The sequence below is a fragment of the Lissotriton vulgaris genome, chromosome 4_1 (genome assembly GCF_964263255.1).
Source record: "Lissotriton vulgaris chromosome 4_1, aLisVul1.2, whole genome shotgun sequence".
NCBI classification, from domain to species: domain Eukaryota; kingdom Metazoa; phylum Chordata; class Amphibia; order Caudata; family Salamandridae; genus Lissotriton; species Lissotriton vulgaris.
The window spans coordinates 1,861,801,867-1,861,873,955 of NC_141691.1; positions in this window are offsets into that span (position 1 = coordinate 1,861,801,867).

Consider the following 72,089-nt stretch of genomic DNA (forward strand, 5'->3'; position numbering starts at 1 on the left):
CGTTGCGGGTCTTCCTGCTATCTTCCCTCGGGTCCACGAGGGAGACGGAGACTGCGGTCCGGCGTCCAGACGAGGCGGTGAGGAATGGGGAGGATCCCGACCAGAGCCCTAGTCGAGAGAGCAAGGTCCGAGGTGTCCGGAGGCCCACCTGTTCTGAAGCGCATGCGTGGTAGCGTGATGCGTGCCAGTCCGATGTCGTAGCAGTCCATTCCAGTCCAGTTTCCGAGGCCTTCAGTTTCTTGCTTCCCGGTGAGTACCGTTGTTGGGAACGCATCTAGACGGGTTCATTACTTTGTGCCCGGTAAAGACAGAGTTGGGTACACAATTCTGGTCCTGACGTGTTCACTTAGGTGGATACGGTCCGACGTGTCTCTTTATGAGACTGGTCTGTACTGTTTTAGCAGTGCATTTAGTTATTCAGTTTTATCCCAAAAGTTTTTCTGTGTTTTCTGTGTTCCAGGTAATATCAGTCCGACATGTTTTAATGTGTTTCAATGTTGTGGTATGAATGATTGTTTACCGTTTATTACTGTGTTTATTGTGTTCACGTCCGAATCACTCTAGTCATGCCGCTGTTTTCAAAATTACGTCAGATAGGTACTAGGAAAGGGATACTTGAAGAAGCAGTTCCTGTCCCGCCTAGGGACACTCCAGGATATTTTATGTACCACAAACATGGCTTAGATGCTGTGTTGTATTTAGACTTATGGGTGGACTACACCAAAAATCTGGAAGAAAAGTTTAGATGGCCTGCCTCAGGGACATGGGATGCAGATTGCATCATGAGAGTAGAAGAAGCGTTATGGAAAAGGAAAGCCAGACAATCTCAGAAAGATGCAATAGAATTGTGGCGTAAAGAATCGCATAGAAGAACAGAAAAAGCAATCAGAAAAGCCGAGAGAAGTAGAGAAGAATCCGAAAAAGCCAGAGAAGAAGGGTTATTAGAAGAAGGAGAACAGGTCAGATCCGAACAATTAGACCGCCAAAGAAATGCACTCATTACAGGCATGTATCCAGTTCTGGCCGAGGGCCTGCCCAAGGCGACCTCGGAAGTACCCCGTAACTTGCCACCACCATTGGTTCCGACTAAACTCCGTCACAAAAAGACCGCAGCAGACATTTTTCTTTCTTCCTATTTAGATGATGTAGCTCCCGCATATACCAATGTACCCGTACAACCTGCTAATAATGTACCGCAGCATGTTCCGGCTGATCAAGCCACGACCCCTCCACGCCAAGACTCGCTTCCCGCACCTGCTGTCACTTCCCCTTCTACTGCTGCTGCTACTGGTCCCCCTACTATTGGTCCTCTCAATCCTTTTGCGACAGATGCAACCCAGAGTCAGTCCCCGTTACATGTACCTTTCCCTCCCGCCATGACGTCAGGTCATGCCCATGGTTCTGCCTCAGGAGGTGCCACAGGAGGTCACTTTCACACACCGCCACAGTTACAATGAGTGACAATGAGAGAATTAGCAACACAGCATACTCCGAAAGCAATGACATATGAAAAGCTTAAACAGTATCTTACGGATTGTAGATATGATCCAGTACCTGGCAAGAAAGGAGACATGATGTTAGCCTCATTACGTTTACGACGTGTTACAGATTATTTGGTGACATTACCAGAAATGCCAGAACACCTAGACAATATATATCATTTTGTTAGAACTGGAGAGAGGCCAGAATGTATTCGTGAAGCCATGGCATATCAGAAAGTGGAGACCCAAGGTTTACTATTACGATTCTTGATTAATTGTTTGATTAGGGAACAAGATCAGTCAGATGTGGTTCAAGAAGAGATGGATGGCCTGATAAAATGGGGTCAAAATATTGCAGATTGTAAACATGACAAACAGAATTGTATAGATGCCATGTCTAGAAAGATCCGTAAAGAAATAGTAGCAATACATAACAGACGGAAGGCTGAAAAAGAAGCCGAGTCAGACAAGAATGACTCCTCGGAGGAGGAGGAAGAAGCAGAGACTCCAGCAGAGATTGAGGATAAAATAGCGTACGTAGGTAGAGTGAAACTCCCTAAACAGTATTCTTTTGATAGACCTTTCGACAGACCCAATCGTCTAGAAAGCAAGAAACGTTTCCTTTCCCCGATACCAGAGTAATGTTCTCTTGAACATATATTCCAAGTTACTGATAAAATCCTGAAAGAAAGAATAGGTTATCATGAGCTTACTACCTTACGTGATCAGGAACTAGCCCGGTCAGCAGTCCAATGGGCCGGGGATGACAGTATATATAAAGATGATTTAGTAGTGCAAACATTTTTAAGCCTTACTCCAGAACAACAGTGACTAGCTGGTATATACATGACCCAACATCCCATTACACTGTATGAAAATCAACAATCTGATCCAGGTCCATAGTATAATCTATTGCAAGACTTACTCCTTAGAAGATGGAGAGGTCTAGGTACCGATTTAATTGATATCATTCTAGAACAACGTCACAAATACAGAACTTTCCTGACTCCACGTCTTGTTTCCGTTCCACCCCCAGTAAGACAACCATATCACCTAGACAGACAGAACCCCTAAAGAGAAGTGCATCCAATCCGGAAGCCAGATGATACGCTTGAACGCGTATTCGTATACACTCCTTTGACTAAAATGGAATTATTGGAAATGAAGAAAATTGTACCTTGTCACGATAAAGATCCTGCAGGATTCCACCGTGAATTAAAAAACATGTTACTTATGGGAGATTACACATATTCTGACATTCTTAAAATGCTAAAAGTATTATTGCCAGCAGGGATTTACGAAAAACTGAAAGAAAAGGAATGGGAGGTGGGAGATAAAAAGATTATTTGGGCTGAATTAGAAGACGAGGAAAATAGACGTACCCCAGGTTTAGGTCTTGGGGAGAAAACTAAAGCATTACCAGGATTATTAGTACAGGTTTTGCCTAGATTATTGAAAATCAAAAAGGAAGACTGGGATGCAATCTCAGCCTGCAAACAGAAACAAGACGAAGACACTAGTGATTTTTATTCGAGATTCGAGAAATGTTTCATTATTAATAGTGGCCTGAAAACAAGTAGCGAGTCATTCCCACATCTTTTTGTGACCAAACTAGTCGAGAATTCCTTACCACAGGTTAAGAACAGAGTATTGAAAGTCGAAAGTACATGGCAAGCTAATACGCCTTCCCAAATGTTACAGATGTTACAGTACCACCAGAACAGAATTAGAGAGGAACACGATCATGAACAGAGACGCATGAAAGACACAAAAATGAAAGTACTAGGTGCCCAGTCTGTTCCAGCAGATGGTCAGAAGAGGGGTAACATGCAGAACACACAGACTAGTCATCCTACAAGTCCTGTTAAAGGAAATTGCAATTATTGCAAGCAGCCAGGTCACTTTATAAGTGATTGTGCCGTTCTCAGACACAATATTCTTACAGGCAAAACGAAAGAAAGACCACGTCCGCCTAGAACAGAACATGTTCAACAGAATATTCAACAGAACCCGCAACCTCCACAGAATGCACAGCAACAGACAGTAGCTGTACACCAACCCCAACCCATTGCCGCAACACAACACGTCACACAGCAAATGTATCAGTATGCACAATCCGATTACCCCGATTATCAGCAGTACACATGAAACAGCCTAGAGAGGGAGGTTGGCTTGCCCCTTATCGAGGTTCCTGTAGATCAAGATGGTCCCTATGTACATAGTCAGGTATTGGGGAAAGACAGAAAATTTTTGATTGACACGGGGGCGAGCAGAACTACCATTAGTCATGACGAGGTCCCAGGGGCACCCCTCTCAGGCTCACAGAATGTTTCCCTTGGATTTTCAGGAAAGCCTATTGTTAACGAAGTATCACAGCCAGTTCCCCTTGCAGTTGGTCCATTGTCCCGTACTACAGATTTATTGCTTACGAAATCTTGTCCTGAAAACCTGCTTGGTATTAAAACACTGAAAGCTCTAGGAGCTGTTATATGTTGTTCCCCAGAGGAGTGAGATTATTCCTTCGTGATTTCAAGGGCCATTATGTGTTGAGAGATTTTGATGTCAGATTGAAAAATGTTCCACAGCATTTATGGGTGCAAGGTCCAACTGATGTAGGTTGTATGCACATTACTCCTTATCGTGTCACACTCAAGCGAAGTGTTGTACTGCCCCGAATCTGACAATACAAATTGCCCCCCGAGGCTGTAGCAGCCTTACTGAAAATTATTGACGGACTCATTGCCCAAGGAGTAGTTGTAGAAACTGACTCCAATGTATGTAATTCTCCTATCATTCCGATTCTTAAACGAACTGACCCAAATGCACCTCCAGTCTATCGACTGGTGATCGATCTTCGTGAACTCAATAAATGCATAGTACCACAGTATCCAGTGGTCCCAGATATCTCATCACTATTGACTGCCATTGATTCCGAAGCGGCGTTCTTTACTGTAATTGACCTCAAGAACGCCTTCTTCAGAGTCCCCATTCATCCTGACAGCCAATACCTATTCGGATTCTGTTTAAATGGCCGAAGCTTTAAATTTGCACGTGCACCTCAAGGGTTCACGGAAAGTCCGAGTATTTACAGCCAAGCATTGAAAAGACAATTAGACAGTATTCACATGCCTACTGACACTGCTCTACTACAGTATGTCGATGATCTACTGATCACAGCACGGACCGAACGTGATTGCGAGCGCGCGTCACTGACAGTCTTGTATTTTCTGGCCGAAAAGGGGCACAAAGTATCCCCTTCGAAGCTCCAATTCTGTGCCCAGCAAGTGGTATACCTTGGGCACTTGCTGTCCAAGAGGGGTAGACAGTTGACACCAGATCGTATCCAGTTAATAGCACATCTGCCACAACCCAACACTCAAAAGGAAGTACGGGCCTTTATTGGCCTCACTTCGTACTGCAGACAATGGATTCCCCAGTATGCATTTCTAGCCAAGCCACTCATACAGTTGACAACACAGGAGGCAGCGACTTCGACTGTCCTCCCTTGGACTCAGGAACATACACAAGCTTTTATTGACTTGGAGAAAGCTTTATGTCAAGCACCAGTTTTAGCGACACCATGTTACAGCAAACCTTTTACACTGTTCGTCACAGAAAGTGATGGCACAGCGTTGTCCGTTCTCACACAAGATCAAGCAGGACACCATAAGCCTTGTGCTTTTTTTTCTAGTACATTGGATCCAGTTGCCCAGGCTCTGCCTGCGTGCTTGAAATCAGTTGCAGCAACAGCTTTAGCTATCAGACAAAGCGACTCAATAGTGTTAGGACATCCCTTGACAGTACAGGTTCCACATTCCGTGGAAGTACTTCTGAACCGTACCCAGACTCAGCACTTGACCACAGCACGACTGACAGGTTATGAACTGACACTGTTCCAGCCACACATAGAAATCAGACGTTGCAACATACTTAATCCTGCCACATTGTTACCCTCGAGTATAACAGATCCAGCACCACATGACTGTGTAGAAGTCATTAATACAGTGACAAAACCCCGACAAGACTTGACAGATATTGCATTGACCGATCCAGACCTGACACTTTACGTGGATGGTTCATGTATGAGAACAAGTACAGGAGAATTAGTGGCCGCCTATGCAGTGACCACTGAAACTGAAGTCATAGAAACACACTGTATTGACACCCTATCTGCTCAAGCTGCAGAGCTTATTGCTCTGACTCAAGCCTGTATACTAGCCAAGAACAAGAAAGTTAACATATACACAGACTCACAGTATGCATTCGGAGTCGTTCACGACTTCGTAGTCCTTTGGGAAGAGAGAGGTTCCTTAACTTCTCACGGTACCAAGATCCAGCATGGTCCCCTCATTCAAGCCCTGTTAGAAGCAATACATTTGCCGACAGCCATAGCCATTATGAAATGCAAAGCACATACCAAAGTCACCGACACTATTTCCCAGGGTAACGACCTGGCAGATCGTACAGCCCATCTCACAGCTCAGACAGATATTCCGACTGACATGACAAAGACTGATCCGCCTACACTGACACATTGCCTGACAGTTAAGGATCCCATTCTAGATGTACTCGACATACAGACACATGCCACACCAGAAGAAATCAAGAAATGGACTGAACAAGGAGGGATCCAAACAGATCAGGGATGGATGACGAAGGGTAGGGCCACTTGGTTCCTCCCCGACTCTATGGTTCAAGTCATCATTAACACAGCACATAGTCCAGCACACTTAGGAGAGAAAGCCATGTTAGACAGTTTACAGAATCTCTGGTACAACAAACATTTACGAGCAGCAGCGAAACAGAAAGTGCGTACTTGCATGATCTGTTGTCAGTTCAATCCAGGAAAAGGTGTCCCCGTGGAACAGGGTGGATTTCATCCTCCTGACCATCCTTTTGAAGTCCTCCAGATGGATTATATCCAGATGGACCGATGTCGAGGATTTAAGTATGTCCTTGTAGTCGTATGTGCTCTTTCCCGATGGACAGAAGCATATCCAGTCTCCGATTACACTGCTGCAACCACTGCCAAACAGCTGGTACGTGAGTTTTTCCCGCGATACGGTTTGCCCCGTGTCGTGTACTCTGATAATGGACAGCCATTCTCGTCCGAGCTTATGAAGCAGGTGTCACTCCTGTTAGGTTACCAGTGGAAGTTCCACTGTGTCCGACATCCTGAAGCCGCAGGTCTCGTAGAGAGACATAATCAGACTCTGAAAACACGCCTAGCCAAAATATGTGCCGAGAAAGGTGTAGATTGGATAGTTGCCTTGCCAGTTGCACTCTTTTACATGCGAATGGTAGCTCATTCCAGGACAGGGCTATCCCCGTATGAGGTGGTCTTTGGAAGGCCTCCGAATATGTGGGGGACGCCTATGCCCCGTAGGATTACTGATGTTGACAGTTGTATGCTGACAGATTACCTGGCTTCCTTGATGTCTGCACTACAATCTTGTCGTTCACAGGTCGCGGCTGCCTTTCCAGACAACACCCAAGTAAAGCCACATGAAGTCCGCCCAGGAGATTTGGTCCTCATGAGGAACTTCGACCGAAAGAGCCCGCTGGAACCCAGATGGAAGCAGCCGAAGTTGGTTTTATTATCTACAAGGACTGCAGTTAAAGTAGAGGGGAGGAAGGGATGGCTACATTCGAGCCATGTTAAAAAAATTCACGGACAGTGTCCAGACGTTCAGATTAAGGACAGCCCACTTACAGAGACTGATACTAAACTCCCCCTACTAGAGAAAACTCCCCAAAAGGAGTACCGTGAAAAGCTAAGGTCTAGTAAGTCAGACAGCGTTTAATTGTTTAAGTCCCCCTGGGTGAAGCGGTTAGACAGGTTTCTGACATGTATAGAATAGACCCAAGTAGTCAGAGAGATAGGCGTATCGAGAAGAGAAAAATGTATTGTAAAGTTTTGCACAGCAGATGTGTAATTGCCTTGATCTCGATGTTTCTTCTGAGTCTTACGATTATATGCATTAGTCTAATGTTACACGTTTTTTTCCCTCTTGATTCACATGTACATGCTTCCTCTAATGACACTGTGGAGCACACTTTTAGTGATCTGCCCCCACATGAATTATCCTATCGTTTAGCCATGCGCAACAATACATTCATCCGTATGTTACATCATTCACACCAGACCAGTAATGCTACTAATTGCTGGGTGTGTGGCCGACTCCCTCCCTATCAGAAATACAAGGGAGCTCTGCCCCTCTTTCCTTATCCGTTCACACATAATGGTTCGTGTGGTGCATGGTTTACTTTAATGTCTTCCCTAGATAGCAAGTCCAAGGTTTCCCAAGGAAATTGGATATGGGGGAACCTGAATACAGTCATGAATAAAATATGTTTCCCAGACCAAGAAGGTCTTCCCCAGAGGACAGGGACCGATCTAGAAAATGAAGTGTATGGATTAGGTAATTTTACACTTAACCTCATGATTCTGAATGTGCAGTCTGAGACTAATTCGGACTTGCCGTTTATTACAGTTTTACCAGTGAAAGGTGAATTATGCGTCAGAAAGAATGGTTCAGTACATTTAGGACACAGTGATTGTAATACTGTTGTCGAATTCAGTGATAAAGGAAAGTCTACTTTCAGAGCCTCTCGCCATTCCTATTTCATATGTGGTCAGACAGCCTATGTACGTCTACCATTGGATTGGGATGGAACGTGCTATATTGCGTTCCTATTGCCACCTGTTTTTCTAGCCCCGCCTGATTATCACAGAAATCCACATCTCGTTCATGTCAGACATAGAAGGGAGATCAAGACCCCGATTGTCGACCAGACTGAAACCACATGGGAACAATACACAGATTTCAATAAAGGATTCTTTTTCTTTGTAGGTCCTGTCCAGAATAGTAAATTGATACGCAAGTTAACTAGAACCTTGGAAGCAGTAGTGAACGAAACTACTTCTGCTTTAGGTAACCTGACCGAGGAGCAGTCTGCTATGAGACTTGTTGTTCTTCAAAATCGCCTTGTCCTTGACGTCATCCTGGCAGATAGGGGCGGGGCTTGTAGAGTCATCGGATCCAGTTGTTGCGTATTTATTCCAAGTAACGCGCCATCCGTGTATAAGGCCATAACTCGGCTTCATGAAATAGCTCACTTGATACACCAGAACCCAGGCTCCTGGACTTGGTCCGGTTGGTTCTGGAGTGTAATATCCGCCTGGGGATGGAAGTTGTTGTCATTCCTAGGAATAATATTGGTCATAGTATTCAGTTGTTGTCTCTGTCTGCAATGTGGGCCAGCGATTTGCGGCTTGTGCGCCACAGCCTGTATTCCCCATCCAAGTACACGTTCCCGCTCCCGAATAAAGAAAGATGAACAAATGATGCTTTACGAACAGATAGATGGTCTCATGAATATAGATATATCCTGAAGGGTGTAGTAGGGTCCAAGGAGGGAATGAGGTAATAGAAATTTCCAGGTAGCTAATGTGTCCCCCACTCGCACCCTATCCATGCACCCATGTTCCATGTATGTCTTGTAACTTCTGTTCTGTACATGCTAGACAGACGCAAATACATTTGCGTCCATCCTTAACATGTTAGCTATCCAACCATACCAAGAAATCCCGTTAAATATGTTCCTAGGCATACGGTGCCACCGTCTTTACATGGTGCACTTCTGAAATTCGCACACGTTTTCTCCATGTTTCCTGGCCCAGTCGAGCTAGGCCCTTAAACGAGGCCTCTCTGCCTCATCTCTCCTGTCTCCGAAAGCTGCACGCATCCCTGACCCCAGCCTTACTTCCTGCCAGTACAGCGGTGCCCGGCTCGGCCTGGACTGCCTGCCAAATTCATGTTTTGCCTACAGGTATCTGCTCAGCCTCCTCGAAAACACATTCCAGTCTAGTGAAATAGGTAAACATATTCCCGGCTGCAGAGCAAAGGGCCCGGCCTTCCTGTCCTCCTTGCAAGTGATTTACTGAACCCGTTACCATGGTAGGCCCACGGCTCCGCGCATTGCACCAAGACACGTATGCATGCACCAGCATTCAGTATTGAATGGCCCCTGCCCGAGAGACCTTTTCCTCCAGACATTACATCCTCCAAACAACAGATACCAGATATGCTATAGGTACAGGTTGCCCTGACACTCCAGACACCAGTCTCCTCCACTAGTGCTAAAGTCAAAGCCCCCAGTTTCACGTCATGCTAGTTGCGTGCGCATACAGGTGAAGGGTTTCTGCTGATTCTGCAACTTTTCCCTATGTATCCACCCACATGTGACGATTCTTGTGACATTTCTCTGACATGTACAGTGCACGCCCATGTGTACGCCTTTTTTCACGCCTCCTATTACGCACATGTGTTCTTATGTCTCTCTTTTCACCTGTTACGCCTACTGTATTGGATTCAATTGTAAAGTTTTACTATATATAATGTGTAATGTTAATAAAACGTTGACTGTCCCTTCCTGAACCTTAGAGGTGATGGAACATGATGCTCCATCCTTGAGGATTTATTCCATTAAAGTCCGTATGACTCAGATACCACGGACTCTGCCTCTCATTTAAATGAGCTGTCTTGTATTGATAATTATGCGGAAAAATGTATAGGTAAATTTATTATATATGCAGTCCAGTTGACTCTTTTTGCTTATGGTTTACATTGTTTTACTGTCCAGCTCAGTACTCAAGCCTGCACTGTTAGTTTTTATAAATATGCATAGATCTTCACTGAACGCACATTTAACCCACTGAGGCACACATTTGAGTTCATAGCCATTACAGACAAACAATGGTTATTAGACAGTGCTTAATTTGAACTGGTGGTTGCTCAAGAGGAGGCTGGTGAGTGGGAGCACCACCACTCATTTCTGGGGAGTGGCATTTATTTTCGCTCATCAGATATATCCCACAGAACTATAGAGAGAAAAACACATTAACAGGAAAGGATGAGGAAGAAGGAAAAACCGTCAGAGAGGGAGAAAGGAGGAACCTGCAAGATCGAAATTAAGGGGCAGGGAGTGTCTGGTAGTGGGTTAAAGAGGCCTGATGTGGATTTAGGACTATACAGCCTGCATATTCAGTAAACTGAAGTTTAATAGCACCAGCAGCTGACTTTTAGACACCAAATTGGGCACCAGTATACATTATTTTTTAAATTAAACACAGATATTCGATACATTAGTAGAACTTCTCTGTGAGTTAGAAAAGGCCGTGTGTGTATGCTTCTGTCCTCCTGCCTCGTCCCCTACGTTAGGGGTACTGTAATTTTAAGGTTATTGTGGGTGTCCACGTGCTATAAGACTTGTTGCTTTGATCTTCTGTAGCGTACTTCTAGAGTCCTGTGGCTACCATGTTGCTCCCCAAGTTGCATACTTATGTGATTGGTCAAGGACAGGTCACCGGGCGTGATTCACAGGACTAACTTAAGACAAAATCCTACACTTACTAGCATTTTGGTATTCACAGAAGACACTTACTCATTTCGGTATTCACAGAAGTTAGGAGCCCTAACTTTAGGACTCCTAAATGCCTTCTGTGAATACCGAAAGTCTTAAAATTAGGATTTTTCTCAGTTTAGGAGTAGTAAAGTTAGGACTCCTAACTCTAGGACTCCTAAATGCCTTCTGTGAATACCGAAAGTCTTAAAATTAGGATTTTTCTCCGTTTAGGAGTAGTAAAGTTAGGACTCCTAACTTCAGGCGCGGTGCATCCATTGGGGCGTGGGGGCGTAGCCCCCCCTCCCACAGCTGACAGCTCCCTCTGCGTTTCTGAACACTTAAGTTCAAAGACGCCGAGGGAGAACTGACAATCATGTCAGTCAGCATGACGTCGGACCGCCCACCCCCTTCAGAGACTGAAGGGGGTGGGCGGTCTGGCGTCATGTTGACTGACATGATTGTCAGACCGTCACCAGGGGTAGGCAGCAGCACAGCACAAGTGCGCATGAGTGGGGATAGAGGGCTAATTTTTGCACCATGCCCACTCATGCGCACTTGTGTTTTAACTGGTTTGGGCATACCCATTAGGATCCCCTCGGACTCCTAATGGGCGTGCTGGGGGCGAAGAGTAGCCGTGCCCTAGGCCCATCCTAATTAAACAACAAGGGGTGGTGATGGACAGAGTTTCAGAATTAAGCAGAATACTCTCACCCAGTCAAGAGATCAGGGCTAGATCCAACACCGTTTTTTAGCTCACTGCACCATCCCAGATCAGAACCTGGCTATATGCAAATTAGCCTGTTCCTGTCCCAGTGCATGATGAGAACAGGGCAAACCAAACTACCAAGCCAATTCTTTCACTGGGAAGGAAACAAGCTTCCGGGGACCGGTTTCTGGCATTACAGCCGTCTTCGGCCCGGCTTGCTTGAATTCTGATGGTGCAATGAGCAAGGGACTCACATCTGAGTATACCCTTCCACGCTTATGGTGGACAAAATAATTAAACAACAAGGGGTGGTGTTGGACAGAGTTTCTGAATTAAGCAGAATACTCTCACCCAGTCAAGAGATCAGGGCTAGATCCAACACCGTTTTTTAGCTCACTGCACCATCCCAGATCAGAACCTGGCTATATGCAAATTAGCCTGTTCCTGTCCCAGTGCATGATGGGAACAGGGCAAACCAAACTACCAAGCCAATTCTTTCACTGGGAAGGAAACAAGCTTCCGGGGACACTCAGACACACTGTTCATCACCACCGCCTTTTCTGAATCGTTTTTGGCCGACATGAGTCCCTTTCTCACTGCTCCATCAGGATTCAAGCAAGCCGGGCCGAAGAAGGCTGAAATGCCAGAAACCGGTCCCCGGTAGCTTGTCTCCTTTCTGGTGAAGAATTGGCTTGGTAGTTTAGTCTGCCCTGTTCCCATGATGCACTGGGCCAGGGACAGACTTATTTGCATATAGCCAGGTTCTGAACTGGGATGGTGCAGTGACATAAATAACGGTGATGGATCAAGCCCTGATCTTTGGACTGGGTAAGAGTGGTCTGCTTAATTCAGACACTCTGTTCATCACCACCGCCTTTTCTGAATTGTTTTTGGCCACCATAGGTGTGGCAGGGTATACTCAGATATGAGTCCCTTTCTCACTGCACCATCAGGATTCAAGCAAGCCGGGCCGACGACGGCTGAAATGCCAGAAACCGGTCCCCGGTAGCTTGTCTCCTTTCTGGTGAAGAATTGGCTTGGTAGTTTAGTCTGCCCTGTTCCCATTATGCACTGGGCCAGGGACAGACTGATTTGCATATAGCCAGGTTCTGAACTGGGATGGTGCAGTGAGATAAATAATGGTGATGGATCAAGCCCTGATCTTTGGACTGGGTAAGAGTGGTCTGCTTAATTCAGACACTCTGTTCATCACCACCGCCTTTTCTGAATCGTTTTTGGCCACCATAGGTGTGGCAGGGTATACTCAGACATGAGTCCCTTTCTCACTGCACCATCAGGATTCAAGCAAGCCGGGCCGACGACGGCTGAAATGCCAGAAACCGGTCCCCGGTAGCTTGTCTCCTTTCTGGTGAAGAATTGGCTTGGCAGTTTAGTCTGCCCTGTTCCCATGATGCACTGGGCCAGGGACAAACTGATTTGCATATAGCCAGGTTCTGAACTGGGATGGTGCAGTGAGATAAATAACGGTGATGGATCAAGCCCTGATCTTTGGACTGGGTAAGAGTCGTCTGCTTAATTCAGACACTCTGTTCATCACCACGCCTTTTCTGAATCGTTTTTGGCCACCATAGGTGTGGCAGGGTATACTCAGACATGAGTCCCTTTCTCACTGCACCATCAGGATTCAAGCAAGCCGGGCCGACGACGGCTGAAATGCCAGAAACCGGTCCCCGGTAGCTTGTCTCCTTTCTGGTGAAGAATTGGCTTGGCAGTTTAGTCTGCCCTGTTCCCATGATGCACTGGGCCAGGGACAAACTGATTTGCATATAGCCAGGTTCTGAACTGGGATGGTGCAGTGAGATAAATAACGGTGATGGATCAAGCCCTGATCTTTGGACTGGGTAAGAGTCGTCTGCTTAATTCAGACACTCTGTTCATCACCACGCCTTTTCTGAATCGTTTTTGGCCACCATAGGTGTGGCAGGGTATACTCAGACATGAGTCCCTTTCTCACTGCACCATCAGGATTCAAGCAAGCCGGGCCGACGACGGCTGAAATGCCAGAAACCGGTCCCCGGTAGCTTGTCTCCTTTCTGGTGAAGAATTGGCTTGGTAGTTTAGTCTGCCCTGTTCCCATGATGCACTGGGCTAGGGACAGACTGATTTGCATATAGCCAGGTTCTGAACTGGGATGGTGCAGTGAGATAAATAACGGTGATGGATCAAGCCCTGATCTTTGGACTGGGTAAGAGTGGTCTGCTTAATTCAGACACTCTGTTCATCACCACCGCCTTTTCTGAATCGTCTAGGCCCATCCTGGCACTGCTGGCAGCACCAGGATTGGCTGAGAGGCCAGGGACTGCCAGTCCGCTCCTGTGCCGTTTTGAAGAAGCAGAAGCAGCGCGGACCGGTGGTGAGGTAAGTGTTCACTTCAGTTTTATATTTAATTCCCTGTGCCGCAATCACCCCCCCTCTACTCCCCCCCCCCCCGGCGAGCCGCTATTCCCCCCCCCCCCGCATGAGAGTCACGACTGAGGCGGTATACTATTTTGTTTTCTGTCCCACGAACCGCAAGATAGAGCAGTCATTAGCAAGACACGTCCATTGCCACCCCACATATACCCTGGCCGCCCCATGTATACCCTGCCCCTGCCCCTGCAGGCTAATCCACCTCAGGCCCCCTCCTGACCTGAACAGCCCGAGGGCTGTGCTTACAGACAACTGCGTGTCATACCGCCCCCGCCTCCTATACAGTTGTAGCCGTGGGGTCTGTCAAAAATTATTCAGTGGATAATATACACATATGGGGGAATGCATCCCTGACTCGTGGGTCTGGCACGTCCTCCTGTGCATGGAGGAAGCGGTCTTGCCTGCAGTTTTATAAAGCGGTAACTCAACCCGAAGGTGTTAGCGCTTTACATGAGCACCGTATTTTTTGCACAAGGGCACATTCATTTATGTAGGCACAGGAAGATTAAGTGATTTGCCCTAAATCAAAGGACGTCGAGTCTCGAAACTGCATGGTTCCCTTGCTCCAATGTCGGCAACACTGGGCCTTACGCCACATCCTCTCTCTCTCAAGAGGTGGAATCAACTCCCAGATCATTAAACAGTGGCTCCCTTGAATGCCTCGACAGAGGCTCTCATTCAGTGTCTATAGAGAGTTGTGACGTACCGTCCGGAGGGAGTCTCTACTCACATACTTCAGAGGAACCCCGTAATGTTGTGTTACGTCACTGATAAAGAGAAGTCCGTGCTCCAGTGCGTTGCTGTACTGCTGAAAACGTTGCCGGGCTATAAGCAGTACTGCTTGTAATGGGAAACAGTTCATTTTCTTACAGGTAAGACAGGCAGGGATGAAGGCAGTCCTACTTTTAACAGGACAGGCCACTGCATGGTTGTTGGTGATAGGAAAAGCACAGGTTTCTTTGCCTGTTTTTACAATGAAGCCCAATGGTTTGAAATGTCACCATCAGAAAGTTTGAGCACACTTGATGCTCCGTGACAGTTCAGCTGAAAATAATAACTTGTGTTTAAGCAGCGTTTAACGTTATAGTTTATTGCTTTTGTAGGCACTGCAAATACTCGTTTTTCCAATTACGAACGTTGGTGTTGCCGGGCTTTTTGTCATGTCAATAAAACATAATACACCAGAACTGCTCTAATCTGACGTGCGCCGAGTGTTGTTTTCCAAGAGGCAATAAACTGAATAAACTAGGCCACAGGGCTACTGGTAATCAATTTAGCACAGGACTGCAAGGCGGTCTGAGAGGAATTGCTGGAAGAGGAATCACAATGTATCAGTGCTAGTGGTTAATTATGAATTTACAGATTTATTTATTACCCGTCGCTGCATGGCACATCTAGAAAATTTGTTTTACAGTTAATAATGGACAAATTTTCTGTGCCTAAATAGAATCTTCTAATACACAAGGAAACTTTAAAATGGTCCCCTAAAAATCACGGTTGCGTGCATTTCCTGTAATAGAAATGCAGGCAGCAGCGGGCTTAGGGGTTTGTGATTCGAGATTTGACAAACAGTGTGATCTTAGACGCTTAGCTGCAGTTTGTCATGAAATGTACAATGCATTGGGACGGTTTGAGTCTGGGAAAACCTTAACCCAAATAGTTGCTTTAAATGACAAAACCCATAGACCTTCTGGACTGGTCTCTATATCATAAGAAGCAAGCTCAATGGGCCGTACAGTTAGGTAAGTGCTGGTGAGCAATGGTGGCGTGGGGGTAGAGGGCTTTTCAGATAAAACAAGTGGGAAAGGGCGGTGGAAGCATTCTACATGGATACCTGGCCTGAAACAAAAGTTATTTATGGAAGGGTGTTTTTCTAGCGAGTTTGCAAACATCTAGGTCTAGGGATTCACTTGTACCTTGTATGGTCTTATCTACAACATATAAATGTAAAGACATATATTCGTTTTGTGTTTAGCTCCAAATCTGCTTTCACAGCAGTGCTGTCAGGTTTGGTTGGCAGGGAAATTGAAGTATAGGTCACTGTGACAGAGGATACTTTGTCTTCTACTCCTACCATCAGCCAATAAAACGAGAATTAAGCTGACCACAGCCTTTCTTAAATATCTATATTGTTAAAGTACGAGGTGTGATGCATGTAATCATTGTTGTGGAGGAAGACAGCACTGTAAGATTTCCTGTGCTGCAGTGCTCAGCGGTGGACAACTGTGAGGCACAGTCAGGAACTGAGTACCTGCACTGCTTTCCTTTGACCAAATATAGCCTGCACTTCTTTCCTTTGCAATGAGAGAGCCTGCACTTCTTTCATTTGCATGAAGCGAGCCTGCACTTCTTTGAGTTGCAGGGACAGAGTCTGTACTTCTTTGATTTGCATGGAGCGAGCCTGCACTTCTTTGATTTGCAGAGAGGGAGTCTGTACTTCTTTGATTTGCATGGAGTGAGCCTGCACTTCTTTCATTTGCAGGAAGAGAGCCTATCTGTGTGCTAATAAGGAGTGGAATAAATGATTGGTGTTTGCTGCATCGCCGTAAAGTGTACCCAGATGTACACACTACGTGAACATAATGTGCGCGGGCATGGCACTTCAAAGTCTGTCAGCTGCATTACCTCAGCAGGTGTGGGTCCTGTCGGAGGGAATTTGCTGATAATTGTCCCATATGTTTAGTGGCTGACTTGGCAAAAGTGAAAGATTTAAAAATGCTAGTTTGTCTCTATGAACGGCTTTGGCAAAAAAAAGTTTGTTAGTCTCTATGGATGCATTCATGCTTTGCCTGCCTTATCTCAGGCATGCTGAAATTCCCTCACACCACTCATGTTGATTTTAATTTACAATATTTCCCACTGTACTCCTGCATTTTGTTTGAACATTGCTGCCTTACTTACAAGCACTTCTTATACATTAACCTGTTGAATTGGTTTTAAATCTGGCAGGTGGACCTAGTCACCAGAAGCAAGACTGGCCCTTCCAAAATACAACATCATCATATCTCTACCATGCTTTTTCTGAAGCTGCCCCTAGTATTAGAATAATAGTCCACTGCAAATTGGACCCTTCCTTCACTTCAATACATTATAAAGGCTTTACTGTGCACCTGTTGTATTGGTCTTTTTTGTAGATGATTTGTGGTGTTTGGTGACCTTTTTATTGCTTCAATGTTTTCTTTGTACTTTTATTCATCTGTTTTACCTGTATGGAAATCGTTTTTTGTGGATTTTGCTATTTTCTTTGATATCTTTGGCACCTACTCGCACTTAGTGCACCTAGTCTACTTTCTAGAGCAGGCATCAGCAACCAATATGTCGATTACTGTTGTCATGTGCACCTATCATAAGCAAGATTGAGATTTTTTCTCCGTATAATTTGTAATTGTGTCTTGTCATTGTGTTTTTCAGGCTGGTTTTTAGATATGCAATGATGTATAGTGAGCCATATATTTAACCTGTAAGGCAGGTGCAAGGGATGTATTATGTTTTGTGAAATTTACCTGTTTTATACAAGTGGCCAGTTCCATATCATAAACGTTCTGGCATGCAAAAAAAATGGATCTAAGAGAGATCTGTGACTGGGGGGGAATGTTTGATTTGTTCAGCATGAAGACTGAAGATGGTGAGCTGGTTTCTGGTGTGTTAAACATGTAATACTTCCCAGTGTTTGGTTTCCAGTTCCCTGGGCGAGGCAGGTATGCCCGTTATACATGTGGGTGCTGCTGAGCTCATGTCTTGGGCTGGGAAGCTTATGTTCAAGGCTATTTTTCAGCACCTTGATCTTTCATGTTTTTCTTGTTTCCATATTGCCTCTTGGAGTCTTGGTACAGCACTGTGGCTAATAAAAAAATGCTTCTTTTGATATTACTCAGCAATGCATTGTATCTCGAAGTCTCTTATGAAGCTCTGTGGTTATACTGAATAAGCAGTTACCTATATTATATGATATCTCTTTATGAATGTAATAACTGCACTTTCACAATTGCTTTATTAACCTTCTTGCGTTATCAAATTTGCTTGAAAATGCACCATTTGTCCACTCTTTTTTCAAAATGTTCTCAGGGGGAAAACCCCCGAACCACCTTAGGTTGTTCGGGCTCGCTCACTTGCTGCGGTGCAGTATGACAAGCTTTTTATGCTCACCACTTTCAAATGTCACCAGCCGCCCCTGCCTAACTTTACTACTACTAAACCGAGAAAAATCCTAACTTTACCACTTTAGATATTCACAGAAGGCATTTAGTAGTCCTAAAGTTAGGAGTCCTAACTTTACTACTACTAAAGTGAGAAAAATCCTAATTTTAAGACTTTCGGTATTCACAGAAGGCATTTAGGAGTCCTAACGTTAGGACTCCTAACTTCTGTGAATACCGAAATGAGTAAGTGCCTTCTGTGAATACCAAAATGGTATAAGTTTAGGATTTTGTCTTAAGTTAGTTCTGTGAATCGGGCCCACTGTGTTTTTATGACAGGACTGGAGAAAGACGTAAGGAAACCAGTCTGACATTGCTGCCCTCTCTTCTCAAAGCATTTGGATATTACTACAAACCACTCCCTGAGCTCCCGACACACGGTACCGGAGAGACTGACAGTGTCACCTGTCTGTGTGTGCCTGTCTGTGTGTGCCTGTCTGTGTGTGGTGTGCATCCACACATACCACATGATGTACACCTATTACAAATAAGAACACAGTAGCATTGTATAGGCCAGATCTATTGGCGTAGCCACTGCTTGTTTTTTATATTGGTTCATAGGGGTGCACCGCCGCTTCTATTGATATTCCAATCAATATTTATTGACCTCTCATTCGTGCAACAATTATGTTTCCATGCAAATGTCAGCGCAGTTTAGTTTTCAGTGCAATTCCAAACATACTATTGTGTTTATGCTTATAAATTACAAAGATATTTTTTTTCCTGAACATTGTAAATAGTTTGATAATATAAACGTGTTTCAATGCACAATTATGCGAGGTGAGCATGCCATGTCCATCAAAACAATGTTTATGCAAACAAGCGTGCATCGCCTACTTCAGTGACAAGATCCTTTCATTGCTGAGCCAATAAAAACAACTGACTTAATGCACATCAGTGCAACACACAGGAGACATAAAGATTCAATCCACGCTGTGTAAACATCTTGTAAATGTATGGTTTTCATTCTTACTGTAAACACAGGCTTTCTCCATTTTGTGTTTTAACTCAGATCTGTCGTAAATAAAGCTAAATGTTTTCATTGTATGGGCTATATCATATCTCTGCCAGCCATATGTCTTCTGTGAGGAAAATGAATTCACACATTAGTAAACAGTTTTCCGGAATAATTGCTGATTATGCATTCAAAGAAATGCATCAAGCACGCTCAATATGAACAGTCAAACTTATTCACAGGAGGGTCAGGAACTTTGTTGTGCTAGAACAAGGCACCTATTTATGTTTTTGAAGAATCCTTAAAAATAGAGTATAGCATGTGGTATTGGGTCGTTCGTTTACATATTGCCTCTCTAATCCAAACATAACAGAATTTAGTAATTATAGTTACTTGAGTTAAGTGCCTAGTCTAGAGGTCTGTGTGTGACCTAAAGATCACAAGATCACATGTTGAAATACCGGCAGGTCTAGTCCTTAATTTAAAAAAAAGTGCCAGGGCCCTCGTCGAGAGGCCACTGCAACTTGCCCTAACCATTACCCCAGCCAGCACTCCAGCACCAACACATAGACTAACCATCCCAAACCTATCGGTGTGACAATTCAGACTATTCCAGCCCCCCAAAACAATAAGAATACCTTGGGTGGCAAGTATTAGTACTTTTTAACGTATATTGAATTAATAAAGAAATGTTGTGGTGCTCATCTCTAAATTAGACGGACAGTGCCACCATGTGGCAGACTGTATTAAGTGCCAAAGTTGTCAATTAAGTACCGGTGGCGAGCACTGGAAATCACTGGCTCAAATTAGGCACTGCAGGACTGTCCCAGCCTTTCAACTCTCTAAAGTCGACATAGTAATATAAACTGATCCATGGTGACCGTTGATATTTCCAGCACTACGAAAGGTAGATTGTTTCAGAAAATGTTTTATATGAGGCGCGGTTTTGGTACAAGCTGTAAGACCTGTATGTGATTAATGCTTTTGTTAACGTGTTATAGGTCACAACATATATTATTACCATGATATGTGCTTTAATTTTAACCTGTTTAACTACATTCACCTTGCACTGAGTTTATATTACGTCTTAAAATGGGGCCTTAAAAAGAGTTCTATTCTCTTGCCTTTTTTGGGTGTGTGTGCAAATAACTTGGGGCCAGATGCATCCAACATACAGTTTGCTATTCTGAAATAGCGATTTTTACCGAATCGCTATTTTGGTATTGCAAAATGCAATGTATGTAGGAATCACAATATATTTTGCGATCCCTTAACATTACCTAATAGCGATTTGGTAAACACCTAATTGCTATTAGGTAATATGACTCCATTCATTCCTATGGGCCTTTAGGCATTTGCTAATTTGTGATTACCAAATTGGTAATATCAATTAGCGAATGGAAAGCCAAGGATGCCGGGGGCCCCCCTGAGTCACCCCCAAAAAATAAAGTGTGTAGGGGCATGTGTGCGCTACATGGCACTTTGAAAAATGCATTTTCGTGCATTTGTGAAATAATGCACAATTACCATTAACTTGAAGTTAATGGTAATTAGCATTTAGTATATGCACAGTTTGCATTTAGGAAAAGCTTCTTGCATGTGCAATAGGGATTCGTACCGAAAATATTGAAGAAATTGTGAAAAGTCGTTCCATACCAACGGAGCAACGATCTGGGTTCATGGAAATAGCTGTTTTTCATCAGAATATGGACAAACTGAAAATGAACAGAGTATTTTAAATGTTTAGCAGTGATACATACGAGTTTTTCAGAAACGGTGGTAACATAAGACATTCAACTCCACAGAGAACTGAACTATGGGACATGTAGTCTTGGTTATATTTGAAGTCTCTAACAAACCGCTACGGCAGGAAATTAATAATCAGCACCGTCCCTGAAAGGGGTGGTGCTGAGAGGGAAGGGTTCTTATAAGGGTTGTCACCTGGTTTAGCTGGAGAGACGCATTTGATTGAAGTAAATGCGAGAGCGCCCAAAAAAGGTATGAGAGAGGATGTACTTAGAACATCCAGACGAAGACATGAGAAATTGTTTGCTGTTAATGGTATTAATTAATATATATCTCTGTATTAATTTCAGCGAGCCCTGATGAAGAGCACTTCATGCTCGAAATGCATTGGTTTTAATAAACGCTGTTTTGGATAAACCCCCTACATCTGTCATGTTTATGCAAGAGGTCGGATGGGCACAGCATTCACATCAGAAATATAGAAAATGGCATAATCACCCGTGTATGGATTGGAGTAAAGGTTGAAGATGGACAAATAAATGATTAATGGTTAAAAAGAACAGAAATAGGTTTACAGCAGTAACGCGAAGATATTGACAGCCAATGCGGCGACACGCAACTGTGCGGCCAGTTGGAGCAATACATTACCCCCTCCATTGTTTATACTTTTAACACATAGCGTAGCACTGATTTCTTACAGCCAGTACTCAGACTACAGAGTCAAGAAGTATAGTCACATTAGCTTGCTTCAGTTTAGTCTCAGCACCGCTTATATTTTCCGCATGTAAACAAGATGCATGCAGACTTTCAACAAAGGTATTAATATGTCCTATAGACGGACGATGACCCACTTTCTTTTTCTCTATGTAAGTGTTACACTTATAGTTGTAACAAAAAATATATTGGGGAAAGATCTCAAAACATTTGAAATGTTGTCAGAATAATCAGTGTGAGAGGTTCAGGGAGTAAAGGAGTGTGAATATTTTATTGACTATTTCATCACACTCACAAAATCACAAAAGTTGAACTACATTATTGGGATAAAAGTCCTTTGCGTGGATTGGAAATTCTATAACATCCTCTATATTTTGGTTATCTGTGTTTCCACGTGTGTCCTCAGGAAGTGCTCCATCCTTTTGCTTTTTTGTTTATCGGGGCTTTGGGGGAGGACACCCGCATTGTACTGATTCTGAGCAAGATTAGCTATTGGCCCATCAACCCAGTCTATTCAGTGACAGATCCTTTTAGTAGCTTATTAAAATGTTGCATTGCACATGACTAATAAACTCTGTCACTTTGAGGATATTTGCAAAAAAAACAACAGTTGATGGACAGAATGCAGAACAATGTCATACATTCACCCCAGTACAAAGATCTGGGCCTAAATCCATCGTTTTTTTGCACTCCATCCCACCCCAGTTCAGACATGGCCATATCCTGGCTGAAGGCGGCTGATAGCCAGAAACCGGTCCTAGGATGCTTGATTCCGGTCCAGGAAAGACATGGCTTGACAGTTCGGGCTGGACTGTTCCCATGAGGCACAGGGTCAAGACTGATTTGCATATGTCCTAGTCTGAACTGGGGTGACATAGTGAGCAAAATAACGATGGATTAAACCCAGATCTTTGACTGGGGGTGAATGTTTTGCCATTGTGCAACATTCCGTCCATCATCTTGTGTGTTTTGCTGTTCACTCTATGTGGGAAGGGTGTGCCCAGACATGGGTCCCGTGCTCATTAAGTCACTGGAGTGAAGCTATCCTGGCTGAAGACGGCTGATAGCCAGAAACCGGTCCTAGGATGCTTGATTCCGGTCCAGGAAAGACATGACTTGGCAGTTTGGGCTGGACTGTTCCCATGAGGCACAGGGTCAAGACTGATTTGCATATGGCCTAGTCATAACTGAGGTGACTTAGTGAGCAAAATAACGATGGATTAAACCCAGATCTGTGACTGGGGGTGAATGTTTTGCCATTGTGCAACATTCCGTCCATCATCTTGTGTGTTTTGCTGTTCACCCTATGTGGGAAGGGTATGCCCAGACATGGGTCCCGTGCTCATTAAGTCACTGGAGTCAAGCTATCCTGGCTGAAGACGGCTAATAGCAAGAAACCGATCCTAGGATGCTTGATTCCGGTCCAGGAAAGACATGGCTTGGCAGTTCAGGCTGGACTGTTCCCAAGAGGCACAGGGTCAAGACTGATTTGCATATGGCCTAGTCTGAACTGGGGTGACTTAGTAAGCAAAATAACGATGGATTAAACCCAGATCTGGGACTGGGGGTGAATGTTTTGCCATTGTGCAACAATCCATCCATCATCTTGTGTGTTTTGCTGTTCACCCTATGTGGGAAGAGTATGCCCAGACGTGGGTCCCGTGCTCATTAAGCCACTGGAGTCAAGCTATCCTGGCTGAAGACGGCTGATAGCAAGAAACCGGTCCTAGGATGCTTGATTCCGGTCAAGGAAAGACATGGCTTGGCAGTTCGGGCTGGACTGTTCCCATGAGGCACAGGGTCAAGAATGATTTGCATATGCCCTAGTCTGAACTGGGGTGACTTAGTGAGCAAAATAACAATGGATTAAACCCAGATCTGTGACTGGGGGTGAATGTTTTGCCATTGTGCAACATTCCGTCCATCATCTTGTGTGTTTTGCTGTTCACCCTATGTGGGAAGGGTATGCCAAGACGTGGGTCCCGTGCTCATTAAGCCACTGGAGTCAAGCTATCCTGGCTGAAGACGGCTGATAGCCAGAAACCGGTCCTAGGATGCTTGATTCCAGTCCAGGAAAGACATGGCTTGGCAGTTCGGGCTGGACTGCTCCCATGAGGCACAGGGTCAAGACTGATTTGCATATGGCCTAGTCTGAACTGGGGTGACTTAGTGAGCAAAATAACGATGGATGAAACCCAGATCTGTGACTGGGGGTGAATGTGTTGCCATTGTGCAACATTCCGTCCATTATCTTGTGTGTTTTGCTGTTCACCCTATGTGGGAAGGGTATGCCCAGACGTGGGTCCCGTGCTCATTAAGCCACTGGAGTCAAGCTATCCTGGCTGAAGACGGCTGATAGCCAGAAACCGGTCCAAGGATGCTTGATTCCGGTCCAGGAAAGACATGGCTTGGCAGTTCGGGCTGGACTGTTCCCATGAGGCACAGGGTCAAGACTGATTTGCATATGGCCTAGTCTGAACTGGGGTGACTTAGTGAGCAAAATAACGATGGATTAAACCCAGATCTGTGACTGGGGGTGAATGTTTTGCCATTGTGCAACATTCCAACCATCATCTTGTGTGTTTTACTTTGAGGATATTACCTATTCAGGTTCCTGTGCCACAAATTGTAGTCTCTTGCCATTGTCATGTGTGTAAGTTCAGTTTGTGTGGGTTACTGATACTGGGTGAGTGTTGGCATTCATTTGAGCTCTGTACGTACTGTACGAATTAGTGGCCCTTCTTTATCAGGCTGTATTAGTCCATGATGACCATGCTAGCAGACAGATGTTGCTTCCTAAGCCCAGCTCCCTGAAACCAGCTGTTATAGGTGATGGGGAGAAATCTATCAATGCATTCGCTGTATCACATTCGGTTTCCTCCTGCTCTAGTAAGACACTCATGCCATGTTCCCAATGTTGCTATTAGTCTCTGATATAATAGCAACAGATGGAAAGGGCTGTTTGGCCTAGAATCAAAAAACAACCTTGCACAGGCAAACTTGTGGTTATGCTAAGTGTAAAGTGAAGCAGAGAGTTTTAAGAGACAAAGTTTTATTTTCAGACATATACCACATTCTTGGTGGTTGTGCTTAGACTGGAGGCAGGCCAATATGAAGAGTATAGGGTATCACGTGGGAAGTTCATAGGAATGCTCCAATCGCGTAACTGAGGTTCTGCGATTTCAGACTTCGTCCCGTATTTAGCCGCCATTTTGTGTTCTGTCGCCATTTTGTGTTGCCCTCACTCAGGCAGCACGGCGAACGATGTGCTTTTGCTTTTCCAGCATGTGTCATTTCAGTTAAAAAGTAACTCTATTGTCCTTGTTCATGAAACCCGCTGACAGGGTCTGGCTGAGTTCGCTAATCCATGTCTGGTTCGATTGATCCCTGTCTCAGCCGACTATTTGCCCTCTCCTATTCTTCCTGTATACTATCTCATCTGACTGGCCTTCACTATTCTCTCCTTGTATGCTCCTATTACACAACTATCCTTTGAGATACACAAGTATGTCCTGCCACCTGCGAGAGGGGATTGTGAACACCATCACTGATTAATTTGTTGGGAGGGGTGACACACGGGGTCCGAGAAAGAGGCGTATTTTGAGACACCTGATAGCTTGTTTTCCAACTTTTCCAATTGATCCGTTTTGTGTGTGAGGGGAGTGGGATGTTGTAAATGTGTTTAGTATAAGAGATTGTACGCCACGGATTAAAGTGGCAGTCTCCTTAGAATCAACTCCATGTGTATTTTCAAGGACAACTGTGCTTAGCTGCAGCTAATAAATCTGGCTTCTACGCTCAACGGAGTGTCTCCTGTCTCTGTTAGTTACAAGGCAGGTGAATCCAGGGATTTAGGCGTGCCCTGCACCGCCCGGCCCATAAGGCCTGGTTCTCCAACTGGCGCCCAACGTGAGGCGGTTTCAGTGGTGGCGGTTCAGCCCGAGAGTCGTGCGAAGCCCCGCAAGAAAATTCCGGAGGATTCGCGAGCCACGCTAAGCGACCCCTGTATGTCGAAGTGGATCGAAGGTCTTTTTCCGCATGGCTACTCCTTTCCGACGGCTGCTGATGACTGCTGCCCTGACTACCACCCTGCCTTGGACCCTCTGGTGATGATTGGAATCACGAGACGTTAGACGGACCTCCGTTGGCGTAAGACGACCATTTAGGTAAGTATTCGTGGGTAGCGCCCACTTCTTTGTTTTGTTTTTGATTTTCGCCTGTTGCAATAGTCGAAGCCGAGGGGTGAGTACTTTTTTGTACTGTGTTCTTTGTTTTCAGTCCTCGAAGTTAGTAAATGGATCAGTGGGCTTAAAATGCCTGGTCTGAGCGGATTTAGGAAACTCTGTTGTTTTTGCTGTACTAGGTATTCCCGGTTTGAGGAGTCATGTCCGATTCCTCCAGTTGGAACTCCCACTTATGAGCTCTATTCTAAGCATGGTGTTGGTCCCATTGCCTTTAATGATGCATGGATCCGATACACAAAGAAAGATGTTGTCTTACGGTGGCCACAAAATGGTAGCTTTGAGTCTGATATATTAGATGATTTGGAGTCAATTTTGTTTAAAAAAAAAGCCCGTCCGACAATGTTTGACTCTTTCCGCCTTTGGTGTAAGGAAGCCCAACAGAGAGAAATTAAACAAGCAAAAAGGGATAGGAAAATGAAAGATATGACGGTTATACAGGCTGCCCAGCAATTTACAGATGATGAGACTGATTGAGCGATTGAGGTCTCGGATAGACAGCATCGAATGGCGATAGATAGGTGCTATTCTGTGTTACCCCACAACGCAAAGATCTTGATGAAGATCCCTTAATGTCTCATTTGCTTAAATTGCCTCCACCTTATGCGCCATGCGCTAATACACCTGTATTATTACCACCTGCGCAGCAACCTGTTGTTCAGCCAGGGGCTCCGGCTCCTGCACCCTTGACTCTTTCAGTAATACCACCTGCACCTCCTTTGCCACAAACTTTTCTACCTCAGTCTTCTTTGTCTTTTGTGTCTCCTCCAACGGATAGCCCTTCTATACCTTTGCTTAATACTTCGTCTCCAGTTTTACTCCCTACTTCTTCTCCGATTCGTATTCGGTTAGTTGATACTGTTTCTGGTCTTTTTTCCCCCCTCTTTGGCTCGTTCAATAGATATCCTGCTTTTTCTCGAAGGCAATCCTGTAGTCAACTCCCTGATTCTGAGGAACGGGTTGTATTTGACTCCCTTGCTCATAGATGGATGATGAATGGTCCATTATATAGTGTACCTGATATACTGAGTACCTTTCTCCAGTGTAATGCGCCTACTCAAAGGTAAGTTTTTAATGTTATGTGTGACATACTCACTAAAGGATGGGAGGATATGGAAGTGGATCTGACTCCCCAGGGTTTATTGGAGATTCAGGATAAGTTCGATAAAGGACTTATAGTGGGTCATGATGTTAAGGATGCCATACAGACACTTGTTACTTTTAGATCTTTATATTCTTCTCGGACTACTCCAGAATCTGATCCTGCAGTTAGACAGAAAACTAAGAATTATCCTATGAGAGAAGTTCCTCCAGTATGGAGGGACGCGATCCCGCAAGCAGGTGCTGCTCCAGCTGTCCCTGCTCATTTTCAGCGCGTATGGGTACATGTTCCTTGGAAACGAGCTGAAGTTTTAGCATTTAAGCAATCTTTGCCGGACCCTCGTAAAAATCCTGCTGGTTATTATAAGGAGTTGTCCCAGACTGTTGATGCATGTATTATGAATTTGGCTGATGTTGATATGCTGATGGGGAATGTAGTCCCACAAGCATTGTGGGCTCGGATTTGTAGAGAGGACCACGATCAAGCCTTAGGAGGTAATTGGGCCGCTATAGCTGCCGCAGATGCAGCACAAGTGGGTGGTGCTAAGCCAGATGATTTGATTATGCAGTTGCCTGGTAGAATCATCGCTTTATTTATTATTCTATTATTATTTATAACCGGGTCTGGTGGCTCAGTGGACTAATGCGTCCACTGCAGGGGCCTGTGTTCGACCTCATGGTCACAGGTTCAAATCCCGGCGGGTCCACTCAGCCTTTCATCCATCTGAGGTCGATAAAATGAGTACCATTGAGTTGGGTAACAATAAACATCTGTTATTCAGCGCCAAGAAACCGCTGGGTGAACGTGCGCTTTACAAATACACATGTTATGTTATGTTTATTGAAGACGATGATGCCTGCCTTACACGTTAACTGGGATAAGTTGGCTGCGTGTAAGCAGAAGAAGGATGAGAGTGTTTCTGATTTCTTTACTCGGTTTGAGGAGACGTTTATTGACCATAGTGGTCAGGACTTGAGTACTGAAGGGGGGCAGCGATTATTTGTGGATAAATTCGTTTTCAATCTGCTTCCTGAATTGTCTAATAAGTTAAAAGATTCGGAAAGTTCCTGGGCTGTTCCTCATCTGCCCAAATATTGGCCACTGCTCAATATTATGAGAATAGGGACAAGGAGGAAAAAGATAAGGCTGAGAAGAAGACTAAGGATTTAAAAACGAGAGTTCTTCTTCAGCAGGCTTATCCTCCTCGTTCCGGTCAGCGTCAGTTTCAGCAACCTATTCAGTCTCAAAGGTTGCTGCAGAAACCTGAGCCTTTTGTTCCGCGACCTTTCCTGGGTCCTAATCAGTGCGCCTATTGTAAAGAGGAAGGCCATTTTAAGAATAGTTGTCCGGCTCTATTGCAGCGTAATGGTGGATTTCAAGGACAGCGAGGCTGTGGTGGTTTTCAATCGGCACCTAGGAGTAGAGGGCGAGGTGCGTGGCCTCAGGGACAGCGTTCCTTTTCCCCATGAGAACTGGTCAAATTATTTTAATCAGCAGAATACTCAGTCTGCGCAATATTATAAGTAAGAGTGGGTGTAGTTCGCTATGCGAAGCTACGCGAAGTGCACTTTGCACTACGCGAACTTCACGTAGCACTACGCGAGCTACGTAGTAGCATGTTCGCACTGCACAAGATGCGTTTTCAATGATTGCATAGTGCGGACAAGCATCCGGCATCTTGCACAGTGCGAGCTGTAGTTTTCTGCTGCTCGAGTAGATTATTACTCGAGCTGCAGCTTTCTCAACGCAAACTGGTAGTTTCTCATTGAGAGCGGTCGCGAGCATGCACAACCACTCACAATGAGAAACCTTACCTCCCTGCATTGAGAATCCCACCGGGATGTAATTTTGCTTGCTCGCGGTCGCGAACATGACGTTCTGGACAGCGAACAAGCAAAAAATGAGCGCTGCACTACGCTACGCTGCACTACGCATGTTCGCACTGTGCTACGTGCAGCTCGCGTAGTGCGAAGTTGCGCAAACTTCACAAACTCCGCGAGCGTAGCGTAGTTCTTCGCCCAGGCCTACTCTAAAGGCGTTGCACGCGGTAATCTTCCTAGATCACTTAGCTGTGATTGTTAGCCGTCCTATGACACTGCAAGTCCTGCGGATCCTAGGTCACTACTCAGGTTACAGCTTAAGACTCCTACCGTGTCCTCACACATTCCTCCTTCTCTGATCCATCTTGTAGGGCCCCCAACATACATACGACTCGTAACATCTCTCGCTGTCTCTTTTGCTACCTCGTCTGCAAAAGCATTCCCTCAAACCACATCATCGGTAATCCTTTTGTGAGCGCTATACTTGATTATGGCTATTTGTGTAGGCAAAGCAAGTGAGTCGAGAAGATCAGTCACCAACTTGCCATGCTGTATTTTAGTCCCATGGGAAGTAAAGAATCCTCTTTCCTTCCACAACAAGCGACGGCAACTATGAGCCACACCGAAAGCATATTGGCTATCAGTGTAAACGTTTACTCTCCTTCCTTTCGCCAAAACACATGCTCTCGTTAAAGCAATTAATTCAGCTGCTTGGGCTGAATTCTGTACAATACGTGCTGTCTCCACTATAGTATGCAAAGTAGTAACAGCATAAGCTGCAGTTGTCTCTCCATTTGGAAGCTTAAAACAAGATCCATCTACCCATAGGATCCCGTCCGGATCCACAAGTGGTGTGTCTTTTAGATCTATTCTGCCTTTCGTTTCCTCCTCTGTTCGAAGAAAGCAATCATGATGTTCCTGAATGCCTTTCTTATCTGGTATGGGCAACAATATCGCTGGGTTCAGAGTATTACACCGCTTGATATGTATATGACTAGCCAAAAGTGTTAGCTCATATCCAGACAAGCAAGCACTCATGAGGTGTTGTGTCTTAGTCCTATTCAAAAGAGTATCTACTGTATGTGGTACCATAACAACAAGGGTGTTGTCCAATTCCAATCCAGTGGATTGTCGAATAGAAATTGCTACCGCTGCTGTAGGTCTGAGACAACTAGGCAATGCCTTGGCTACTGGATCTAACTTCGCTGAAAAATAGGCACATGGCCGCTGTTTGTCTCCAAATTGTTGTGTTAAAACTGACAATGCACAACCTTCTCTTTCATGCACATAGAGTGTAAAAGGCTTACTGTAGTCCGGAGTACATAACACAGGTGCAGAACACAAAGCATTACGTAAATCAGAAAAACTCTTTTGGCATTCACCAGTCCAAGGGAGAGGTTGTGGCGTATCTTTCAACGTAAGTGCCTACAAAGGCTTAGCTAACAAAGAAAAATTCGGAATCCATTGTCTACAACATGAGGTAATGCCCAAAAAGGCATGTACCTCTCTCTGTGTTGTTGGCTCAGACATTTGTGCAATCGCTTGAATTCGTTCTGGGGTCAATCGTCTTCCCTCATTCGACAAGAGATGACCTAAGTAGGTAACCTCTTGGCGGCAATATTGCAACTTAGAAGGGGACACTGTATGATGTAAATCAGACAAATGACGCAACAAAGAAACCGTCACATCTTTACAAACATCCTCCGAATCAGCAGCAATCAGCAAATCGTCAACATATTAGATCAAAGTAGCACCTGAAGGCAAAGTGAACGCGTCAAGCTGAGATTTCAAAGCTTGACTATAGATAGAGGGACTTTCACAATAACCTAGAGGAGCACACTTAAACCGGAAACTTCGGCCTCCGAGAGAGAAGCCAAAAATATCCCTACTTTCCTCAGCAAAAGGAATACTAAAGAAAGCATTCTTGAGATCGATAACAGAAAACCATGTCGCTGAGGCTGGTATCATAGTAAGCAAAGCAGTGATATCTGGGACAACAGGAAACTGGGGGACAACAATCTTGTTTACCTCCCGAAGATCAATCACAAAGCGATACAAAGGTGGTTGAGAAGGATCACTGCGTTTAAGAACGGGGAGAACAGGACTGTTACAAACATTGCCTCTCGTTTCTTCAACCACACCCTTCTGAACCAGATCATAGATAATAGCCATCAAAGCTCGCTCACCATCATTAGAAATCTTATATTGCGGATTACGTGGCAATTTAACATTAGGCTTGATAGTAACCACATAAGGAGGAATCTGTAACAAACCAACATCATTCGGACCTGTAGCCCAAAGCGTAGCAGGAAGAGACTGCAGCTCCGGTGGAAAACTATGCTTCGATAGATAGATGGGAGAAACCAATTTCTTACCCAATGTAAGACGCACACCAGAGGGGGAACAGTACAACGTTTCATGAAGGCGTTTCAACAAATCCAGACCCAACAAATTCTCTCCACAACCAGTCGTCAAAATAAGTGGTACCTCCAGATCGTAAGGACCAATCGAAAGAGGCAAAGGACAAGAAACTGAGTTAGCAACTGGGGCGCCAGAAAATCCTACAGAAACATTCGTTAAGCCAGACAAAGGTGACCCAAGGAGTTTGGAATGGATCATAGAACTTCTCATCGCACCAGTATCCAAAAGAAATGGTTCTGAAACACCCAAAGCAACTACCTCAACATAAGGCCCATTCTGATCCACTGGAACTGGTACGACTCCCTCACTTTGTCCATGGCTGTCCTAACTGGAATGAAAATCCTGAACCTCACCCTCAACACAATAATCATCCTTATAATTAGGCCTGGGCGAAGCACTAGGCCACGCTCGCGGAGTTTGCGAAGTTTGCGCAACTTCGCACTACGCGAGCTGCACGTAGCACAGTGTGAACATGCATAGTGCAGCGTAGCGTAGTGCAGCGCTCATTTTTTGCTTGTTCGCGGCCCTCAACATCATGTTCACGACCTCAAGCAAGCAAAATTACATCCCGGCGAGATTCTGAACGCAGGGAGGTAAGGTTTCTCATTGTGAGTGGTTGTGCATGCTCGCGTCCGCTCAAACGTATATGATACTTTGTCATAACATCACTAATACCTAGAGGTTTTTCTCCATCTGAAAAAATTTAAATTGATTTGTTGAATCCGCTTCCTCGCTCAGTTTTACAGTGTGATAGGCCAAGTCTGCCAGTTTTCACACAGTGCGCCTGTGCTAACATCCTGTCAGGCTACCGATCTCCACACACATCAGCGTGCATGCGCAAAGCTACCACACTTCTCGCTCGCGAGCTGATGTCCCATATATGTCCAAGCGATTGCAAGCACAATAACTGTACTGATTGTACTTTAGCCCGCACCAGCAGATAAGGTCAGTGTGTTTGCAATACTTCTGAACTCTTTTATAAGACGAGAAGTTTCGGCCGAGCATAAAACAGACCGCGCATGCGCGGTACAGAGCCTTTACCCCTATTTTGCAATGAAAATGCAGCCATCAGGATATGCCCTCCCCCAGGCGGCCAGGCACCTTCTAGGAGGATACAGGAAACACTCCTGTGCTCTCCAATTACCACTCATTACCTCTTCTGCACACAGACCAATGAAAACGCAGCCATCAGGACACGCCCTCCCACAGGCAGCCAGGCACCTTCTAGGAGGACACAGGAAACACACCTGTGCTCTCCAATTACCGGTCATTACCTGAACCAATTAACCAATTGAGTATTTTTTTGCCAAGAATCTATCCAAGATTTCTCTTAGGGTCTAATCAGCTCCGTACCTTGGTTTAGAATGAAGGAGGTCTGGTATTTCTCTGTCTCTGGACTCGATTTCCCAACACCCCGCAAGGGGAGCTGGGAAACACTGGAGCTGTATTTCTCGGAAAAAGAAAAGACAGCGTCTCTCTCTCAGTGCGTCTGCTGGAGGGCCGGCTTCCTTCGGCACTTGCTGTAGCAAGATGCATTGGGCAAGTAGATAGTCGAACTGCTCCAAACCACCGTGTGTTTGCTAGGGCAAGTGTGGGCATATTTATACCTTGAAGATGCCGAGTTTGACGTAAAGGTGGAAATAATAACGTCATCAAAGAGTCTCAGTTCTTTGAAAACTCTATGAGTTCTTGGACAAATCAATATTCAAGCAAGGGGAAGTCCCTAACTGCTGAAGCCGAGTTTTCCAAGAAATCGTTGTGAATTTTTGGAACTAGTGGAAGTAGCCATGCCAGAGTTGCTGTTCAAGGGCTACATCGCGATGGACTGGAATGGCTTGAACAAGCAGAGTACTGTTCGCACTATCCTCCTGACGACAGACTTGTGGACCAGTTGCCAAGCCAATGATTACATGTGCATCACTCCATGCTGGATCTCTTTTGTGGGGCTATATAAAAGATATCTGCAGTTTTTGACACTGCTGGGATTTCTAATGGCTCTCAGAAGTATGCAACAGCAGCCATGTTTGCCATGAAGACATCCCATACTGCTACAAACATTTCGGAAGACTTTAACAACAAGGTCTTTGAATGGCTGTGACCAAGAGGGCTTAACATTGGATCTGTTGAAACGGACAAAGGCAGGAATATGATTAAGTCCATGGCAGATGGTGGCTATTTCAGGGCGCCCTGTGTTTGGCGCACTGCCTCAACATCATTGTACAGGACTTTCTCAAAAAAGAAGACCAGAGTAAGCAACTTACTGGCCACCTGCAAAAGAATCTGCACTCGTTTCAGTCATTCATTTAAAGCCCGGAAGCAGCTGAGGGTCATTCAGCTTGATAATAGAATGCCAGTAAAGCTCTCATAGAGGGGGTGCCAACACTGTGGAACTCGACTTATTATATGTTGCAACATCTGTTTGAACAGTACAGACCGATCAATGAATATGTCATGCAAAGAGGGGATGCAACTGTGAGAGGCATGATCATTGAGATGGACTAATGGGACCTGGTCAAATTGACGTAAATAATTAATTTACTCTCTTAATTTCTATGCAGGTAAGTACTTAATCAATAATAACTCAGATCGGATGAAAAAAGACAGAGTCCGTGGTGTTAGAGTTTCTAAGGGTTTTATTCCTCATAAAGGAATGGTCATGACCAGGATATCGGATTCTGACCACCACAGGGGTGTCAGAAGGGATAGAGCGCGCTACATTTTATTGTCAATACATAGCTTATATACTTGATTCACATCATAAGCAACAGTGCAAGAGGCGTAACAGCTGAGAGAAGACAAGATAACAGTATACACGTGGTACTAGTACGTAATCAAGAGGCGTGAACTAGGCGTGAACTGGAGGTGTGTGCTAGAAACGTCACTGATAGGTGACGCAAGTGGGTGGCACCAAGGGGTGGCGCTAACAGAATTGTTGCAATGTCAGCAGAAATCGGAAGCTTGGATGCGCGCGCAGCTGCATGACGTGTGAATAGAGGGGTGCAGGGGACTTGACATTTACACTGACGGAAAGAGACAGAAGTCTGGCATGTCAGATCAACTTGTACTTCTATCATATCTGATATCTGATGTTTAGGAACCATACTATCTGGGCGGAAAGGTCTCTAGGGCAGAAGCTATTCTATGCTAACTGTGGATGCGTGTATAAGCGCCTAAGTGTCTGCATGAGAAGCGTGGGGGCACGGGGCCTTCCATGGAAGCATGGTAACAGAGGCTATGAATTACTTGCATTGGGACGGGTCGGCCCTTTGGCTCTGCAGCTGGGGAGGATGTTTACTGAAGCTAGTAGGCAGGAATGCATTTTCGAGGAGCGGAACAGATAACTCGAAGGTTATAGTCAGTCTTGGCAGAAAGCAGGCTGAGCTGAGCGCGAGGGGCCGCGCTGGAAGTAAGTCAGAGTTCACGGGTACAGAGGTAGCCTGGGCAGAGGCTGTCAGAGTCAGAAGCCAGAAAAAAGGCTTGATGGCAGAAATTCGGGGCCTACTCTGCCAGAGCAGAAAAACATGTGGAGTGTACTACAAAAAGACGGTGGCATAGCATACTTAGGAACGGACTATATAATCCATTCAGGGTGGATCTGAAAGAGGACAGGTTAACGTTGGACGCAAATGTATTTGCGTCTTCATAGCTGGCACAGGAGGGAAGTTACATGCACTTTAAGCTGGTACATGGAGTCGGTGGGGTACGCGCTAGGGAACATAACATGACCAAAAAATTTATATTTCCTCATTCCCTCCTTGTTCCCTACGGACCCTTCATGATATATCGATCCTCATGAATCGATCAGTTTGTTCTTGTAACATCATTTGTTCTTCTTTCTTTCGTTTACGTTTTGAGAGAAAACTGGAATGTTCAATACAAGAGGTGGCACATAGTCCACAAATCGCTGGCCCACACTGCAGGCACAGGCAGCAACTGAATACTAGGACTAGGCCAATGCCTAGGAAGGATAGGATCTTCCATCCCCAAGCTGTTAACGTTGTCCAGAACCAACCGGACCAAGTCCAGGTGCCTGGATTCTGATGTATCTGATTTGCAATTTTATGGAGACGTGTAATAGCTTGATATACAGATGGTGCGTTTTGTGGTATGAAAACACAGCAACTTGACCCGATGACCTTACAAGCTCCGCCTCTGTCTGCCAAGATGACGTCAATAACAAGACGGTTCTGAAGGACAACAACTCGCATGGCGGACTGTTCTTCTGTTAAGTTACCTAAGGCGGAGGCAGTTTCATTCACTACTGCTTCAAGTGTTCTAGTTAATCTGCGTATTAATTTACTATTCTGAACAGGTCCTAAAAAGAAAAAGAATCCTTTATTAAAATCGGTGTACTGTTCCCATGCCGTTTCTGTGTAGTCGACAAGTGGGATATCTCTCCTGGATCTATTCTTTACTAGATTGGTATTTCTATGGTAATCAGGGGGAGCTAGGAAAACAGGTGGCAGAAGGAATGCAATGTAACAGGTACCATCCCAATCTGGGGGTAGACGTATGTATGCGGTATGACCACAAACAAAGTAAGAATGACGAATAGCTTTAAAGGACGATTTACCTTGATCACTGAATTCGACCACAGTAGTGCATTTACTATGACCTAAGTGTACTGAACCTTTCTTCTTGATACATAATTCGCCAGTGACTGGCAATACTGACATAATGGGTAGAACAGGCGCGTTTTCGGATTCAACAGTAAGAATCATGAGGCTAATTGTAGAATTACCTAATCCATACACTTCATTTTCTAGATCAGTTCCTATTCTAGTGGGGAGTCCCTCCTTATCAGGGTAACAGACGTCGAGTAGGACCAAGTTCAGGTTTCCCCAAACCCAGCCCCCATCGAAAACAGCAATATCAGGATCTAAGGAATTTATTATTTTAAACCATGCACCGCAGGAGCCATTGTGAACGGGTACGGAAAGAGGGGCAGAGCTCCCTTGTAATTCTGGTAGGGAGGGAGTCGGCCACATATCCAGCAATCTGTAGCATTGTTAGTTTGATGAGAATGGTGTAGCATACTAATAAAAGTGTTGTTGCGCAGCGCAAGTCTGTAGGAAAGTTCATGTGGAGGTAACTCACTAAAAGTGTGTTCAGCAGATATATTGTAAACAGATTGTTCACGCTTGAAAATAGGGTAGTAGATAGGTAAAAGGATGCTAGCAACAATAATTAAAATACTCAGAATAAACATGATTAATTGTGTCACTATACAGTGACTACGGAGTGATTTACAGTATGTACGTTTCTTGGCTTCTCTCTCTCTCTCTTTATCTCGATCTAGGGGATACATGTCAGAAACTATTTAACCGATTCACCTAGGGGAGGACTTAAACAATTAAACTGTCTGACTTGCTAGATCGGAGTTTCATGCGATACTCCTCTTGGGGAGTTTTTTCTCGTTCAGATTCTGTAAAGTCTTTTGGCTCGACACAGTCTTTGGTGGGGGTGGACGAGTCTCGATCAGGTTTCAGTCCAAAGAATTTTTTCACATGACTCGTATGAACCCACCCCTTTGTCCCCTCGATCTTCACGGCCGTCCTCGTGGTGAGAAGGACGGTCTTCGGCGATTTCTAGCGGGGCTCCAACTGACTCTTTCTATCAAAATTTCGCACTAGTACGATGTCCCCAGGACGGACATCGTGTGGCTTTACATCAGTGTTGTCAGGGAAGGCTGCGGCAACCTGTGAACGACATGATTGGAGTGCAGACATCAAGGAGGCAAGGTAATCTGTCAACATATTACAATCAACATCAGTAATCTTTTTCGGAATGGGCGTCCCCCACATATTCGGTGGTCTGCCAAAGACCACCTCGTACGGGGATAGCCCTGATCTCGAATGGGCAACCATTCTCATGTAGAATAGTGCCACTGGCAGGGCGACTATCCAGTCGACCCCTTTCTCCTGACATATTTTGGCAAGGCGGATCTTTAGTGTCTGGTTATGTCTTTCTACAAGGCCTGCGGCTTCGGGATGTCGGACACAATGGAATTTCCACTGGTATCCCAATAATAAAGAAACTTCTTTCATTAATGCAGATGAGAATGGCTGACCGTTATCTGAGTACACGACACGAGGCAAGCCGTATCGTGGGAAGAATTCACGAACCAGCTGCTTGGCAGTGGTCGGAGCAGTGTAATCTGGGACTGGGTATGCTTCGGTCCAGCGGGACAGAGCACAGACAACTACGAGAACATATTTAAATCCTCGACAACGGTCCATCTGGATATAATCCATCTGGAGGACTTCAAAAGGGTGATCGGGAGGATGAAATCCACCTTGCTCTACAGGGACGCTTTTACCTGGATTGAACTGACAACAGATTATGCAAGTACGCACTTTCTGTTTTGCTGCTGCTCGTAAGTGTTTATTGTTCCAAAGATTTTGTAAACTGTCTAGCATCGCTTTCTCTCCTAGGTGTGCTGGGCTATGTGCTGTATTTATCATGACTTGAACCATAGAGTCAGGGAGAAACCATGTAGATTTTCCCTTCGTCACCCAACCTTGATCTGTTTGGATCCCTCCTTGTTCAATCCATTTCTTTATTTCTTCTGGAGTAGCATGTGTCTGAATGTCGATAACATCTAGTGTGGGATCCCTGACTGTCATACAGTTTGTCGGTTCTGTTGTCTTTGTTATATCAGTTGTCTGAGTGTGAGTCAGTGCTGTATGTTTTGCTGTCTGGTCTGCCAGGTCGTTACCCTGGGAAACAGAATCTGTGACTTTAGTATGTGCTTTACACTTCATGACGGATATGCCTGAAGGCAGATGTATTGCTTCTAATAGTGCTTGAATGAGAGGGCCATGTTGGATCTTGGCACCATGAGAGGTCAGGAAACCTCGTTCTTGCCATAACATGCCGAAGTCGTGTACAACTCCAAACGCATAACGGGAATCAGTGTATATGTTGACATTTCTGTTCTTGGCTAGAATACAGGCTCGGGTCAGAGCGATGAGCTCTGCCGCTTGAGCAGACAGTGTATCAATACGATGTGTTTCTTTAACTTCAGTTTCAGTGGTCACGGCATATGCGGCCACTAACTCTCCTGTACTTGTTCTCATACATGAACCATCCACATAAAGGGTCAGGTCAGGATTTGTCAATGGAACATCTGTTAAATCTCGTCGGGGCTTTGTTACTGCATTAATGATCTCTATGCAATCATGCGGAGCTGGATCTGTCATAATGGTAGGTAACAGTGTTGCTGGGTTCAAGATACTGCAGCGTCTGATTTCTATGTGTGGCTGGAATAGTGTCAATTCGTAACCTGTCAGTCGTGCTATAGTCAAGTGTTGAGTCTGAGTTCTGTTTAAAAGAACCTCTACAGAGTGTGGAACTTGTACTGTTAACTGATGGCCTAAAACAATTGAATCGCTCTGTCTTATTGCTAACGCTGTTGCTGCTACTGACTTTAAGCACGCAGGGAGTGCCTGGGCTACTGAATCCAATGTACTTGAAAAATAAGCGCAAGGCTTATGTGAACCTGCTTGATCTTGAGTGAGGACAGACAATGCTGTACCATCACGTTCTGTAACAAAAAGTGTAAACGGTTTGCTGTAACATGGTGTCGCTAAAACTGGTGCTTGGCATAATGCTTTCTTTAATTCCTCAAAGGCTTGTGTATGTTCCTGAGTCCAAGGGAGGGCAGTCGAAGTTGCTGCCTCCTGCGTCGTTAACTGGATGAGTGGTTTAGCTAGAAATGCATATTGAGGAATCCATTGTCTGCAGTACGAGGTGAGGCCTATGAAGGCCCGCACTTCCTTCTGTGTCTGGGGTCGTGGCATGTTTACAATTAACTGAATGCGATCGGGAGTGAGCTGTCTCCCCACTTTGGACAGCAAGTGACCCAAGTATACAACTTGCTGAACACAGAATTGTAGCTTCGAAGGAGACACCTTGTGTCCCTTGTCTGCCAGAAAATGTAAAACTGTCAATGATGCTTGTTAACATTCGGGCTCACTTCGTGCGGTGATCAGTAGATCATCGACGTATTGCAGTAAAGCGGTGTTAACTGGCATTTGAATACAATCTAGTTGTCTTTTCTTTGCTTGACTATAGATGCTGGGGCTTTCTGTGAATCCTTGAGGTGCGCGGGAAAATTTGAAACTTCGTCCATTTAAACTGAATCCGAAGAGATATTGGCTCTCCGGATCAATGGGTACACTGAAGAAGGCGTTCTTGAGATCAATTACAGTAAAGAACGTTGCTTCTGAATCAATAGCAGTCAATAGGGAAGAGATATCGGGGACCACAGGGTACTGTGGTACAATGCATTTGTTCAATTCTCGAAGATCAATCACCAGCCGATATACTGGCGGTGCATTGGGGTCTGTACGTTTAAGAATTGGAATGATGGGTGAATTACAGATATTGGAGTCGGTCTCTACGACCACTCCCTGGGCAATAAGCTCTTCAATGATTTTCAGTAAAGCCACTACAGCATCAGGCGGTAACTTGTATTGTCTGATTCGTGGTAGAACAACTCCTGTCTTGATTGTAACACGATATGGTGTGATATGCATACAACCTACGTCAGCTGGGCCTTTTGCCCATAGGTGATCTGGTACATTTTTCAATCTGACATCAAATTCTCGTAAAACATAATGACCCTTGAAATCCCGTAAAAAGAGTCTAACTCCCTCCGGGGAACAGCATATTATAGCTCCTAGAGCTTTCAGAGTTTTAATTCCTAACAGATTTTCTGGGCATGAGTTCGTAAGTAGCAAATCTGTAACTCGTGATAATGGATCCACAGCCAAGGGTACTGGTTCCGATACTTCATTTACAATAGGCTGTCCTGAAAATCCAAGGGAAACATTCTGTGAGCCTGAGAGGGGTGCCCCTGGGACTTCATTATGACTGATTGTAGTGCGACTTGCCCCTGTGTCAATTAAAAACTTTCTGTCTTTTCCCAATACGTGACTGTGTACATAAGGACCTTCTTGATCTACAGGAATTTCAATAAGAGGCAAACCACCTTCCCTCTCTAGGCTGTTTCATGTATATCGGGGGTAATCTGGATATGCAGATTGAGCATACTGGTACATCTGTTGTGAAACTTGCTGAGTCGCGGCAATGGGCTGTGGTCCTGCTACTGTCTGTGCTGTATGAGATGGAGCATGCATAGGCTGTGTATTCTGCATTGGCTGTACATTTTGTGAGGTCTGTTGCTGGACCTGATCTTGTCTAGACGGATGCGGTCTTTCTTTAGTTTTACCTGTTGAAATGTTATGTTTCAGGACTGGGCATTCATGTACGTAATGACCTGGCTGTTTACAATAATTACATGTCCCTTTAACGGGAGCTGTAGTGTGACTTGTCTGGGTCCCACCTTTTCTCTGACCGTCGGCTGGGACCGTCTGAGCTACTAACATTTTCATCTTTGTGTCTTTCATATGTTTCTGTTCCTGATCTTGTTCTTCTCTAATTCTGTTCTGATGATATTGTAACATTTGTAACATCTGGGACGGCGTATTTGCCTGCCAAGTACTTTCAACTTTGTACACTCTATTTTTAACTAATGGTAGGGAATTCTCGACTAATTTTGATACGAAAAGGTGTGGATATGATTCGCTGCTCGGTTGTAGGCCACTATTTATAATGAAACATTTCTCAAATCTGGAATAGAAGTCACTAGTATCTTCATCATGTTTCTGTTTACAGGACGAGATGGCGTCCCAATCTTCCTTTCTAGTTGTCAATAATCTTGGCAAAACCTGTACTATTAATCCGGGTAATGCTTTAGTCTTGTCCCCAAGACCTACTCCGGGGATCCGTTTGCTTTCTTCGTCTTCTATTTCTGCCCATGCAATCTTTGTGTCCCCCACCTCCCATTCTTTTTCCTTTAATTTCTCGTAAATGCCCGTGGGCAACAGCACCTTCAACATTTTCATGATATCATCATACGTGTAATCCCCCATTAGTAGCATGTCCTTAAGCTCTCTGTGAAAACCTGCAGGGTCTTTATCATGACACGGAACTAGTTTCTTCATTTCTAACAGTTCTAACTTAGTCAGTGGCGTGTGCACATATACACGTTTCAAGGCATGATCCGCACCCATAACTGGGTGTACTTCTCGTAAGGGGTTCTGACTTTCAATGCCACTACCGCATTGCATGTGGTACATTTTCCTTTCTGGAGGCGGGGCCGGAACATATTCAGAGCTTATGAAGGTGTTATATTTATGTCGTTGTTCTAGAATTATTTGTATTAACTTGGTACTGAAACCTCTCCATCTATCCATGAGTAGTGCTTCTAATGTTTCGTGTAAGGGACCTGGATCGGAATGTTTATTTCTGTATTTCGTAAGTAGGTGCTGAATCATGTATACACCTGCTAATTTCTGTTCGTCTGGGGAAAGGTTTAGAAACGTCTGTGCTAAGGTATCATCATTATATATGTCCGGATTTTCGGCCCATAATATGGCTGACCGGGCTAGTTCTTGTTCATCCATCGAATTGAGTACATGGTACCCCATTCTTTCTCGTAGTCTTTTATCAGTCTCCTGGAACTGGTGTTCAGAAGAATTCGGGTTTGTTAAAGCAGAGAGAAAAACTCTCTTGCTTTCTGGACGGATGCCTTTCCTAAGGTAAGTTCCCTTACCTACATACGCTATAGTATCTGGAGTCCTTTCTTGTTCTTCAAGCTCTTCTTCCTCCTCGGAGGAAGCTTTGTCATTCCCTTTCTGGTGTGCCGTTATCACTGCCTTTCTAATTTTCTTGTACATACTGGCTATGCAAGCCCCCCTGTCATGTTTTCCATCGGCTATATTTTGACCCCACTTGTTTAGTGCATCTAATTCACTTTGATCTGGTCCAGGCCTGTCTCGTTCTCTTATTAGGCAATTGATGAAAAATCGTAGTATTTGTGCTTGAATGTCAACTTTCTGTTTCTCCATGGCATCCTTGATACTGTCAGGGTCTTTCCCTGTCTGAACAAACTCATATATACTATCTAGACGGTCCTTCATTCCTACATAGCATAACAAGATATCAGTAGCAGATCTTAACCGTAGTGATGCCAATATCATTAGATCGTTTTTTCCGGGTACTGGATCATATCTGCAAACTGACATGTTTTCCTTTAATGCGTCAAGGCGGGGTGACCTGAACGTGAGAGGACTCTGCATGTCTCTGAGATTGAATCTGGATGTTAATGGCGGGGTCCGAAGACCCGCGGTCGCACCTCCTGAGGCGGACGCTTGGGCATTATCTCCCTGTGGAGTCTGTATCTGAACTTGAATTTGTCGTTTGGTAGGATCGGGTAGATGTGGTTTCGGTAGGTCAGTTTTGGGTACGGGAAGTGGCGGAGCTGGCGGAGCGGGGGAGGTCTGCCGCGGTACTGGCGGGACATGATCCGGGGGCGGGGTGCCACCCCCGTCCCTGTCATTAGGCAAGGCACGAACAGGCAGATTGGTGTAAGCCGGTGCTACATCCTCTAGATACGAATTTAGGAATATGTCTTTAGTAGTCTTATGCATTACTTTAGTTGGAACTAATGGTGGCGGTAAGTTTTTCGGTATTTCTGATAGGGCCTCAGGTGTACCCTCGGCTGCGAGATACATACCATTTACGAGATTGTTTCGGGCACGGTCTATTTGTTCTGTTTTTACTCGGATCCCTTCAGTCACTAACTCGTTTTCTTGGGCCTTTTCTGATTCTTTAAGTCTGTCCTCTCTACGGAGTGCTTTCTCAGCACGCTTATGTGATTCCTTACGCCAGAATTCTATGGTGTCTTTCTGCGATTGTCTAGCTTTCTTTTTCCATAATGCTTCTTCTACCTTCATGATGCACTCGGCATCCCATGTTCCGGTAACAGGCCATCTGTGTCTTTCGTCTAGGTGCTTGGTGTAATCGGCCCATAAGTCTAGATACAATATGGCGTCTATGCCATGTTTATGATACATAAAGTTACCTGGAGTGTCCCTAGGGGGAATAGGAATTTCTTCCTCCAGTATCCCTTTCCTAGTTCCTATCTGCTTTAACTTGTTGAAAAACGGCATTTTGCTTACTTATTACTGAATACTCAATCCTTACTACTTAATACTGGTTACAGCTACTTTATACAAGAAACACAAAAATGCACATTAAACGGTCACATTCATACCACGACATTAATCACATAAGAAGACATTTGAGACATAGATGAGACATAGATGACTACCCCCCTATACTGGATGTACTGCTCAACAGTACAGATACACTGGTGTAACAGTGCAGAAATTCGGAATACTAGATATACTGCTAAACAGTACAGATACACTGCCTAAAAACAGTGCAGACCGGACTTGTGTACCCAAACCCGTCTAGATACGTCCCAGCAATGGTACTCACCGGGAAGCACGGAAACAGAAGGCCTCGGAAAACTCGACTGGACTCGACTCGGTACTTCGGAAAACTTCGGAAAACTTCAGAAAACCTGGTGGGCCTCTTGACACCTCGGACCTTGCTTCTTTCGGCTAGGCTCTGGTCGGGATCCTCCGCACTCCTCACCGCCTCGTCTGGGCACTGATCGCAGTCTTCGTCACCTCCGTGGGCCAGAGGGAGATGCAGGAAATCCTGCCAGTACGCGTAGGTTCCGTCTAACTGATGGCAGGGGACAGAGCTTGCAATGCGCCAACCGGCGCGTGAGGTGGGGGAGGGGTCCCTATTCGGGCGCCAAAATGACGTAAATAATTAATTTACTCTCTTAATTTCTATGCAGGTAAGTACTTAATCAATAATAACTCAGATCGGATGAAAAAAGACAGAGTCCGTGGTGTTAGAGTTTCTAAGGGTTTTATTCCTCATAAAGGAATGGTCATGACCAGGATATCAGATTCTGACCACCACAGGGGTGTCAGAAGGGATAGAGCGCGCTACATTTTATTGTCAATACATAGCTTATATACTTGATTCACATCATAAGCAACAGTGCAAGAGGCGTAACAGCTGAGAGAAGACAAGATAACAGTATACACGTGGTACTAGTACGTAATCAAGAGGCGTGAACTAGGCGTGAACTGGAGGTGTGTGCTAGAAACGTCACTGATAGGTGACGCAAGTGGGTGGCACCAAGGGGTGGCGCTAACAGAATTGTTGCAATGTCAGCAGAAATCGGAAGCTTGGATGCGCGCGCAGCTGCATGACGTGTGAATAGAGGGGTGCAGGGGACTTGACATTTACACTGACGGAAAGAGACAGAAGTCTGGCATGTCAGATCAACTTGTACTTCTATCATATCTGATATCTGATGTTTAGGAACCATACTATCTGGGCGGAAAGGTCTCTAGGGCAGAAGCTATTCTATGCTAACTGTGGATGCGTGTATAAGCGCCTAAGTGTCTGCATGAGAAGCGTGGGGGCACGGGGCCTTCCATGGAAGCATGGTAACAGAGGCTATGAATTACTTGCATTGGGACGGGTCGGCCCTTTGGCTCTGCAGCTGGGGAGGATGTTTACTGAAGCTAGTAGGCAGGAATGCATTTTCGAGGAGCGGAACAGATAACTCGAAGGTTATAGTCAGTCTTGGCAGAAAGCAGGCTGAGCTGAGCGCGAGGGGCCGCGCTGGAAGTAAGTCAGAGTTCACGGGTACAGAGGTAGCCTGGGCAGAGGCTGTCAGAGTCAGAAGCCAGAAAAAAGGCTCGATGGCAGAAATTCGGGGCCTACTCTGCCAGAGCAGAAAAACATGTGGAGTGTACTACAAAAAGACGGTGGCATAGCATACTTAGGAACGGACTATATAATCCATTCAGGGTGGATCTGAAAGAGGACAGGTTAACGTTGGACGCAAATGTATTTGCGTCTTCATAGCTGGCACAGGAGGGAAGTTACATGCACTTTAAGCTGGTACATGGAGTCGGTGGGGTACGCGCTAGGGAACATAACATGACCAAAAAATGTATATTTCCTCAAAATGCCTGACAGAGATGCTGCATCCTTTTGAGGTGTTTACACAGGAAGTCAGCAAAGAGGACAGTACCATGGGCTAAGCAATCCCGTTGCTCCTTAAGCCACAGGAACATCTCAAGGAGGTGTCTGAAATGTACACAGGTGTGGAAGAAAAGAAAGATGCATATGAGTTGGTGGAGAGCTTAATCCTTTGCTTATCTGATAATGGAAGGGTGCAAAGAGACATTGTGTTATCCAAACATTATATCTGTGCCACAATTCTTGATCCGCTGTACAAATCATTACTGTCCACTTTAATTTCCGTTTTCAGACGGGAATGTTACAAACTGCAAAACATAAATTGCTGAGCAAGCCAGTGAGCTAGAAAAAGAACGGCCAGTAATTAAAGACCCACTCCTCCAGGGCACAAGTTCTGTGGTTCACCCTTCAACTTCGAAGCCTGTGGGCAGTGCTGTTGGCTCACAGCAGCCAAAACCATCAACAAGAACTCCCGCAACAACAGGAACAGGAGCATCAGCCCCAAAATCTGCATATGGTTGGAGTTTAGTGGGAGGGCTTAGGTCCAGTGCAGAGGCGAAGGCAAAAGAGGTCGAGCAAGGTAGAGCACAGATGACTATTGAGCGGATGGTCCAGGCCTATCTGGATGATCCAACAGAGGTCTATCTTGATAAAAACCCATTGGTATTTTGATATTGGAAGAGGTGCCAAAGCCAATGCTTAGTAGGCTGGCAACAAACTATCTGGTTGGCCCGGTAGCCAGTGTCTCCACTGAGCGTGTATTCAGTACAGCTGGTGCAGTTGTCACAGTGAGAAGGACCAATCTCTCACTCAAAAACATGGAGAGATTAACCATGATCAAAATGAATCAGCACTTTTTACCACCGAATTACTCCATACCTGATGTACGACAGGAGGTAGATGAGGGTGATTGCGCAGACTCAGGTCATAGAAGTAGTGCATTAGCTGGCCTACTTCTGGGTGAACCATTTGAGTTTGAGAACAAACTCTACTTCCCTGACTACTAGGCCCGGGCCACCAATCATAGAACATTCTCTCTTTATAGCCGAATTGCTTTGATAACAACAAAAAAAGATATAGCTAGGGGAACATTATTTTATTTTATTTGTTTGTGTCTGACTGACTAATGCAGCCTGACTATTCTAGACACATGTTATTGCTGGATTGGAGCTGCACAAGTGTGCAGTGAAGAAGCCCGACCGCAACCCATCAAGGACATTGGAGATAAAGATGGGTGCCTGCCTCCATCCGGTGCCTATCTATACTTTGCTAGTTTATTCCCCTAGCCTGACTGCTTCCCATTATTTGATTTAAAAGACTGGCAAATGTATGTTTCATGAAACAATGGACCGGCAATGTACCTCAGTGACCACGCTTGAATTAGAAGAACAGGTAAATGGCATGCATTTCACACTTTGTGAGTGTGTTTAGATGATTCATGTTGTGGCAGGCAGTGAAACTGGCTGTTTGTTTAACTGTTACTATTAAGTATGAGCGAAAAATCCGTTCCGCTCGCGGATTTTGCGAATTTTCGGTAAATTCGCGATCCGCGAACTCCCGCGAATTTACTGAGAATTCGCAAATCCGCGAGCAGCGGATTTTTCCGGGGGCAAAAGTTGAAGCCTGGCCTGTTGTAACTATTTTACGATGGCGCCGGCAAGCTGCCAGCGCCATCCTAAAATAGTTACTAAGTTAGCTTCAACAGGAAGCTCTAATAGATAAAATAAAGCAGGTGCTCGATTTTATCTATTAGAGCTTCCTGTTGAAGCTAATTTAGTAAGTATTTTAGGATGGCGCTGGCAGCTTGCCGGCGCCATCCTAAAATATTTACCATGCCCTTCCTGTGACTCATTCATCAGCCCTAAAACAATCATGAGCGTCGTCGAGGCAGGTGTGCCTTCTTCACAAATCTACAGTGGAAAATCAGCTGTGATGCTGGATAGAGGCTTTTGCATCCGTGACTTTCACGAGCGCAATACCCGTGCTGTTTCTGTGACCAGGAGCTTATTTCTCTTCATCTGCTGAACTGATCTTTCTCTGACCTTTTATACACACTAGAAGCATGTGTGAACTCGCATGGTAGCCCTGCCCGTTTGGCCCCGCCCACACACTCGCGGTTTGCACCGTCTTCCCGCCATTCACCCACTATGATGGACAGCTCACTCAAGGGACCCCTGCGCCCTTCGGGGCGATTGCATAGTAACACACACATGGTCGCTCGAACTAGTTGATGCTCAAATTCAGTGACTCATTCATTAGCCCAAAAACAATCGTGAGCGTCGTCGAGGCTGGACAGGTGTGCCTTCTTCCCAAATCTACAGTGGAAAATCAGCTGTGATGCTGGATAGGCTTTGCATCCTTGACTTTCACGAGCGCAATACCCGTGCTGTTCCTGTGACCAGGAGCTTCTTTCTCTTCATCTGCTGAACTGATCTTTCTGTGACCTTTTATTCACACAAGAGGCACATACTGGGCATATTGTGTTCGCACGGGTTTCTGCAAGTTCGCACGCGTTTTGTACAATTTCGCAATTTGCGAAATTGTACAAAACCCTCGCGAACTTGCAGAAACCCGTGCGAACATAAAAAAATTTAAAAATCCACAAATTCGCGGGAATTTGCGGATTTTGCGGATTGCGCGTTCGCAAATCCGCAAAATTCGTGAACGCGAGATTCGCAAAATTTGCCCATGCTTAGTTACTATTAAGCTTCATTTTGTTTGTGATGATTGTAGCCTAACTATGGGTGATTAGTTTTTTCCTTCCCCTTTGACACTTAGTGAGGTTTGTTCACCCAGTTCACTCCACACTGCATTGTTTTCTGCTTCACACACCTCAAAGACCCAATCAGTCCCTCTAGCTAACAGACACAAATCTAGTCAACACATAAAATGACTCAATATTTCTCTTGTTGTGCATCAACAGCATTGTACTAAAGGTCGATCTATCGCATTTGAGCCAGGACTCAGTTGGTGTGGAGGTGGACACCCTACTCGTAGTCAGGAAGATGATAGAAGGACTACTTCAACAACTGCCACCATAAGAAGGAAGTTACCAAATTCACTGAAACAAACTGATTTGGTGATGACTTTAAAGTTACCTACCCAACACTGTGGAGAAGTGGTGAGAGAGATGCTTTATTTTAATTGTTTGGAAAATTCAATGTTGCTGGGTGTGTGTGCTATCTGGCTCAAATTTGAAACTATGTGGTGGTTGGGTGGGGGGGGCTGTTGTAGGTAACTGGAGACAGGCATGTGGTCATGATCATCACATTATGCACATGCTGTTAAACGACATATTATTATGAATTGAATGATCATGACATTTGTAAGTTTGATCAGCCCGATACATGCGGCCACTTGTGTGTGATTGTTGGTCATTGAAAAATTGCTCTTAACTAATTGATCACACATCAGTCATAAAATGAATGATTGCAAACTGGACTATTCTCTTGAGCTGAATCTGAGACTTCTTGGTTCACTCCTTATGAAGTTTACCTTCTGCCCTTCTCCTTGATTCTACAAAATCATTTTTGTTTTACAATCTGCAGGCCTTCTCTTCTCCTGTGCCAAATGGGAAAAGCACCATAACACTCACGCTTACCTGACCGGACCGCATTAGCCAGGCACCCAAGATTGACAGACAGTCAAAGAAGAATGCAGATGCAACTCCCAATTTGGTAATACAGTATCATTTTATCTTTCAATAATCATTTTTTAGAACTGTGTGTGTCTTCACTCCTACATAATTTATCATTTATTTGAAATTTTTCAAAGCTATTTGACAGAACATTTAGATATAATGTAACTTGGGATGGGCATAGACCTAGCCCTGATTGGAGGGGTCCCTGATCTTCAAGATGGAAGGGGCTGAAAAGTATGCTTAACTTCGCCTCCTCCACCAGAGGGGTGGCGTTGGCAAAGATGGGCACACTTCCTAGTCTTTCTAAGTTTTTCTTGCCAAAAGTGGGAGGTGAGACCAGGGGCTGCCATCTGCTAATAGCAGCAGAAGATGTAGGTCACTTTACAAAGGCGGCAAGCCTTTGAACCTTCCCTCTTTGAGCACTGGTCCATCCCTGGGGATGTGTGACTCCTCTGCACAGGATGTGCATTGTTTCTGGTCACAGAGAGTAGAGCCTCTCTAAGCAGGGGTCCATAAACATATATGGTAGTGGCTAGCTGCCTAGAGCCAGTCAGAGACCACACCAGGATTGGTAGGTTTTCAGCAGGCACCTCTGAGGTGCCCTCTGAGTACATATTTTAATAAATCTCGCACTGGCATCAGTGTGGAGTTATTACAAGAAGCTGTTTAGTACCAAATGATCTTGGGTTCAGTGAAGCCATTAGGGTGCTGTGAAACCCGAGTTGTCAAGTTCCCAGCACACACGCTCCCTATGGCTTCCCTGGCACTTACAAAATAAAGGAATAGAGCCCAAAACTGTGGGAGCATATCTTCTCATGCATACACACCTGGGATATAGTGCACCCTGCCTTAGGGCTGGTAAGGCTGGCTAGAGGGATGATTTACCAATATCTCGGGCAGTGCTAGTTATCATGGCACACAGACAGGAGCATACCAGCTGTTGGGGCAGTGGTATGGTCTTAGTGAGGGGGTGTCAGAGGACCCTCTTCAGCCTCCAGGACCCAGGAACCCATGGTACCACTTACCAGGGGCTTACAGGGGGGATAAGAACTAATGGTGGACTTGCTTTTAGGGCAAGAACACTGGTACTGGGAACCTGGTCAGCAGGGGCCCAGTACTCTACAATCAAAGTTGCATCAAAAGTCAGGCAAAACGTGGGTGGTAATGCAACAGAACCCCATTTTCTCACAACTGTGAATGGTAGCCATCTTCTCTTCCTGACTCCTGTAAGCACAGAAGAGCACAGGTTCCCAGACTCCCTTAAGTCAATCCCAACGCTGCTGTCACCAGCATGATGAATGCAAAAAGAACAGTTGATGGACAGAATGTAGAACAATGCCTATACATTCACCCCAGTACAGCGATCTGGGCCTAAATCCATCGTTTTTTGCTCACTATGCCATTCCAGTTTGGACTCAGCCATATGCAAATCAGTCTTGTCCCTGTGCCCAATGGGTACAGTCCAACCCGAACTGCCAGGGCAGTTCCTCCCTGCACTGGAAACAAGCATCCTAGGACCGGTTTCAGGGTTTCAGCCTTCATCAGCCAGGATAGCTTGACTCCAGTGGCATGGAGTGCACGGGACCCACGTCTGGGCATTCCCGACCCACTTGAGGTGACAAATTCAAAAAGAACAATTGATGGACACCAGCATGACAGCAGCATCTTGATTGGTCTGAGTAGTCAGTTTAGCCACTCAGGCAGTGCCTGGGAGCCTGGGACAGTTCTCCACCCAGTAGCGCAACACAGCGAGATGGAGAAATGCTACGAGTGCATGTATGTTTGGCTAGCCCAAGACGGCTGGGTAAACTGTCATGTACACTTATGGTGCATCAACCACTCCTCCTCCCTGTGAGCCCAGTCCAGTCCTCCCTCCCTAACCTGGGCCCTATAGCCCATACTAAAAATAAAAGGATAATAACGTTGTGTTATTATCATTTTATTTTTCCTTTTTTTCACTGCTCAGAGAGCAGTGGGGCGACGCTCATTCATCTTAGCAGTGAAGCTGCCACTGCCTACTTCCCATATCTATACTGAGTTTGAAACTTACACACAGATAGATGTCTTACTAAAGCAGCACTTGTCACAACATGGAAATAACGATGCCTTATTGTTTAACAGGATACATGTGGCTAGGCCTTAACAGTTTTCTACAGGCTCTGGCAAAAATATAGATATTTCCTTACATGCACCAAAAGTTGTTGTTGCACCTAACCGTGTGGACCCTTCACTACCATGCTGCCTTTGCTTTCTGCCCTGTCTGTGAATCTCTTAGTCCTCTATTTAATCAGGTTGTTCCTTGTCTAAGTTTCATTAGATAACCGTGGAGCACTATATCAGTGATAAATGTGCCAGACCAACCAAAGCTGCCTGTTGTCACAAGGCCTGCATCACATTAGCAACTTTAATCTCCATGAAACTACCTTCAACTCATGAGCTGCACCGGAGAATGAGGCTGCTCCAGCTTGTAGTGGAAGTAATTCACCTCATGTGGTTAGCTGGGGAAACAGAACTGAAGCACCCTGAGTAGCCTACAAACATATATGGAAATAAATTATTTATTTTATATAATGTTTAGCACCACACATTTTCTTGTTCTAAGTAAGCACTGTATAAACTGGTATTACGATAAATGGAAAAAGGATTAAAGGCTTACATAAAAATGGTATTTACTTGAAATTACTAAAGTTGAAGAGTGACTTTTTTTGATTAAAGTTTGTTCATTCACAACTTCCACTCTTGTTCTGACTTCCTAGAACAAATGTATTGCTGAAGTGTTGCACAAGGGTTTAGTCTTGTTAAAAAAATGTTAAACACAAATGCTCTTCTGTGAAATCATATTATTTTTTAAAAGAGTGCAGAGAATGCAAACATGCAATCTAACGAGGCTGTGTGAGAAGCTATGACCAAGATTGACAACAACTTTGGTGCCTATAATATGAGCCCGAAAAAAGTAGAAATGCTGAATTTTAACATGTTTCCAAACGAAAGTTTAATAACTGGGAAATCCGCCAGTTTCACATAATTTTATGCAAAAGCAAATGTAGTAATGGCTTTAAAAATTAGGTATGTCTAGGGGAACAGTCATCGCAAAAATTAAGCTGAGGATGTAACTGTGTGGAGCTACACAAATATTCCAAAAGATAATTCACAACCAGTACGCTGAAACGTTAGATCTGAAAAATTTTAAAATAAGTCTGAGAACTGTGTGGGAAAATGTCCCAAACATCTACCTATTTTGAGGGGGTTTAAGTGAAGTATTTATATTACATGTAAAAAAGATCTTTTAGGTGGAACAGCAAAGATGATATCAAAAATGGGCAAATGCTATACTTTCATCACACTTATTCTTGCTGTTTGTGCACGCCACGAGAAATCCAGAGGAACAGCTATAGTGAGTGAGGAAATCCAGGGCTCCTGTGTATAGTACTGGGAATTTCCATAAATGTGGGAATATACACATATCATGGGCGTAAATGTTTACTATGCTTAGAAATCTACTCTTTCTTTTTGGAGGCTTCTCTAGGGTTAAAGAGCGGTTTACTTGTATGTAATCTCAGAACAAACCTTCCAAGCTGCTTCAAGCGGTGCAGTCTAATTGACTGTAACGACGATGAGAAGCATATAGCTGTTTGTTACCCGACTTTTCAACCCTTTTCTGAACGCTTTCATTTGATCCAGTGTGGAAAATACAGGGCATACCTGTCCTCTGGTCCACAGTGATTTGAAATGAAGGCTGGAGTCATCACAAGGATGAGTGTCTGTGGGTTCCTGCTGCTGGACTGCCATAAATATGGCAACATCTTCTCATATTTGCAATCATCAGTGAACCAGCATGCAGACATTCTTACAGCTACAGGTCAACCACTGACCTCATCCTGATATGAACTAACTTGTTTTCATATATCTTTCCTGAAACCGGAAGGTGTTATTGCAGAAAGGTATTTCAGCAAGAGCTTAGTAATGCAATTATTTAACATGCACTCCAAGCATAAGTAGGTTCTTACAGGTGGAAATTCAGCAAGAAATATTTTAGGCAGTATTTATGTACAAAAACAATTTACGGATGTATTTATATGACAAATTGTAACTTTGCCTAAGCGAGTTGAAAGCATTGCTGACAGCTATAGATTGATAGAAAAAGTAATTGTGCGTGAAGTTGCTTGGAAAGATGCATTGCATTAAATGCTGGTTAATAATGACTTTTTAAGTCTAGCTACATACATCTTTAGCTGTTTGGTAGAGCTCATGTCAACATAATGAACACTAGGCAGAGAGGGGATTTGGGGCTGTCTCCTCCTGTCTTGGTTTGTGTGGGTATGCCCCCATGCCATTGGTGGGGTGCCTTCATATTTTGATTCTATACACTGCAATTTTGCGAATGTTTATATTTGTCTTTCTATATGTTACATTCGGAATGAGAACACAAATTCTCTGGAATGCAATTTACAGCATGCGTCCTCGCTCACAAAAGCTGACTTCAGATGCTTGTTTTTCCATTAGGGGGTGCTAGGCAGGGCCACTTCTCTGAGAGTTTCCCTGGGAGACTCAGCACCATCCTATCACTGTTGGAGAATCCCCTAATATGAGTTGGTTGCCACCTTAATGTGATGATTTGTTTGACATCCTACTAAGGTGATTCCGAGTTGGCCAGTTGAACAACACTGCTCCACCAAAAACAGCAATATGAGCACAAAAGGGGGGTCCTTTTGGTTCCTTGGGTGAGCCATTTGCAAATTTAGAGAACAGTCATGCTTGTTTGCTTTCTTTCTGACAGGGACATCTGCCCCACTACCTGGTCAGAATGTGGTCCCTCAGTGCTAACTTCTACCTGCTGCCTCTGAGATGCACTTTCGACCTGCTTGTCTGGCTGTCCTTATTTTGGGCCTCATTTCGAGAGTTGGGCGTACTTGACCGTTGCGGAATCTGGGCCAGTCAGCGGTTCCGACTGCAGTATTAGGATGCAACTGCACAAGGTGCGGTCACACACTCCTATTTCTCTAGGGGAGCTCGTGCTGTGGTCGGAAACCGTCTGCAGCACAAGCTCACATAGAAAAATAGGAGTTTTAGTTAATCCTTGCACCGCGTGACAGGCACGACACAGTGCCTGCCACTTGGTGACCCATTACTCCCCTATGGTAATCTCTTCCTTTCCCCTCCCCTTTTCTCTAACCAAGAAGAACCATCAACATTCTATATCTATCCTCCTGGACAATTTTCATCGTCCATGTCTCTGGCCCCCACACACTCACACTACCTAGCTCACATGCCATCTCCCCTCCATCCTCTCTTCACCTGTCAGAACCCCCCTGCCTTTTCTTCGAATGCCATCTCTTCGTTCCCCACATACTGTCATCCCACCACAGCCTTCACCCTTCTCCACCTCATTTAATACACAATACATCCATCTCTTTCAGTGAATTCCCTGAAAATGTTTTCTTGTCCACAGTTGCACCTACACTTATTTCTAACCAACACCTGACTCTGCATCTACATATCATAATCCAATACCCAACACATCTTCTTTGCTCCCCCTCACTCGAGTTGAACGCCCCTCAGAACCCGTCACCCCTATCGAGAAACATAACATTCCGTGCCCAACTCTGCTCTCCTTAGAAAATAAACTAGGACAGCTCATCTCCTCAATATCCCAGCTTGAAGCTACCATCTCTCACCGAAGTTAAAAAAAAACTACTTTAATCAACTCCCTACTCCTGGCGAGTACAAAATAACCCAAACTCCTCATCCCGAGGAGGAATCCCCTCCCACACCCCTAAAGAGCTGCATACAATCTGTCCCAACAGAAATTCCCAATTTACTTGCTAGTTACACTAACTCTAATTCCCCAACCTTCTCATCTCCAGACAACATCAATCATTGCACCTTACCAACCATCTCCCTGGTTCGAACCAAATGACAGCCATTTACAACCCATGCACCAACATACAGAAACATCGCCCCTATCGCTTCAAAAAGCCCTGACGCCCCTTCACCAAAACAGTCATATCAGAACTGTGCTGTTTGCTTCACAACTGTAGATCTGCATCTAAACACTAGCTAGAAATGTCAGACACAATCAATCAATACAATCTTCACTGAGACTTGGTAAAATGATGCCCCTCACACTACTTTCAATCTACTGCTCGCTGGACTATTCGATCATCAGGAATGATAGGGGGGGTAAAGTCGGGAGAGGTGTCGCAGATATCTACAGAAACTCCCTTCAGTTCAAGGAACTTACCAGTAGCTCTTTTCTCACCTTCAAAGGCCTTTCTCTGGAACTTCAAGTACAGCAAAGATCCCCTTTCAAGTTTCATGCCATTTATCACCTGCCAGGTGACTGCTCTGCCTTCACCGAGGAATTCACCGATTAAGCTAGTGAGCAATACTCACAAAGTGATAAATGGATCTTTATAGGAGACTTTTATCTTCACCTGGGCATTTTGGAAGATTCAGCTGCCAACCAGCTTGCCACATTTCTCTCAGGAAATGATCTCTTACAACACAGCGCAAAACCAACACATTCCAAGGGCGCCACACTTGGCCTTATTATTTCAAAGAAGATATTCTAATAGCCATTGATCCTATACCAGTAGACTGGTCCGAAGACTTCCTCATTCCCTTCTCAATACTCCTATCACATTTTGTAAACCATGGCCAACCTAAAAGTGCTTCTACCTGGTTTCACAACACCAAAAACATTGACACTCTCTACAACACAGGCATTAAGGCACTTCCAGTCTTGAGCCCCCAACTCTGACATCAATGACTTGACCACCCAGTGTTGCACTAGTCTTTCCATCAAGACAGACAATGTTACTCCACTTTAAAACAAACAGAAAAGGCCTACACCTTCGGCGCCATGGTTCAAAAAGTCCCTCTAGGAAGAAAGAAAGACCCTGAGGTACCTGGAGAAGCAATGGAAACAATCTCCTTCCATCATTATTCTCTCTAATCTCCCTTACGCAAGATCATTCTAGCCCAAACACATCGTTAGTGAAAAGGCGAATCACTTCAGAACACTCCTCAACTCTGCCAAGAACCGACATAAAAAACTATTTGACCTAATCAAAACTACCAGCAATTTTTCCTCAACCATCAAATTTGATTACCCTTTCAAGAAAGCAGCAAAATGTGCACAATTCATTGAGGAAAAAGGGAAATTGCTCGTTAACCATTTCACTCAATCTACCCCCTTTGAGATCAGCAAATTCAAAGTCTCCTTGTGAAGATTTGATGTCATCACTGAAGATGACCTCCTCAAGAGCATTCTAAAAACAAAACATCAAACCATTCTATTGACCCCATCCCTAGGACTTTGCAATTGACTTCTACACTTACACACTCCCGTACTGAACTAGTCTGTTTAACCTCTTCTCCAGCCAAGGCTTCCTTCCTGTCGCCCTCAGAACAGGTGAGGGTAGTCCACTTCTAAAGAAACTCTCTGCTAATGTGAATGACCGTAAGACTTGCTGTCCAATCACCAACTGAAACAGTCCTGCAACAATTTAGCAAAGATGCCCTGTGAGTACTTGACTCAGGCAAGTCATGACTCATAATCTTTCTGGACCTATCTACAGCCTTTGACACTGTTAATCATAGCACTCTTTTGAACACATTACAACAAAGAACGGGCTTTGAATGCACAATGCTAAAATGGTTTGAATTATACCTCTCGGGCAGATCTGAGATGATCAAAATAGAAAACTGTGCCTCTACATCAAAGGCTCCATCCTTGCACCCACCCGTTTCAATCTTTACATTGAACCACTGGGAAACCTTCTAAAAAAAAGTACGGGAACCACAATCACCTCTATGCTGATGGCACCCAACTCTACCTAAAGGTGTCCTCCACACACAACATTTTAATCCTCAACACCACCCTCAACTCCATCCAAGATTGGATGACATCTCATCCTCTAATTCTGAATTCCTTTAAAAATGAATTCCTTCTTCTTTCTGCCTCAAACTCTCCTCCTCCTCCTGTTCAATCATGGATAGATAATCTGAACTTTCTTAACATCAAACCTACCATCATTGACAGTGGCAAATCCCCAGGTCTGATCCCAGACAAAACACTCAACTTACATTCCCTAAACAACAACATGGCCAAGAATGCACAATACTAACTATGCCTTCTCTGGGGGACTTGGCATTTCACTTCTGAGCAAGAAATGAAAACTCTGGTCTAATCTTTGTTTCTCTCTAGACTGAACTAAAGTAATTCTATCCTTGCTAGCCTCCACATATCCCACCTATGCCCTCAAAAATCAATCCTCTATTCGCAGCACGTTTCATCTACGGGACCGAAAGAAATGACCATATTACAACCATACTGATTTCTCTTCGCTGGCTTCCCATTGAAGCTAGGTCAATTTACAAGACTGCCTGCATCACCCATAAAGCCATACACACTTCCACCCCATGCTACCTGGCCAACAAACTCAAAGTATCAAGTGGCTCCAGACCTTCATGCAATGCTGAAAATGTATTGCTCGAACCTCCAACTTTCAAAAGGGAAAGCCTTATTGCGCAATCCTTCTCAGGTAATTTGACTAGAATAGGAACTCACTACCTCCAATCCTTCGGACCACCGCCTCTTTTTGGATTTACAAAACAAATCTTAAAACACTTCTCTTACAAAGACACTCCTATGAATAATTCGCCTCACCCCAAGTCATGACCTTGATTGCCACACGACACTCACAAGATCTACATTTTGTAAATACGTATTCTGCACATGTATTACCCTAATTGCGCCACCTTTCCCATTTTATAATATTGAATGCATTTGTAACTTGTTAATATGTAACTTTCACCACGAATACCTATAAGTAGTTTTACCTACTTCCATGCTACTCTCATTTGTTATGTAATTTCCTTTGCTCTATTGTAAAGCGCTCTGACACCTTGGGTAACTTTATTGCTATATAAAAATGCATAAATAAATAAATATCTGGACATGTAATTGATGTAGACATGTATATTGTTGTAAGCCAGAGTGCTACTTTGTGCATCCTGTTGCCCGCTTTTACCTGCAGAACGACACTGATGCTCCCCTTCATCACACTACCTTGTGCCCTCCCTACTGCACGTGATCCTGTGCTCACGGATGTGCGTCAGTCAGTGCCTGAGCTCTACAGGGGCATGTAGGATTGTTGCTCAGTGTGCATCCTGGGTCCACTTTATGAAATTTTAACAATGTGCATAGTAAATGCGTCTTTTTTTTACCTCAAACTGGACCCTATTTTATAACAATTTTTGTACTAAGAAAATTTGTAGGAAGCCTCCCAGCTTCTTCCTGCAACAGAGGATGAGGTTATGCTCCTCCTACACTGTCAAAACCCCAAATTAACTGACATAAAAAGTAACACTGGCTTCTTTCACAGTCCGCCATTCCGAGAGTGAAAAAAAAATCAATGTAATGTATTATACATTAATAAAGTTATGTTACAAGGCAGGCGGCCTCAGATTATCCAGCTTCTCATTCTCACAAAGTGATGATCAGGAACACTGACACTTGGGGCTTTTGCTGTCTCCTTGGATGTCAGAGGGGCATTTCTAGGGATTAAATGGGATTAGCTCTTTCAAGCCCTATCTGCAAGTGAGTGCACCGGAGGGGGTCTGGAACACATTACTGCTCCATCAGTCTACCGGATTTACAGTTGTCACTAATAATCTTTACAACGAACAGCAAGCACTTTTCAGAGACACTTGGCCATGACACGCTTTATTCCCTGAAGTTTGTTTGAGTATATTAAAGTATTAGCAGAAACACAGAGAAAGTGCTGTCCCTAGATATCAGTCCTGGGTGTGTATATAATAGAAAGGTCCAAGCAGCAGACTGTTTACTGCATTTTTGCTTTTCCAAAAGGAGCGATTTCACGTTGGGTCCGAACTGTTGATGTCTTCTTCTTTAAGAACATGTTTCATGCAAGGGACACGTTTTAAAAATACATACAAAGAGCCAGCAGGCAATAACTTCCGGGGTCATGGAATCTGCCGCCAGAGACCTCCTTCGGTGCCCGCCGCCCACTATAACCAGAATAGGCTGATTATTACTCAAAACTCTTCATTTGCGAATTAAAGGCCTGAAGTTTGGAGTTTGATAGGCCGCAGCGGTTTTTAATGTTCACAAAAGGTTACTGTTGGATGACTGAGGCTAAAACAGCTCAATTATTCAAACGAATACCGAAAGGGGTGCAGCCGGCTGCAGGCGCTGGGAGCAGGGGTGCTGCAGCAACTCCAAAATAAAGAAGGCGGCTGATGAATAAAGATGCCTTTACATTTCTTTTTCGATCTTGTTACATTTGCTGTTTCTTCAAAGATAGAGGTCAAATGTCAGGCTATGTCTTCTGACAAATGGCTGCTTATTCTTTTATAGTGGATATTTGTGTTTACTTTTCGTTCTCTGCCTACGAAAGGAGAGGATTTTGAAAAGAGAGCTATGTGATAATATTGTTGAGTGAAAGGAAAAGCTGTAGTGTGTCATTTTTTTCTAACACACAACAAATTGTGGATACTTGTAAAATGAACTGAACAAATATTTCAAAATATATCAGCAGTTCAGAAAAGCAGAGAAAAAGAAAATGTTTAATTCTTAAGCATGAAGGAAACAATAATTTAAATAAGGAACCAAGGGCCAGGTTACGAGTGTGGCATTCATAAGACCACCACACATGCAGTGGCATGTCTGCCTTATTATGACTACATATATTTGTAGCAGCAGAGGACCACCGGCTGCCCCAGGGAACATATTACGAGTTCCAGTAACAAACTATAGGAGGTATCCCATAAACCTGGTAGAGACCAGGGTAGAAGTATGTAACAATCTACAATGTCTCAGAGGGTATTGTTTGAAAGGCAATTTTAAGGGAGCACATAAATTGCTGTGAGCACGGTAGGGAAGGCGGGGAAACAATAAATTGCTTAGACAAGTAACAGATAAGAAACTTTTGCATATATTTAGTCATATATTCGAAGATATACACAGCACTGTGTTACATTAAATGACATGTAACCTGTGTTGTACTGTTTACAAGTGCTCGTGCAATAGCGACCGGCGCTAGTGACATGTGAGGCAGTATATACAGCGGAATGGGGGCGCACAAAAAAACAAATTACATATAGAGAATGTAATCACAGCATTGCCCATCAGTAAATGCAATTAGTACAAAGTAATTTATGTGGGCAAACGCGAAAAAGGGGCTGTATATTGTGCTGTGGAAGTAGAAGACGTTTTGGCCTATTAATAATGTTAGGCCATCTTCAGGACCAGGTTACTGATACCAGGGCTGGAGGGTCTGAAGGGTCAAACCCAGAAGGCTCAGGCACCAGAGGTGAACTCAATGCGCACAGAAGATAGAGGTAGGCATGGGAATGAGCGAATTCCAGAGAAGAAGTAGAGGTCCCGAGCCAGAAGCTGCAAGGATATAATGAGTATGTAATTGAGTAGATGGCCCTTGAGATAAAGGGTCCAGGCGAGAGGGCTGTGGGCCCGGGTAGTGAGCAATTTCAATGAAGGCCGTGGGTCGCCAAAGTGAATCTTGCCAGACCCATGCCAGAGTGACAGTGGGTCCTGTTTATAGTGAGGCATATAGTTAGTGTAAGACAGTACAATGGAAGGATATATTTAGTAACACAGGGATTACAAGATTAGAAATATATGTTCAGCCATTAAAAATGTAAATCATCCTTTCAAAACATGGGAGTTATATTATGTAATGGAAAATTGTTACATATCCTGACACATATGGAGTTATGGATGGGCAGACAACATAGGTCCTTTAATGTAACAGATGAGAAGATATGTGTGAGCACATTAGAGGCCAAATAATATACAACATTAGCAGGCGTTGAGTAAAGTTTGTCTCAAAATATATAATACAGATTAATTGATATCAGGGTGGCATATCCATATAGGTGATAGGGATGTGTTTAGTCGTAGAGCCGGGTTGTTGCCCTTCCACAGTAGTAATAATGTTTCAGCAGTTACTCCAAATGCACTCGATATGGGGACTGGATAAAAAAATGATACAGTGCAATAAAAACAATGTAATAAGTGTGTACTTCAAAAGGGGAAGATTAAGTCTGAGTTTGAGTAAAATGTGGGAACTCTGTGCCTATTTTAGGTGAGGAGGACAGGAGTTGAAATGTATTTGAAAGATAAATGCATTTTAATTCTTACCTGGCATGATGCTGGAATCCCACAGAATACGCAATCCATACAGCAGGTCAGGGTGCCTAAGGGATAGGACATATTCATAGATTGTCCCTTGATTCATGCTAGAGTGGATTGAAGAAAAATGTGAATGACACAACCACAGACTAATGGATGAAGAGTTATACTTGTAATGTTAGTCAAATCAAAAGTTCTTGGTTAGCACAGAATTAAAAAAGCCAATCAGTCTAGCATTGGCTGCCAGCATCTTGCAAGAAAGAAAGAAACTAAGAATGAAAGAAAGAAAGAAAAAAACCAAAGAAAGAAAAGAAAGAAAGAGGAAGGCATGGAAGAAAGAGGACAGAAAGAAAGAAAGAGGACAGAAAGAAAGAAAGAAAAAAGAAAGAAACAAAGGAAGGAATGAAACAAAGGAAGAAAGTTTGAAGGTGGGAAAGAAAAAGAAAAAAGGAAAACTAATGAATGAAAAAAGGAAAAAAGAAGGAAAAAAGAAAAGAAATAAATAGAAAGGCAGGGAACGAAAAAAAAGGAAAAATAGAAGGAAGTAATGAAAGAAAGAAAATTAAAGAAAGAGGAGGAAAACAAGAAGAAAGAAAAAGAAAGAACAAAAGAAGGAACACAAGAAAGTTAAAGACACCAAAGAAAGAATGAAAGATAGAAGAAAAGAAGTAAAGACAGAAGGAAATGCAGAAGGGAAGAATGAACTTTAGAAAGGAATTTAAGACAGTTAGGTTTGTAAGGATAGAGCACCCTCATGAGCTTATATTTCGAGTTTGTAAGTGCTGCTGTTTGAATTACTGTTTCCTGTAAAGGGCTCTGCTTTCCACAACATTTTTAGACTAGTTGTTATTGCACCACACTGATTTTCATAATGACCCTTTATTTCAAAGATACATTATGACATAAAGAATAGTGACCATACATAGCACAGCACCAGCTAGGACAAAGGTTCCATAACTTAATTCAGAACAGTTTCAAATGGGCATAATGTGGTATGGTGTAAAAAAGCAGCAGTTCAAATAAAAAATGGATGGAGAAAGAAGAAGAGATTCATTCAGCTTTCAAGTGATATTTGTCATCAATCAAAACAAAGAGAAGAATAAACCACGTAGGTCTCAATACCAGAATCCCAGGGATAGTGTCTCAGAGACCCCCAACCACACATTCACAGTCTCCAGTGTATATACGTTTCGCTTAATGTGGTTCAGTGCATAATGGCATCATAGGGTCTGTCACTTGAGTGTCACGTTCTCCAAGTGACATGATAACCTCCACCTGAAGGGAGACTGTCTAGATGTAGACAGTGGTTGGTGAATTAAAATTACCTGCTATCCTGTAGGTAAATCTTTATTGAGGGGAAAACATAGGATAGGGATAAGTCGACAAACAAATCGATGTTAAGTGGATGAGTCACTGATCCATAACACTTAGTAATGAGGTTGACATGTTTCAGGCTTGGAACAACCCTTGCAGGTCTATAGCCTTCGACAGGGCCATAGCTATGGAAGCCTTACACTTTATAGTTATCCAGGGTTATGTACATGGGTGGACTCACCGACCTGTCTTCATCAGAGCGCACACTTTGCTTGAGAAGGAACACAGCTATATGCACCGTCTTTTGGCCTATAATTTAAGCAGGTATGTCAAAAGCACCATCATACCAGATTATACAAAAGTACTCACATTATTTTGCAGCAAAGGAGATGGGTGTGCTCTTTCACTTTTGACACAAACACATGGAGGAGCTTGAAAGCCTGTTGCTTACTTCTCTACCGTCCTTGAATCTGTAGTGTAGGGGCTTCCCAATTATCCTAAAGTGGTGGCTGCGGTAAGAACTAGTTTGGAAAAGAGTGAGAATATGCGTGGGATGAGCTGAGAAGGGTACAGGAAAATGTGTCAGAAGCAGAACAGAATAATTGGGTAAAAGAAGGTTGTAAGAAAAATGCAAATGATATCTGGATATCAGCAGATGGGAGACTGGTATTACGAATAGCTTGTTGTTGCCAATGACACAATTTTACTATGGATACACACATTTAGGGAGAGACGCAATGGTAAGACTGTTCAGACAGAATTGGTATAATCCTAGATTCAGAATGCTGGTAGAAGCAGTTTGCAATTAGTGCATAACTTGCCAACAGTTAAACGTAGGAAAGCACTAACACACTTAGGGAGATCAGGTAGCCTATTCAACAGGATACAGATGGATTTTATTAAAATTCCTGTCCATAACGGGCTGAGATATATCCTGGTGATTGTTTGTGTCTGCACGAGATGGGCAGAAGCCCACTCAACTAGAAGAAACGACAGCCTCACTGTAGCAAAGTTGTTGCTGCATTAAATGATACCCAGGTTTGGCATGCCAATTTCTATTGAACAGATAGAGGAACACACTTCAACAACAAAGTTATGAAGATGATCTGCAGAGCCTTACAAATTGAACAAATATTATACTGCAGTTTCAGACCCAAAGCCTCTGGTATTGTTGAACAGGTGAACGGAACCATGAAGTCCAGATTGGCCAAAGTCTATGCATCCACCTCTCTGAAATGGGCAGATGCTTTACGATTGGTGCTAATGAGTATTCAGAGTACACCTGACAGGAAGACAGGGTTATCTCCTCACAAGATGTTGATGGGCAGGGCAATGAAATTACCTTCTGTACCTGCAAATGTTCTCTTAAATATTCTGATGATATTATTCTTGATTGCTGTAAAGGACTGGCTGACATAGTCGATTCTGCTTCTCATCAGTTCTAAGCTGCCACACAAGATACCTATCAAGATCAGTGCCACAACCTCATCCTGGTGATTGGGTCTTGAACAAGAAGCATATCCAGAAGACTAACCTTGAACCCAGATGGAAAGGCCCCTTTCAGGTGATCCTTTATCAAGAACAAAATCCATACCATCGCAAGGAACGCAAAAGAACTCTTCAACGTAATACAGCAGTTCACCAAAACCCCAGTGAAGCCACGGACGTCCCACCTTCTCAGGACCTCTGTTACAAGCTCAGCTCCTACTTCCACCAGAAGACCCTCTATGACAGGGGTCTCCAAACCGGTCCTGGAGAGCCGGATCCATGCCAGATTTTTTGGATATCCCCATTGAGATACATGTAGTAATTTTAAAAATCTGGCATGGATCCGGCCCTCCAGGACCGGTTTGGAGACCCCTGCTCTATGACAACTTCAATATACAGACTCCGGACACCATGCCCCTCTCCACCACCAAAACCAGCCGACCATCACCCCTGGAAACCAGCCATCATTGAAGACACCACCATGACCATGAAGAACACCCACTTAGGAGCCCCCACGGACCCTGGCCTCCCCACATCCTCCACAGAGCCACCGCGGCCATAGCACCCGAACTAGGCCAGACAATCAATGCCTCCCTCAACTCCGGCATCTTCCTGGGAGACTGAAAGCGGGCGGAAGTAAAGCCCCTCCTCAAGTAACCCTCGGCAGAACCAACAGACCTGAAAAACGACTGGACCATCTCTCTCCTTCCCTTCACAGCCAAGGTCACCGAGAGATTCATCAACACCCAACTGACCACCTTCATCGAAGAGAACACCACCCTCAACCACTCTCAGTCTGGATTTCAGAGCAAACACAGCACCGAGACCGCTCTCCTCGCCGCCACCGATGACATCCGCATGCTGCTCGACTAGGGCCGCACTGCGGCCCTCATCCTATTAGACCTCTCTGCAGCCTTCAATACCATCTTCCATCGCACTCTTGCAGCTAGACTCCATGACACCAGTATACCGGAAACCGTCTTTGACTGGATTTGCTCCTGTCTCTCCGGCAGAACCCAAAGAATTAGACTCCCTCTCTTCCTCTCCAAACCCACTGAGATCAACTGTGGAGTACCCCACGGATCCTCGCTCAGTGCCACACTTTTCAATATCTACATGGTCCCCCTAGTCGCCATTGTCAGACAGCATGGACTCAGCATAGTATCTTATGCTACGCCCAGCTCATCCTCTCGCTTACGAAGAACCCTGAAGACACCAGACTCAACTTCCAAGAAGGAATAGAAGACGTTGCAGCCAGGATGAGCGACAGCTGCCTAACACTGAACTCAGAGAAGACAGAGGACCATCCCCCACGGCATGGGACAGCGCCTGGTGGCAACCTGCCTTTGGAAACCCTCCCACCCCAATGGACCACACCTGGAACCTCGGCATCATTCTAGATTGCTCCCTCACCAAAACCCGTCAGAACAACGCCGTCGCCTCCACCTGTTTCAACTCCCTCCACATACTCTGCAAGACCTTCAAGTGGATCCCCCCGAATGCAGAAAGACCATCACCCACGCACTCATAACCAGCAGATTGGACTACGGCAGTGCCCTCTATGCCGGAATCAACAAAACCCTACTGCACAAGCTCAAGACCATGAAGAACATTGCAGCCAGTCTCGTCCTCGTAACCCCATGACACGAGCACGTGACCCAGCACCTACGAGACCTCCACTGGCTCCCCATCGGAAAAAGAGTAACATTCACGCCTACAAATCCCTCCACAACATTGGACCCAAGTACCTCATCGAAAGAGTCTCCTTCCACGTACCCAAAAGGAACCACTGCTTTGCTGACTTCGCCCTGGCAGAGACCCTACCCATCCAGAGGATGAGAGCAGGTGAAAGAGTGTTCTCCTAAGTCATATCAAAGACCTGGAACGAGCTCCCAGTCAGCATCAGACGGTCCCCCACCTTCAGGAAACACCTCAAGACCTGGCTCTTCAACTGATCCGGAGCGAAACCCCACCCCACACCCCCACCCCAGCGCCTTGAGACCCTCACGGGTGAGTAGCGCGCTTTATAATCCCCTGATTGATTAATTGATCCTTACTACACATACTGCTGCTCGGTGTGATGGAATCCAGAATTGGATTCATTCCTCGCACACCAAAAGAGTGTCCAGAAGAATTGTCTTTGTTCTTGGATCCTGAGCAATGAGCATTGGTAGTTGCACCACCAATTGAGAAACTGCCTAGACCAGCAGCACCTTTGCCAGTTCAGCAGCAAAAGTATGAGGGAGTGAAGATCAATTGGCAGAAAATCAAGTGCAAGTATCAGAGGTAACACAGAGTGGAGATGTTTAACAAAAGAGAAGCAGCGATCAAGTCACCAAAAGGAAGTGCTTCAAATATGGCTTTGAGAGACAAAGATCCAGGTGAAGGAACTAGCACTGGGGTGAGGAGAATCAATCAACAAGCAGAATCAGAGGAAAAGCGTTTCAATAGCTCGAATACCAGAGGCAATACCTGAAGAGGCTGAGTCTCATGATGAAAGTATCCTAGACCTGAAATCAGCAAAATCTAAGAAGATCAAAAAGAGCACAAGCTCCTTGGCGCTGCAATTCAACACCCAAGTGATCATACTTTTTGAACACCACTTTGGATGTCACATTGGAAGATTTGTGTAACATGAATCCTGAACTATTTGAACCTCCTTTAAAGGAAAAAAACCGAATATAAAACAAGTGCGAGAATTTGAGAAAAATATCCGAGACTGAGCAGAAGAGAAAAAGAAATGAGAGCTGTATCTAATAGAGATTTGTTATTATAGTTTGTCATTTTTCAGAAGACATACAGCCTTCATCAATCTCCCGTTTTGCGAGGCCCTAATAGCGAATTATAGTGATTCGCTATTAAGGACTCGCAAAACGGGATTCATGTAGGATTAGCAAAATTTATTGCGATTCCTACTGATTCCTTATTTGCGATTAGCAAATTGCTAATCGCAAATAAGGAATAACTCGCCATTCATTCCTATGGGCCAAAAGGCCCATAGGAATGAATGGGGAGTATTCCTTATTTGCGATTAGCAATTTGCTAATCTCAAATAAGATAGCGATTTGAAGGGTGCCAGGGGTGTCCAAAGGACACCCTGTAGCACCCCTCAAATGAAATTTTACACAGGTGTTGCACACACACATGTCCAAAGGACATGTGTGTGTAACATGCAACTCAGAAAAATGCATTTAAATGCATTTTTCTGAGTTTTCGCAATTTACCACGAGGTCTGACCTCGCGGTAAATTGCGGCAAGAAATTGCGAATTCGCAAAAAAAAAATTGAATGATGAATTGCATTTAAGGAATCTCAAATAGAGATTCCTTAAATGTAATTCCTCGCAAAATTGCGAGATCGCAATTAGCGATTTTTGCATTTGGGATGCTGAATCCCAAATGCAAAAATCGCACTCGCAAAGGGCCAGATTCTCAGAATCTGGCCCTTTGCGAGCGCAATTTTGTTTGATGAATCAGGCCGATACTTAGGTCCGAGCTAAAAGTTATAGAAGAGTAAGGATTACACATTAGAAGAACACAGAGTAGAGTTAGGAATTGTCTGGTTAGGAGCGTAACTGATGATGAAAAAAAAACATAAAAAGTAGAATAGCTGCACTAAAGAACCTAATGACTAAACTGCATCACATGCTTTTGAATGAAGTGCTTAGTACTGGCTCAGAAAATGTGTTGCATTCGAAATAAATGTAAATGTTTTATGGGATAGATTTTCGTAATTACAATAATAATGATGACTATAGTACTGATAGGGTTTTACTTAGCGCCAGAGTCAGTGCCTAAAGCAAAGAACGTTACTAATCTGCATATTTGCAACCCTAAGGAAGATCCTTATAGTTACTCTTTTGTAAGCTACAAGAAAAAAATGTATTCTACAAATTGTTGTTCTAGGTTAGTACAGGAATATACTAACGCCATGAAAGGAAAAGATTGTTATGTTTGTGTACATCAGTGTCTCCTACTATCACATGCCTTTATTCTATGCAATATCTTGTCGTATCCTATTATCATTAGTTTATAAGAGAGGACATTTTAAGTATTTTTATTCTAATCTTGACCTAATACTTTCCAGTGTGCCCTTCATGTAAAGCATGACCTTACACTCATGCAAATGATTTCTTCCCTCACAGACCTATAGATAGTGTAAAGGCTTGGAAAGACAATTTAACCTTTTTAATGGGACCTTTAGATAAAGCTTACATAATGGCTATAAAAGAAAGCTACACTAACATGAGACATACTGCTGGCAAAAAGAGTGATGTTTTAGAGAATGAATGGGGGAAAGAGAAAAATTAATTTAGAAATGCATCCAACATAAAGGACACTTAAAAGAACTATATATGTAGGGATTAGTCTCTTGGAACACACTTTAGAATTGACAGGTGGATCTTGGCAAATATTGCAGGGAAACGAGAATGTAATTCCAGGTGTTTATTAGATTTGTGTACAGAATGCTTATGGTTTTTTTGCCAGCAGAGAGATAAGGGATCTGCCATTTAGGTATACTAATTTCAAAACTGTATCACGTAAAAAGTATAAATGCACTACCATTAACAACTGCACTAAGGCAGAAATGCAGTACAGAAACAGGAGCTGGATTAGTAGGAGACATATTTGGAGCTGCATTCCACCTGTAGGTGTCACGTTAAATAGCGAAAAGATTAGAAAGCTGTCAACGGTTGTCAACAAAATGGCAAATAGCACATCCGGAGCTTTGCTTGTAATAAACACATTATACATTCTATTTGCTGAAAATGGCAGAGTCTGCCAAATGCTTAAATTAACTCACTGCTACACATAGAGCAGGGAAATAGAAAACTTTTCAAACAACATTTCAAGCTTGGAACCAAAATTGTGCTGTTTGAAAACACCAACAGCCTGATTCATCAAGCTGAAATCGGCTCGCAAAGGGTCAGATTCTGAGAATCTGGCCCTTTGCGAGCGCTATTTTTGCATTTGGGATTCATCATCCCAAATGCAAAAATCGGTAATTGCTAATTCGCTAAATTGCGAGGAATTACATTTAAGGAATCTCTATTTGAGATTCCTTAAATGCAATTCATCAACCATTTTTAAATTGCTAATTCGCAATTTCGGGCCGCTATTTACCGAGAGGTCAGACCTCTCGGTAAATAGCAAAAACTTAGAAAAATGCTTTTAAAAGCATTTTTCTAAGTTGCATGTTGCGCACACACATGTCCTTTGGACATGTGTGTGTGCAACACCTGTGTGAAATTTCATTTGAGGGGTGCTACAGGGTGTCCTGTGGACACCCCTGGCACCCTTCAAATCGCAATCTTATTTGCGATTAGCTAATTGCTAATCGCAAATAAGGAATACTCCCCATTCATTCCTATGGGCCTTTTGGCCCATAGGAATGAATGGCGAGTTATTCCTTATTTGCGATTAGCAATTAGCTAATCGCAAATAAGGAATTGTAAGGAATCGCATTTTTATTGCATATTCCTACTTGAATCCCGTTTTGCGAGTCCTTAATAGCGATTCGCTATGAATCGCTATTAGGGCCTCGCAAAACGGGAGCATGATGAATCAGGCGGCATGTTTATTTCAAAATTTTGGGAAAGAGATTATCACAATTGGCAACTTGGTTTTGATAGCTGGAAAGGGTATTTTAAAAGGAATTTTGGTGCCAATAATAATAGTTGGGCTTTGTCTTATATTTACTTACGCATTATTCTTGGACTTTAAATACATTCTTTGCAAAAGAAAAAAAAAGTTGGAAAAGAAATGGTGTGAGAAGGATTTAAGTATGAGGGGTATTATGAATGACGACTATATGATCTCATTAAAATTTGGAGGTCTGAAAAGAAATAAACAAGACTCAACTGACAATGAAAGTGCTCTTTGAGATGGACTCACATGAGAAATATAGATATGTAATGATTTTACAAATCATCAGATCGGTAATTATAGATGTTGAAAACTTTTTCTAGAAACATGCTTGTATGTCAACATAGAAATGCCTAATAAAGTAGATATTAGTAATTGTGCTTTTGTTAAATGTGCAAAAGTGAACAATGCTGCTTAAAATCTGCAGAAAGCTCTCATTTCTATCATTCTCCACCTGCTAGGCTGCCCTTTTCTTTATTCATCTCTATCCCTTTGGGAAAATATGCTTTTCATAAATAGTGATCTAACTTCATAACTGTGGAGCCTGACCTTTCTGTGAAATGTGCTGTTTCCTGCAAAATACATTTCTCTCTTCCTCACACCATATGACTTCACTGTATTTAGAATGTTTTCCTTGCTACTTATTAATAATATACAGGTGCATTAATGAAAAGAAAATTCTTGCTCCAGCTTACAGCTCGTGACTTACCTGGGACATACTAGGATTCAAATGTTTCATTCCATAGAGGAGTTCATTGTTACACGATGGGCTACTAAACTGCTATTAGAGTAGGCTTGCAAAAGGGTCTCATGAGTACCTTTGTAAGTGTAACTTTTTGTAACTTTTTGTAATACATTGCGCAAACCTCTGAATGATTTCATGCTGATATGGATGCTTTTCATGGGAATCGAGGACAAATACAACAGTCCATCGGAAGATCTTCCCCTTTCGTGATGGTGACATATTCACCTATTTTTGCAACATGTTTAGTGGCTTTTCTATAGAGCATATGTTCCTAACCAGAGAGTCAATGCATTCTATGCACTCGTACCCTGCTGCGTCCAGGTCTAAACCAGGTCGTTTTATGATAGATAGGGGGCATCTGCGTTTTTAGTCCCTGGTTCGATGGCCATCTGGGGAAACCTACCAAAGCCAAACATTTCTGAAAACTAGACTCCCAGGAGAGTTCAGGGAGGTGTGACTGGCATGGATCCCCAATGTTTTTCTACCCAGAATCCTCTGCAAACCTCAAATTTGTCTTATTTATGTGCCCTTCATGTAAAGCATGACCTTACACTCATGCAAATGATTTCTTCCCTCACAGACCTATAGATAGTGTAAAGGCTTGGAAAGACAATTTAACCTTTTTAATGGGACCTTTAGATAAAGCTTACATAATGGCTATAAAAGAAAGCTACACTAACATGAGACATACTGCTGGCAAAAAGAGTGATGTTTTAGAGAATGAATGGGGGAAAGAGAAAAATTAATTTAGAAATGCATCCAACATAAAGGACACTTAAAAGAACTATATATGTAGGGATTAGTCTCTTGGAACACACTTTAGAATTGACAGGTGGATCTTGGCAAATATTGCAGGGAAACGAGAATGTAATTCCAGGTGTTTATTAGATTTGTGGACAGAATGCTTATGTTTTTTTTGCCACCAGAGAGATAAGGGATCTGCCATTTAGGTATACTAATTTCAAAACTGTATCACGTAAAAAGTATAAATGCACTACCATTAACAACTGCACTAAGGCAGAAATGCAGTACAGAAACAGGAGCTGGATTAGTAGGAGACATATTTGGAGCTGCATTCCACCTGTAGGTGTCACGTTAAATAGCGAAAAGATTAGAAAGCTGTCAACGGTTGTCAACAAAATGGCAAATAGCACATCCGGAGCTTTGCTTGTAATAAACACATTATACATTCTATTTGCTGAAAATGGCAGAGTCTGCCAAATGCTTAAATTAACTCACTGCTACACATAGAGCAGGGAAATAGAAAACTTTTCAAACAACATTTCAAGCTTGGAACCAAAATTGTGCTGTTTGGAAACACCAAGTTTATTTCAAAATTTTGGGAAAGAGATTATCACAATTGGCAACTTGGTTTTGATAGCTGGAAAGGGTATTTTAAAAGTAATTTGGTGCCAATAATAATAGTTGGGCTTTGTCTTAAATTTACTTACGCATTATTCTTGGACTGTGAATACATTCTTTGGAAAAGAAAAAAAAAGTTTGAAAAGCAATGGTGTGAGAAGGATTTAAGTATGAGGGGTATTATGAATGACAACTATATGATCTCATTAAAATTTGGAGGTCTGAAAAGAAATAAACAAGACTCAACTGACAATGAAAGTGCTCTTTGAGATGGACTCACATGAGAAACATAGATATGTAATGATTTTACAAATCATCAGATCGGTAATTATAGAAGTTGAAAACTTGTTCTAGAAACATGCTTGTATGTCAACAAAGAAATGCCTAATAAAGTACATATTAGTAATTGTGCTTTTGTTAAATGTGCAAAAGTGAAAAATGCTGCTTAAATTCTGCAGAAAGCTCTCATTTCTATAATTCTCCACCTGCTAGGCTGCCCTTTTCTTTATTCATCTCTATCCCTTTTGGAAAATATGATTTTCATAAATAGTGATCTAACTTCATAACTGTGG